Genomic DNA, 72,089 nt, shown 5'->3' with positions numbered 1-72,089 from the left:
ACAGAATGATGGAGGGACTGCTGGATATGCAGCAGTAGAATGAAGGAATTTGGGACATCCAATCTGGAGAAAAAAAGTTTGAGGGGAAGCATGATTTTACTATTGAGGTACACAGGAAGGGTTCCAAAAGGAAAATGGTCAGGAATATTTTCCACTGCCACAGTGGAAGCATTAAGGGGAGGTATTTGAAGACTTAACACTAATCAGATTGAGATGAAATTGTGGTCTATTCCTACGTCATTGCCATTTAATAAGATTTCCAACAGAATATTTATGGTGGGTTTTTAAAGCAAGCTTTGTCAACCTGGTGCATTTCAAGTAGGTTGCTCTTCAACACCATAATTCCACAGCCATTATACTTTATAGTATATGTTAACTGAAGTCCAGTATATTTCTTAAGGAACCTCATTTGCCTCTTTTAAAATAAGCAGGGAGCCAAGTTTTAAGTTCCATGTTCAAGGCATGAAAAAGGAAAACATATACATTTATTTAAAAAGAAACAATCTTTCACAAAGTATTAATTTGCCAGCTCCTTTGCTAAGCCAGATTCTCTGAGACACCTCACAATTATTTCAATAGGATTGTGCAATGGCTTCATAGTGGTCAGTAAACTAGGGCCAGGTAACACTTTGTGATAGAATGACAGCACAACACAACAATGAGATGGTACCACGTATGCCTTTGAAAGATGCATTTCCCAATCATCTATGAAAATTTGTGTTCGTGTTTTGATGACTTGAAAGTCAGAGTGTTTGTTTACCATGCTTCTTATTCTGAAAATCTAACTTATTCCTAAACTAAATGTTTAGTACACAAGAATACAGGCTGTTTTTGTTACAATTAAGCCCTGAAATTTGAAGCATATGTGATGCTGTATGAAAACAACCAGAAAGAACTGATTTAAGGAATGACAACTATAATGAACTATTCCACTGGTGTTTTAATTCTTCCTGGAAAATTGCAAATAAATTAGGGCCATTAATGTAATTTAATTTTTATATTCAGAATGAATAAAATTCATCTAATTATTACTGTGCTAATGCTATATGCTATCTGTTTTCTAAACAGCAAGTAGAGAGCTCTGTATAAGAAAATAATAAAATATTTTCTGAGGAAATAAATGATAGAAATCTTGATTCCCAAATGCCTTAATTCTTTGAAATCATGCCTGACTCGGAAGTACTGCAGGCCTTATGTTCGGTCATAGAGTTATAATAAAGGAGGCAGGAACCTGTTATCAAGATGCAATATTGGTAAAGCTTCTTTCCTATCCACATACGTAAGTCTCTTCTTACTGACTTACTGATGGGACACCATTACAAAAAGTCATTAATCCAAACCTTCTCTATATGAGCCAACATTGGGTTTGGACAAAGAAGACCGTCTAGTTGACCCTTACTTATATATAATCTATAAATCAAACTTTGTTGGGGCAAGTACTATTTATTCCAGCTTTTTGTTTCACACAGTGGCTGTCAATATGTTTAGCTCTTGAGCTTAAACTCAGCAGAAGTTTGCCAGTTCCTTGGCATGGCATAGCTAGAAAAAAATGCAGGCCATGATCAAGTGAATTTTTTTCCTGATATTTTCAGTGTTTAATTATGGTGCTGTTTCTGCTTATTTTTCCTGTGATGTAACTGATATTTAGCCTTGAATTTTTCAGATGTGAAGCTCAACCCCTGATGGCTGTTGACAGAACTCACATTTCTGCCTTGGGAAACTCTGGAAGCTAATGTAACTCCCATCCAGATGGTTCTGGAGTACTCATAAGGGGAGAAGGGGAAATATCCCTCTTCCCATCTTATGCCTCTGCCTTCAAAGACTAGTTACAGAGAAACAACAAATAAAGAGGAGCATAACTCCATCTCTTATTGGGAGGATTCCAGAACCAATTTATAGAACTAGGACAAAAAGAACTAGGATAAGAACTAAATGCAAGTAATATAATTCAGTGGTGAAATCCAATTTTTTTTTACTCCCAGTTCTGTGGGCATGCCTTAGTGGGCATGGCAGGGGAAGGATACTGCAAAATCTCCATTCCCACCCCACTCCAAGGGAAGTATACTGCAAAATCCCCATTCCCTCCCCACTCCTGGGGGAAAGATATTGTAAAATCTCCATTCCCACCCCACACCGGGGCCAGCCAGAGGTGATATTTGCTGGTTCTCCGAACTATTCAAAATTTCTGCTACCGGTTCTCTGAACTGCTCAGAATTTCCACTACTGGTTCTCCAGAACCTGTCAGAACCTGCTGGATTTCACCCCTGATATAATTGTTCACTGTGTAATTTATGACATTGCTTTTATTTCACATTCAAAATGATACCATAATTTGGCAGCAACTTTTATTTTTTTATTTTTAATTATATGCTGCCCTGTCACTTCATGTGAGATTGGTAACCTTATAAATTTGACAAATAAAATAAAAATAAATTAAAGTTTTGAGAGTATTTTGAGCCTTTTCACCCTTAAGGTTGTCAGAGTCTTGGATATCCTAGGTACGGTGCCATTTTATGCAAGTTTAAACAGAAATATATGTTGCCAGAGAGAGTATGAGGAGATTTAAGTGGAGATAGGGCTGCTGCCATAACTATTAGTATTAGTATTTACATGAGATTTTATTGCTGAGTCTTTATATGAATGGAGTAGCTGCCACAGATCAGGGCTAAGGAAAAAGATGACTGAGAGGATATTATGCTTTTGAGATGCAGAAAACACCAATATCTGGCCTTGCCAGGTGTTCTCCTTTGCATGGGGGGATGTTTCTCTCCATCTCCCCACTTTATTTTCCCTGGAAAGAAGGTCTTAGGGAGACAAAACAAGAATCGTCTGTCCTCATGGCTCAAATGATTTGTTTAATTCGTATCCAAAGACAAAAGTGAGAGGGAGTTGGCTGGTTCGAAACGTCTTGGCAACTACAATAACTTTGTCTACGATGAAGCCAAAGCTCTGTAGGAATGAAACATTTGCTTTTGGGCCAAGAAATAAAACAAAACATTGCCTCCCTCCTTCCATCAGCCAATTTCATCTTCATTATTGCACATGGGCAAGAACCAGGATAGAGCTGAAGAAGAAGGAGCCAAAGAAAGAGCTGAACATGCTTGGTCAACAGAGGAGAGAAGCAACTAATGAAGGAAGTCTTGGCTTCAGTTCCCACCTCTCACCCTTAGAAGGAGAAAAGGCCAGTGCCCATCTGTCATTTTACATTGCATGCTTTCAAAAAAAGGGGCTGGCAAGACAATCAGATGCTCTTGGCAGGTGGTATCCGACTCTATGGAGTTTTTAACCAGGCTGGATAAGAACAATGAGCCTAGATTATTTCAAATCCAATGCCAGGATTTTCCTGGAAGTAAGGCTTTTACTGTGTATTGCAAAAATAAAGCAGAAAACTCATAGGTCTAGCAAGCGAAAGACAAAGGGAACTTGACATGCCCACATAAGTGATTAATGTGTTGAGGTAAAGCTGACCTGGGCAACAGGAAAACGAAAGGTATCAACCAAAGGGTTTTCGAAGAAAAAAATAATAGGCACTTTCCCAGATCCTGAGTAATATGGACAACGCTCATAAAGAAACAATGGCCACACCAACAGAAGGAAAGAGCTCTCATGTTCCTCATTGTCCCGTGTTTCTTGTGTAAGACAAATTTTCTGCCACTTCCTGTTCTATTTTGTCTTGATGCTACGCTTTCCCTGCACATTTTGAATTGTGGGTGCATAACATGGTTTTTTTACTTTTATCTTTTACCAAGGATTTTTAAAAAGGGAAAGAACATCGTGGATACAAAGGACTGACTTGTAATGCCACATTATTAAACATTCAAGGAAAATAGAGAGGGACTGTGACAACAGCGCTGCCATTTATTACAACGATGATGATGATGATGAATGGCTGGTCAACATTTAAAAGACATGGGTATATAAGAACCCACTATGGCTTCACTATAAACTGGGATTACCCGTTGAAAGACTGAATGGAATAAATAAATATACCTTTTTATTTATATTTAGGAGATTGAAATGCTCAAAACACTTCTGAAACTGCCCTTTTATACAAACCAGTTGTTTGAAACTAATACAAATACTCCTGATTCAAATCTCACTTTTTTTGCCAACAACTAATTCAGATCAATCTTGCATCAGTCCATAATGGCAGTACTTATTACTGTTTGTATTCTGTCATATTCTCTTTTTGTTTTGTTATAATAATTGTGTTCTGTTTAATTATGTTGACTTTACTGTATGCCTCAGAGTTGATTGGAGTTGGGCGGTGTCTACATTAATTTAATTAAATTAATTAACCAATATTTCTTCCTTAAACTGTCACAGTACTTTGGTGTAAAAATGTCATGGTAAAGTCAGGTCTCCCATCCCTTTTAGGGAAGTTCTGCTCATGTGACATGGATTTCTTCGTCATCATTTGCAAGTTAAGCTGTATAATTAAAAGGGTTGTTGGCAAATACAAACCATTAGTTATTTTTTATTCAATCATGGTTGAAATGAAATGAAATGCGATTATGGCTTGGTTCTGCTAAGAAGGTATTTTCTCTTCCATCTGAAGATCAGGAGGAAAAACCGTAACTTGGTTGATGTTTCTCTCATTAGGTTCTCCTTACCTACCATTTGGGGGGGAAAAGTAATGTGTTGGCTTTCTCGCTACATAAAAACTCTGAAAAAATACTATATTTAGTTCATGACATGTGTATTCATACATGGACATGACAGAATCTCCATTCTTTGGAAGGACCTGAATTATTAAGTCTTTCAAGCAATGCTGGTAGTTTCATGTCCAAACTACCTAGGACAATCTCAAAGAAAGCAAAGCAAATTTTTCCAAGGATGGCTGTTTATTACAGAACACATGCGATAGCTAAGGATGTTCTCCTCTATGTTTTATCTAACAATTCCTTCCTGTAATTTAAATCCCATTACTTCATTTCCTGCCCTCCAGTGGACTGGGTGGAAATATACATTTCAACAATCCCACACTATGGATCACAACACAAAGCAGTTGCCAGAGGAGCAAGTCTGTCACAGCAAAAGCAAGAGAGAGTCTTGTGGACCTAAGAGACTAATATTAAGCTTTTATTCTAATATTCCATCTTGTCGGATGTATGGAAGATTATGATGGTTGGAGGCAGTTTATACGTTCAGTGAGAAATGAAATAACAAGAGATGCCAAGAGCGATGATTACCTGCTGATAGATATCTTTCACAAGAGCTGTCGAGCATGATATAGGCATTCAGACAAATTGACAGTTTGAGTTGCCCTTGAAGAGTTCATGAAGTCTGTAATCTCTCCTTCTCATTGTATGTTTTACTGTATGTTTTTAACAGAGGAAACTACTCTCTAAACTAGGCGCAACACAATGGGTTTAGTAAATGTGCAATGGAGTCTTGTGTCTATTTCTTAGTTGGTCCCAGTTTATCGAAGGGACTCGGTGCGTATTATTTCCCCAGGTTAGAGTTGTGTATCTGTTCACTTGTGCTCAAATAATTACGAGTCCAGACATATTACGATTCTACAAATTGTGCAGGATTAAGGGATAGATAAGAGATGATGCAATCCTTCAAGTAGTATTTGTATCAATGCTTTTAAACAGTGGTGAGCTGGTAAGAAGCCCATGATCTATGATCCCTTATCTAATAGGGATCAGGCAAAAGGAGCACTTTGTTAGTCTATAGTAGTGCCAAATCAGAAGGAATCTGGTAAACGTATTTTCCAACTACCGAATATTATTAAAAGACATACTTTATTAAATAAACGACTTTAAGTGTGCATTCTATGCATTTAATTACATGCATTTAATAAAAGTCTATGTCTTTTAATAAAATGCATTAATCAGGAGCCCAAGGCTGATTAAACTCTGCAAATATAATACAAGGCTGTCAATCTCTCAAGGATTTTAAGAGGGTCTGGTGAATTTCCGTTCCATCTTCAGAGAAATCTTCTGAGGTTTATTTGGCTAAGCAGAGATTATTTATCCCAGGCCCCCTGATACATCCAATACTTTCCTTTATTGTGACTGGATTTGCATAGGCAATTCCAAAGCAGGCAAAATGTATGCATTCCTTGGAGGGAATGCATGCAAAGGGAAACATGCAAATCCTTAGAGGGAATAAGCTCCGTAAATCAATCACTTTCTTTTAGTTTATAGGAAAAGTCCACATTACATACCACATTAGTTCAAGAGGTTTGTTCTGGCACTGCAACTCTTCCAGTATTTCTAAGAATTTGCATTTTTAAATTTTTTTTAGTTGCTCATAATTGCAATCAGATTGCAACTAGTTTTATGAGATGACCTAAATACACTCAGTTCAATGTTAGATTGCATTAAACCTTGGAACCTAAATGAAGTAAATAGCCTTTGTGCAAAACTGTATCCATTCCTGAATCTTAGCTTTTCCATTTCAAACCAACAAAACTTCAAAGTGCTTAACTTTGATAATTGTGCCCAGAAAGAATACATGTATAATTGGGAGGGGGGTGGGGAGGAAAGATGGAAACTAGGAATGTTATTTAAAATAGATGTATTAACCATAAACGACTTCCTCCTTAATGCAAAAACATCATACAGCTTAAACCTTTCATGTTGCTGCTGAATTTCAGTATCAGAATCTTGAAAGGGTCCAGACAGAGGTGAGCAACCAGAGGTGAATGCTCTGTTTCCAACAATCACAGGTGATGAATGTGTATGTAAGGGGGAAGGAGAGGAAATTAAAACAAAAATGTAGGAAAAATCTTTACTAGCTGATTCAGAAAAGCTAGTACATTTACCTTCTCTTTCTTCTAATTCAGGGGTGTCAAACTTGATTTCATTGAGGACTGCATCAGGGTTGTGTTTGACCTTGGGGGAGTGGGGGGGGAGCCTGGCCAGGGGCATGGTCAGCTTGACGTTACTCGTGTCGGCGGTGCCTGTGGCAGCCAGAGAGCTCTGCTAGCGAAAATGGGCTCCCAGACTCCATTTTTGGCTGTGATGGCCTCCTGCAACCCTCTGCCAGCGAAAATGGAGCTCGGGAGGGCCACCCGCAGCCCTCCAGAGCTCCATTTTCGCTGGCAGAAGCACCGCATGTCGGTCCTTTGCTGTTTCCAGAATGGCCCCATTGGCCAGGTCTAAGCACCAGATCCAGCCCGCGGGCCTTGTGTCTGACACCCCTGTTCTAATTTGTCTGAAACTAAGTTAGTTGAGAATGAATAATGCTACCAGGTAACAAGGTATAAGCCCACCTGTTCTTACGTTTTCCTCAAGATCTCTCACACCCAGGATACCTTATGAAGAACAGAGTTGCAACACTTGCAATCCTACCTTAGTTCCATCACTCCTGTGGTGTGACCAGGATGTTGTGAGTGGAGCCTTCCTTGGCACTTGTCTTTCTCCACCCTCCAGAATTACTATACGACTCAGAGAGCACCAAGAACACCAGAGACTCAATTGTTTTGTACATGCATCCATGCCAAACACATGCACAAAGGGGTGGTTTCCTTGATAGTGTAATACAATCATTTTTGGCCCCTGCTCCCACCCACCCCCGGAAATCTTTGGTGGAATTCTTATCAAAAAGTTAGGAAGCATCTACCTTTTGACATGTGACAGTGCCCAAAATCTGGTAAGTGCAGGGCACTATTAAACTTGTATGCCCCCTGAATCTCAATTGCTCTGGGCAGCTTACAACAAAGCGTCAAATATTTTAACAAAAGGCTGAAGCTTCCCAAATGTAACAACCCCCCCCCTGTTCTTTCCTCATATCTCTGTATCCTGGGGTTACAAGAGGGGATTGTGGGGTATCAGACATGGCCAACAGGTTTCAGGTTGCCGAGCTCTGGCATAGGGCTAGCAGCTAGCAAATTCATGGATCATCTGAAACAAAGCTGTTACTTATCTTTTAGTCATTAGTTAAAACTGAGCTCAGCAACCCAATTTCAGTATTCTGTTCAGTTGCTTGAACAATAATTGTTCAGCAGAGAAAGAAGCCTAAGGTTTGGAGTGCAGAATTCAAGGGAGAATGGCAGGAACAATAAACTTAAACATGTAAGAAATCAAGCGATGACACCTATTTACATGATATTGATATAGATTATATGTACTAAGCATACATAGGATGTATAAAGTAGTCTAGATATCAGTACTTCATATACATAGACATACACACAAATATATATAGTTTGATCAAGTTGTAAGCTAATTGCTGTTCTGTTAAATTTGACAAGAAGGTTGTTTCTTGGAAAATACTAGTGGCTAAAAGATGTTTCTTTAAGAGACTGACTAGTGGATATGACTGCATTAGCAGTCATGAGATTTATGTTCTATTTGGTGAGATAAAAACGTAAAGATGAAATGTTGCATTCAAGGAGGAAGGAGGGAGAGAGGGTCTAGGACAATTCACCACAGGCAACTGCCACAGCCAACTCACCATGGGACATTGGAACAACTCACCATGGCTAACTCACCCTGGCACAAGAGTTACACTATTATCAAAAAAAAATGGTGGAACAGAATCATTAAAGAAAGAAGGCAAAGGGAAGGACAAAATGAAATGTGAATGAAACAATATCAATCTATAAAGTCCTTAATCTGACAGTATGTTTTTGGATCAGATACAAACTTCACTCCCTCTCTCCCTCCCTCCCTTGAATTGGATAACTCGTCATAACCAACTTACTACGGCTTACTTGCCGTGGGACAATTCAACAATTCAATTTAATTTTTTTATTATTTTTTTTAAATTTTTGTCATTTTCAAGCACACTACGCTTCTATATTATTGTAATAGTTAAGCAACATGATAAAAGTTGGCAAACCATAGGTACGTAGAACAGGAGAATCTAACCTACAGACTTCAGACTCTAATTTAAATAATCCTGCAATAGATTATTGGACAAAACGGCTCACCAATTAGAACCAGGATGGACATAGAGAAATAGCCAACTGGAGAGAGAAAGCAGGAAGGAAGGAGGGGTAGCCCTAGTTAATTTTGATACCAGGCCTCAATATATTAATTTTCCTTTAATAGAAAAATAAGTTTAACTATGGCTGGCTGGATGATTGCCCCAGTGGTGAAATCCAATTTTTTTTACTACCAGTTCTGTGGTGGGCGTGGCATGGTGGGCGTGGCAGGGGAAGGATACTGCAAAATCCCAATTCCCACCCCACTCCTGGGGGAAGGATATTACAAAATCTCCATTCCCACCCCACTCTGGGGCCAGCCAGAGGTGGTATTTGCTGGTTCTCCGAACTACTCAAAATTTCCACTACTGGTTCCCCAGAACCTGTCAGAACCTGCTGGATTTCACCCCTGGATTGCCCTCATAAACTATCATGAATTTCACTAGCTTTTCCCACCAGATCAGCCTGATAATTAGTCAGTGGGGGAAGAGATACTGTATCTGGTTACCAATTTATAATTGCAATAGGAAACAATGAATTGCTAGGGGGAAGAAGTAAGCCTCATTATCTCCTAGTAACCATTAGCAGGGAAATCAGTTATCTCTGACTGAATTGTTCAAAGGAAAAGGGAATACAGGCTTCCCACCCTCCTAGTGACCCTGTTTAAATCAGTGGGGTTTTTTTTTTTCTTCCTTGTGGGAAGCCATCCAACTGCAAGTGTGTGATTGAGAATGTTGGGGAGGCTAAGAAAGTGATCAGGGAACATTGTATTTTGTGCATATCACAATGCACCTTTCATCCTATATCCCATTGATGGCGAACCTTTTCGGCACCGAGGGCTCAAACTGGAACGTGCACATGCACGCACATGTCTGTGCGCCGGAGTGCCAGAAACCCAAAAGATCAGCTGGTTGGTGCTTGGGTGCACCAGCCAGCTGGTCTTCAGGTTTCCAGCGCTCCACATGCGCGGAAAGACCAAGTGGCCAGTGTACATATGAGTGCCAGAAACCAGAAGACCAGGTAGTGATGGCACGTGTGCCCACAGAAAGGGCTCTGCGTGCCACCTCTGGCATGCGTGCCATAGGTTTGCCATCATGGCTATATCCCTTTAATCCCTACTACAGATGCTCATGAACCCTGCCCTTCACCTCCCAGATTTTGGGCACTATCACATGTCAAAAGGTAGACACTTCCTAAGTTTTTGATAAGAATCCCACCAAAGATTTCCCGGGGGGGCGGGGGGGGGGGGCGGAAGGGCAGGGGCCAAAAATTGCTGCATCAAAGCAATCACATCTTTGTGCATGTGTTAGGCATGGATGCATGTACAAAACAAGTGAGTCTTTGGGCTTCTTGGTACTTTCTGAGCTTGGTGGTTTTCTTGTAGATGCTTCATTACCAAACTACATAACATCATCAATGCTAGCACTGTTGATGTGTGGACTACTTTGATAATGAAACTTCTGCAAGAAAACTACCAAGCTCAGAGAGCATCAAGGACCACACAGTTCAATCCTGAGCTACAGATATTTTCTTCTTCTGCTACAGGTGAGTTTTCTTGCTTTTTTTTTTTCCTCCCTGAAGATGCTGGTGCCAAGCATACTTAATAAAATAATCCTGCTTCATTCCCTGTACAAAGAGAAAGGCAAAGAGACAGGCAGAGAGTGAGGGAGGGAGAGTGAGAGAAAGAGATTTGAATGTTGAATACACTGAATGCAAGATTTTACTGCTGGATAATTCTTGTTTTAACAGGCTACTCTGAGTTCTACAATTAAGGTTCCCCTTGGAGAATATTGCAACATATCCTTGCCATCCTCATTATCCACTGGAAAAAGTTGTATTCTACATTATCATTAAATAAAAACAGAAACCCCTAATCTCCCTTCAAGTTAGTTTGTGTTGCTAAGCAACATAACATCAGAGGAATTTTTAAAAAATAAGTTTGAAAAAAATGCCAAAATACCTCAGGGAAAAGATTTGTTTCCAACACTAGTCATGCTTTTAGGCAAAACAAGGGAACTGCTTCAGATGCTAAAGAGGTGCCCCGAGAAGCCGGAGGCCAAATTTTCCTGCTGCATCCCACGAACTGACTCAGCCATCTTCAGCTGGAGATGTTGCCAAATTGTCAGTATTGAGAAAAAAACCCACCTGCCAGTTTAAATTAATTTTCCACATGTCTAATAAGAGGGCATCATCTTGTCCTTTGCCCCAGGCAACAAAGGTTTTGGATCAACTCTGATTAAATTCATTTTTTTTCCCAAATGGAAAGTGTGATTGCATTCTCTTTCTGATGAAACTGTATACTTCTCATTTGGGACTGCGGAGATTGCTTTTTTTTTTAATTATTTTTTTTAAAGAAAGCTTTCCAAATGGAGAGCAAAGCTACTACGACCTGGGAATAGAGATTGTAGAGAGAATTGCCCTTTTACAAAGTTGTAGGAGCAAATTTAAACTACATGCATCAGAGAAAAAAAAAATACTGGGAGGGATATAAAAGAGTTCTGGGATGGGGGGGGAAGGAAGGCAATTTCTCAAGTGAGGAAGATGGGGGTGGGCAGGAGACTGCATATTCCAGTGTGTAGCACACAGGAGGGAACCGTGACTGAAGCAATGGGCAAATGATGTGATGAAACAACTTCTGTGAACTTTGATTTGGCAGATCTTCCTAGGCTCTTGCACATCCCCTCCTTATGGAATTGGGTTTACACTTTCCTTGGGGATTCACCTTTATATTTCTCAAGCACCAATAAGAAACATTTGCATTTATTGCAAAGCAGGACTCTTAAAGGCTACTATTTTTTTCTGAAGTTTAGAAACCAGTAAATTAAATATAAAATAGGAATAGTATTTTATGTCAGAGCAAGCAGATATTCTTTGCAATCCAATATAAAATAAAAATTTAAGTTTACCCATCACTAATAGGAGATTACTTTCTCCAGAGTCCGGCAGGGAGTGGATTATAACTTCTAGACCAGGGGTGTCCAACCTTGGCCACTTTAAGGCTCATGGACTTCAATTCCCAGAATTCCCCAGCCAACCAGCCAGCCATGACACCTACCCATGCTGGCTGGGGATTCCTGGGAGTTGAAGTCCACCAGTCCCAAAGGGGCCAAGGTCGGACATTCCTGTCCCAGACTGAAGACTGTTACTGATTAGTAGATGCAAAACAAATGAGCATGTCCCTGCTCTAGGAATTGGTGATTATTGTTTGAACATTAGCCCCGGAGACCAAAATAAATAAGAGCGGCACCCTATCCACCTGCAATTCGTGCCTGACGTATTCACCCGCATCGTTATCCCTCCGTGAACGCTGTAACCGTGGGAATACTTTTCGTGGAGCAACCACCTTTAAATCCACGAAGGCAAAAGGCTTGGGACGTTTCGGATACAAAACTGGAAAAAGCGATTCGGAGCAGGCGGGAACGCGCGCTACGGGCGCCTCTTTGAACGCGTTTCCGGGATCGCGCGGCTCCTGTGAGAACTCGGGGCAAAACAAAACAAAACGCAGCTTCTTTAAAGAGGAGCGGACGAAGGCAAAGCGTGCAACCTTCCCGCCCTACGCTCCTCTTCGGCCTTGGATCCCAGCCCTCCCACCCGCATAAACTACGGGGTCAAGGACATAATATGCTTGATCGGCGGCGGGTCCGGTTCGGTTGCCCTGGCCAGCTTTGTGCAACACCGTGGCGGATCGAACCGTTCCATGCCGGGATTCGTTGTGTGGCAAACTCCGTGGCGTTACAGGAGAAAGGCCTTCCTTGTGGAAATCCGCTCCGTGCGCAAGTTTCTGAACCGCGGGGACGGCTAAACCGCTCCTGCTTTAATGCGAAAGGCATCTTTGGAAGAAGGAAACGGGCGGCCGCACAACCGCCCGTCAGTCCAGCCGGCTCGGCTCCAATGCCAGGGGCTACAAGGGCCCCTCCCTCCTCCCTTCACAAAAAAACGCGTAAGATAAGAGCCAATAGGTGGGGAGTCTCATTTGCATATTTCTCTTCAAGCACTTAAGGCGCGGGGGAAGTGGAGCCGAGCGCGGAGTTAGCGTCTCCCTTGCTCTTCCAGCGGAGGCTCTCGCCCTTCCTCAGCTTTCTCGCCCGTTAAAACTTCGGGAAACTTTTTTCTCGCCCCGTTCTTTTCCAACGAACGCTTCCCCTCGCACTGCCCCCGCCCGCTGCCTTCCCTTGTTTCGGTCCGGGGACCATCAGCCGCCCTTTTTTTCGAGCCATGTGTAGAAGACCAGCGCTCCTGCCAGCCCTGTGTATGTGGAGCTGCTGCCTCGTCGCGCTTTGCGGGAAGTCGGCTAGCCAGAACGTCGTGGCCTCGTCAAGTAAGTCCGGTTTCTGCTCGCCGCCCCGAGAGAGAGAGAGAGAGAGAGAGAGAGAGATCGCCTCCGTCTCTCCCACGGGAGGCTCGGGGTCGCCGTGGAAGGAGAAAAGGAACCGAACCGAGCCTAGAGCATAACCGGCTGCCGGGGAACGCGAGGCGCCAACAGAAAGGAAGGAAGGAAGGGAAACTTTCCGAGGGGAAAACCGAGCGAGGCATACGACAAACGGAGAGTTTAATAATGGGCAAACGTGGGTTACGGGGCGGGGAATTGGAAGGGAGCAGAGCGCCTGACAATTTGGGGGTCCCGAACAAGATTTGCAAAGCTTGCGGGCTGCCGAGAGGGCTTGTTTCGGGACATTCGTTCTAGGAAGTAGTAGGCTAACACGAGGCTGTGGAAAAAGGGCAGAGCTCGTCACGGCTCTGAATGAAACCTACTACCAGCCAGGTGTAGTGTCAGCCTCAGTGGAAGGGCAACCTGGCTGCCTCCTGCCTTGAGCTACTGCAGTGAGCGGTCTACCCTGCCGAGTGTGTTAACTCGGTATTGGGGGAGACGGAGGGCAGGTGCGCGAAACAGGTTCAGGTGGGTTGTATCAGGTTATTCTCTCCGAGGGGGCGTGGCCGAGTGGGACCACCAGAAGAGGTGAGGAGGACGGCCCAACATTCAGAGGGCGGGCGAGAGGGGCGTGGTTTCCTCAGCATCCCTCCCCCTACCCAAAAAAACGTGGCGTCTCCCGGAGCTTGCAAAGAAATGTCTTTGACTGCCTTTGACCCGTGGAGCAACTTTGAGCGACGGTTACGCATCTTGCGTTCTCCCCCCCCCCACCGCATTTTTAGATTCGTTCGTTGCTTTGCTTAAAGAAAGGAAAAGAAACGCGTTGCCCGTGAGGAGACTCGCGAAAGCCCAAGCCTGGTGGCCGCTTCGGGAAAGGGACGGCTGCGTAATAGTTGGGAAAGCGGGAAAGCCTCGCCGAGAGGTGTTCGGACCGTTTGGCGGGGCGGTCCGTTTGGCGCGCGTTTAGTTTTCGAGTAGCGACGGGAAGGTGAGGCGCAACCTCTGCGTAGCCCGCGCCGTGTTCTTAGAAGGCAAACGGTGCTTCCTTCCGCCGGTGCTTCTAAGCCTCTTCGCGTGTTTACTCCCGCGGCGTCAGGAGAGGCCAGAAGCGGCTCCGCCAGTGCGCTCGCTGGAATGGAGGAGGGCGGGGAAGGGGCCCGCCGAAAGAAAAGCCCGGCTCATGCTTGGTGACCGCTAGTAACTCCTCCGCTGAGGAGCCAGCCGGCGCAGGAATGCCTGGAACGTGGGCCAAGGTCACCCTGGTTCAGGGGGCTGCTACGAGCCGGGGGAGGGGAGGGAAGGGGGGAACCAGAGCCGGTCGAGAGCGCTCCGGTTCCTCCAGGACCAGGAAAGGCTGGGCTGAGGCGCGTGGCGGCCTGGAGGATAAAAGCGCCTGGCACGGAAGGAAGCTTTTCAGGAAAAATCTGCCTCCTAGGCAAGGCGGCGGGAAGGAAGAGAGCAGCAAGAAGCGGTTTCCCTCCGAATGGGATTTTTCTGGCGGCGAGCAAAAATAAGACATTAGGAAGCGAGACTTCTTTTACTTAGAACGGTTTAACATACCTGTGCCAGCAACGGTCGTGTGAAAACTCCTATAACTTTTGCAAGAGCACAAACGTCTGTGGAGATTCTCAAGTTCATCCAGGGCATAGTTGTCTCAAAGGTGCAGTTTTCCCAAGCAAATATTTTGCAGGGGGTTATAAAAAAAACAAAAAAAATATATATTAATCAGATGGTTTTCCAGTTGTCCCCATTTAGCAGCCAAAGCAATTTTTGTTTAGATGAATGCTGTACTAATACTTTCCAGTGCTTTCTCCTTATTTGCCCTTTCGAAAGAATTTTGTGGTTTTCCGCTCCTTTTTTAAAGTTTACTTTCAAGATTATCTCATTTCTCCCTCTCTTGGTAGTAAAATTGATTAGTGTTAGCAGAATAGAAATATACTGGGGAGGAGGTGCAGATGTTTTAACTTTGAAGTTCAAGGTTAAGGTGAAGTGTATAGACTACACAAGTTCCTAAAATAGGACAGGATGGTTGTCCTTTGGCTAAAACTGTAGTGGAAAAAGTAATACCCATTTAATCAATCATAAAACATAACTGCAAAACAAATTTATATAAAAACAGTATATAACAATGGGATATAGGTGACTTGTTCTCAATGGACAGGAATTGGATGCTGAAGCACTAGTACAATTTTTCACAAATAAAAATCTATAGAAGTTTTACTGGCACTTTTCTGTCTTGTTACCTGATCCCCTATGTTGCAGATTTATTGCAATTTTTAACCTTATTGCAATGCCAGTATAAACTATTATGTGTGAGCTGACGGGACTGATATTGCCTCTTCACTTCACCTGTCTCCCAAGAAATATTCTGCAGTGTCATTGGCAATTTGTGCTCCTTCACAAAAAATGTGCACATTTCAGCAATTTTTTTTAAAAGCAGCTGATATCCTCTGAAATGCAGCAGCCTGAGAAGCCTATCAAAAGAGATATATTCTGTCAGATTATCAGGATTTGGGAGCCATTTGCAATGGTGCCTGGAAAAAGTTGCTTATGAAAGAGTTTTGTGAAATATTGAAGTTTCCGTGCTTTTCAGAAGTTGTGGAGAAGCTGAGGGCTATTATCAGTGGGGTGAGGATATGATATGTACACCCTTGTGTTTAGAGATGGCATCAGGGATGGATCTATCACTGTTGTATGGTGCTAGTACTAATAGAAAGAAATCATTCTTCTGTTGTTACCTGGAATTACCATCATCACCTTGGTTATATCTTTGTAAATAATCATTAGCATTCAATTTAAGAACCATATTTAGGCAAGATTACATACCATCCAGGATCATAGGTCCCTAATACGTTCTTTTAGATTCTCCAACAGTGTAACTATCACCATTATAACTGAATCTATCTACCTTGCTACTGGTCAGCCTCTTCTTTTTCCTTCCACCTTTGCCAGTGTTAGAGCTTTCTTTAGAAGAGGTGCAGTTCTGTGCACACCCTGGTTACACCCATGTAAAACAATAGTTTTATAAACTACACTTGCTTCCAATTGTCTTCTGGTGCAGTCCAAGGTCACTTTTAGGACTGCTTATCTCCAGTGATTTCTGTACCTCCCACCAGATTCAATGGGGTGGGCTTGGGTATGTTGTCGGTCTCCTTTGATATCATCTGGTTGGACCTTGGATATGCTTCCTTTCTTTTGCACTATCTGCTTTTCCACAGGCATTATGTAATTGGCACCAAGCATTTACAATTAATAGTATTACCCCTATGCTTATTATGTAGTAAGGATGCATTTTGCTTACAGATTTTTTTTTTATTTGATTTATATGCTGCCCTTCTCCAGAGACTCAGGGCGGCTTACAATGCATTAAGCAATAGCCTTCATACTTTTTGTATATTTTATACAAAGTCAGTTTATTGCCCCCACAAACTGGGTCCTCAATTTATCTACCTTAGAAAGGATGGAAGGCTGAGTCAACCTTGAGCCTGGTGAGATTCGAACTTACTTTAATTGCAGACAGCTGGTGTTAATCACAATGCTATCAGTCTGCTGAGCCACCAGGCCCTAGAGATACAGAATGGCACTGTATTGTAATGTGTTTAGTTTACTTTGCTCTTCTTGTTTTTATTATCAGTTATCCTAGAGCAGTGATGGCTAACCTTTTTGCCATCACGTGCCAAAAGTGGGGGGGAGTGTGGTGGGATCACACGCACGTGTGCCCATATCCATAATTCTATGTGCCCCGCCCCCCGTGCTCTCCCCGCGTTTGGCACGTGATGGCACTGTGGGCCCGGTAGGCCCATTTTTTGCTCTCCCCAGGCTCCAGAGCCTTTCTAGGAGCCTGGGGAGGGCAAAAACGGTGTTCCCCACCCCCAAGAGGCCCTCCGGAGGCTGGAAACAGTGTGTTTCCTGACTTCTGGTGGGCCCAGAAGGCCCGAAAATCAGCTGTCCAGCGCACGCATGCATGCCGGAGCTGAACTCGCGTGCCCACCAGTATGGCTCCACATGCCACCTGTGGCACCCGTGCCATAGGCTCGCCATCACAGTCCTAGAGTGACATGAATGGGTTTATAAAGTCTTTAAATTCATACAATTCAGTGAGTTCTGTCTATAGGATCAAGTTAGAATCAAGGCATGAGCAGTTTGTATCTGCTTACTCTGTCACTGGAGTTTTACATAACCAATGTACAATATGCATAACTGAAATATGAAAAGATTGTGCCCACTTGATTTTGGAATTTCATATTTCATATGAAGGTTTCATATTTATATGGATTTGAAAGACTATTTTCATATAATTTGAATGCACAACATACATTCTTTCAAATCTGCTGAATGCTGCTTCATATCACTGCGTTGTGTTTTTATAAGTCCTGCCTATTTCACCAGCTGCCTGAAGTGGATAGAAAAGTATCATACATCACTTTTAACATTCCTTACTAAGCTGGGATTGTATACATTAAAACATCAGAAACTGGGAATAAGGAAGATGAGAGTACTTTAGTTAAGCACAGAAAATATGCAAACGTTTTCATAATCCCTTTTGCAAATATACCAACTGCAAATAAGTTAAGCACCATTCCTCAAGGATTAGTTTTAGGATTGGTTCAACATCATACTTCACTTGATGGACTTTTGTTCCTAATTAATGGAGCTAAGTGTTAGCAGCATTATATACTATTAATTGGAGATTTGGATTCGCCAAGATCTTTTATTTTGCAAGTTATATAAATTCTGTTTAAGTCGGGTAAGTCAAATTAATGAGAGTACTCTGCAGAAAGTCAACAATATGTGATGTGTGATATACATATACTTTACTATGAGAAAATGCAACATAATTTCAGTTTATACAAAGAAACTATGTAGGCTCTAAAAATCAACCTTTCGCAAACTTTGTAATGTATATTATCTTGTCTTTAGGACAGGAATCTTAAAACTGTATTGGTGATTTAATACCATAGCACATACAAGACTAAGCAAATGTAGAATGTTAGTGCTTTACTGCCACAGTTACGGAATATATTGTAAATCAGAGATGAGGGTTTTCTTTATAGAGGCATCAATTTGCAAAACATGTTTTAGGTTTTCTTTTTTTCATGGAAGCATTATTTTCAGCAAAATACCTGGGCCTTAGGTAGTCCTCTGACATCTCACTGGACTCTGAAAACAGGTACTGTATCTAGATAGTGGAAGAAACAAAGAAAACAGAAGAAAATGTCCTATACAGCCAATTTCTATTTTCTTGCTAGATCAGTCATACTAGTCTTGCTAGATCAAAACAAACTTGAACATGATGTCATTTCTTAGCATATTCTTGATTTTACTCCAGAGAAGCGTACATAAGAAAGTCTAAGCTCTATCAACATTTTTCTTCCTCCATGACTTGGGATTTGGTAGTTAATTTGGCTTAAAATTTTAATTTTAATGGGTTATTTTAGAGGCAAAGGGTTTTAAATTTTTGGGACGCCAATTTGATTTAATTCTGTTTTAATTCATCTTAATTTTTATATTGTATGTATTTTAATTTTGACTGTTCACCGCCCTGAGTCCTTCGGGAGAAGGGCGGTATACAAATTTAATAAACCACAAACCATATACTGTATGTAAGGGTTGCATCTTGAAAGCTGCAATAACTTTTTCATTTTTATAAAATACACATACATTCAGACTTAGTTTGCAGATAATCTAAGGCAGGTGTGCTTTAATTACAGTTTGTAGAATATCCCATAAGTGGCAGGGTTTGTGTTAATCCAAGACAAGTGACTTAGCATAATACGGAAATTCAGTCTTTATTTCCAGCCTGTCATGTCAGTTTCATTAAACTAACAGGGCGACATAGGAAAGCTAACTTTGATTTCAGTAAAAAAAAAAAAAAAAAAGGACATCTACAGTGACTGGTTTTCTGGGTGTGAAAGGTTTTGAATACCCAGCAATGCAATATTTAAAAGTATAGTTTGTATAAGCTACCACATATGCAGTACATTTTCTGGGTATGCTTATTTAATTTGAAGGGTGAATGCAGAGACTGTTTCATATGGTTATATTCAACCATACCTAAATTCTTTAATTTCGGTGTACTTCTCTTGGTTGTGTCTAACTTCTCACTGATTTCAGTAAATCTGTTCTTGATAAGCACATAGATATCGCCTCCAATCTGGATGTTCTCCCTGAATTCCCTATTCAGTGTAGCTATTGATGAGAACTCCAAAAAATTGAAGTTCTGAATCTGGGGAGCTCCCAGTTAAGACAAGGATATCATAGATCCAATTATTTCTTTGAATCGTGATTTTGGTAGAAGATTCTGTTCTCAGCTGACACTTTTGGCCAGATGTGGGGGATTTTTGCTGGCAGCATGTTGGGAAGAAAACTATTAGCTTTCTTCCTCCCAAAAGCTCTCCAGTGTTGGCCTATGATAAAAACAAAGCCTTCAAATAGAAATAACAGGCTTTATGTCGCGTGTACTTGGATGTTTAGTAGTTCACATTCTCCAAAGGAGCTTGACTATAAGGATAGGAATTAGAGATGTGTTCCAACCACAAGCTTTGCTTTGGGACCCACTTAAATATTTTGGAACAGTATAGTTTAATTAGGATTTAAAATGAAGGCAATTGTGAGTTGTGGGAGTGGAATGATCAGAGTGGTGTTGGGAAGGAATGGATGGAGCAGTCTAAGATCTTTTAATGGGCATGTAAATTGATCAGGTTCTTGCACTGAGAATCTTTAAAATCCCAAGGAGTGTGTAGACTATTGTGTTTAATTTCTTGTTCAATGAAGGAATCCAAATGAAAGCATCCCAGAGCAGATGAGTATTTAACCTCTACTTACATGCAACCAATGAAAGATGACACTTCCATCTTTCTGGTAGTTATTGTTACTGGGGAACTTCTTTTTTTTTTTTAGATTTATACTTGGATTCATAGATCATCTTGGGATTTAAAAATCTTATTACATGTTCTGTAAACTGAGACAACAGAAAGTAAGTCTTGACCTTCTTCTATGTGACATTCTTTCAGATACAGGTAGTCCTCCACTTAGAAATACGATTGAGCCCAAAATTTCTGTGAGGCAGTTCAGTTTTGCTCCATTTTGTGGCCTTTCTTGCCAAAATGGAATTACTGTAGTTGTTAAATCAGTAACATGGTTGTTAATTGAATTTGGCTTCCCCACTGACTTGGCTTATCAGAAGTCGCAAAAGGAGATAACATGACCCCAGGGACACTGCAACCATCATAAATATGAATCAGTTGCCAAGCATCTGAATTTTGATCACATAATCATAGGGATGCTGCAAAGGTCGTAAGTGTGAAAAATGGTCATAAGTCACTTTTTTCAGTGCTGCTGCAACTTTGAATGGTCACAAAACGAACTATCTGTAAGTCAAGGACTACCTGTATTTGAAAGTACAATTTTCAAGTCAGCCTCTGGCAACTTCATGGATGTATCCATCTATTTCTTTTGACAACAGCATGGAAGTGGTTTGTCAGTGTCTTTCCTAGATGTGTTTTTGAATTCAATCTGGTCTACAACTCTGTGTTTGTGTGCAAGGTCCATCCAGTCCTGCTTAGTTTCCAGTTCTACACAAGATCAACCAGGTGTAGCCATCTGATCAGATCCAGTGACCGTACAATTAGGACTTCTGGGGGAATCAGTGCGAAAGCTTAAATGTTGCAATGATTTGTTGTAGCTTTTGGGGATGAATGAACCACTGCATTGCATCAGTAATTTTCAATAACATTTCTAGTATGTTTGCATTTATAAGAGGCAGACAAATGTTTTAATGTACTGCAATCAGAAAACCTTTGACAAGTGTGGCTGTCTTTTAATCCAAGAAAGACAATCTTGGGAAGATAGTGGAAAGGAAGATGAGCTGCGGTGACGTAGTGGTTAGAGTGCAGTACTGCAGGCTATTTCTGCACACTGCTGGCTGCCTGCCTGCAATTTGGCAGTTCAAATCTCACCAGGCTCAAGAATGATTCAGCCTTCGATCCTTCCAAGATGGGTAAAATGAGGACCCAAATTTTTGGGGGTAATATGATGACTCTGTAAACTGCTTAGAGTGGGCTGTAAAGCACTGTAAAGCAGTATATAAATATAAGTGCTATTGCTAGTGCTAAGATAGATTCCAATGTTTGAACACCATTTTCCTGTAAACAGGTAACTTTACTTACCTCCCACTGGATATACAATTTTAGTTTGGTGAAGCAAAACTCAACTTGCAATCCTTTCCAAATGTTACTGTTGAAATGTCAAAAATTTTAATGTTAAAGTTTAGACCTATAGTCCACTGGGTGAGAAATTTCAAAGAGAAAGCTGTAAACTCAGAAAACCAGACTGGCATTGGATTTTCATACTTCTGTAGAACAATCTGTCACTTGAGCAGAAAGGTGAGATTGATTCAGGGATGAAATCCAATTTTTTTTACTACCGGTTCTGTGGGCGTGGCTTGGTGGGTGTAGTGTGGTTTGGTGGGCGTGGCAGGGGAAGGATACTGCAAAATCTCCATTCCCACCCCACTCCAGGGGAAGGATACTGCAAAATCCCCATTCCCTCCCCACTCCTGGGGGAAGGATATTGCAAAACCTCCATTCCCACCCCACTCTGGGGCCAGCCAGAGGTGGTATTTGCTGGTTCTCTGAACTACTCAAAATTTCCGCTACTGGTTCTCCAGAACCTGTCAGAACCTGCTGGATTTCACCCCTGGATTGTTTTATTTCATTCATGAATGTCTAAATAATAGGCGTGACATATTCTTAGAGGTACTGTATCGAGAATTTCTCCCTGCCTTCCACTATGTTCTCAACTGAGAAAAAAGTAAGATAATTAAACAAGTCTAAAATTTTACTTACAAGAAGAAACAAACAAATGTTGCTTAATTTTTGCCCCACAGTCTGTTTTAATTATCAAACTTATATAGTGCCCCATCTCACAAACATGACTCTGTAAGCATGCAGTGAAACAAAGTTAAAAAGTCTAAAGCATCCATTAAAAACAGTTAAGCATATAAATATAAATAAGACCATGGTAGAATGGACCAAATCCTACATAGTCCTCAAGCTGCAACCATTTATCATTTAAAGTTACAAAGGCACTGAAAGAAATGACTTACGATTGGTCTTCATGCTTTATAACCTTAGAAGCATCCTGTGGTCATGGGATCAAAGTTCAGGAGACTGGCAACCAGCATTTATTTATGATGGCTGCAGCATCATAACTTGGGGTTATGTGATTGCCATTTGCAATCTTTCCAACTGGCTTCTGACCAGCAAAGTCAGTGGGAGATGCCAGATTCATTTAATGGCCACACAATGCACTTAATAACTGTAGTGATTTGCTTAACCATGGCAAAAAATATATATGATACAATTGAGTGTGGATTCACTTAGCAATCGACTTGCTTAGCAAGGGAAATTCTGGTTTCAGTTGCAGTCATATATAACAATCCTTTATGCTCCCTATTTCCATAGGATCCCAAAGCCTACTGGAAAAATCATGTTTTAAAGAGATTTCCAGAAGGCCAGTAGATTTGGGACTAACATCATTTCAGGGAATGAGGTTCCAGGGTGCCACGGCAGAAAAGGCTTGTCTCCTGCGTTCCATCAGATGGAAGTCTTCAGCAGACACAATCTGTATTCTGTCCTGCCAGACCTATTGCTGTGATAAAGTTGCTTATGTTCTGATGTCTGGATTGCTTTGCTTGTATATTAAATGAATACACTGCTTCACTGCTTCAACACTGCTACCCGTAATACATGAGATAAGTTGACATGTCAGCCTGCTTTAATACTGACTCAGAGTTAGGAATTCTAGTGAATTTGCAGTAGAAAGATTTTTAAAATTAGAGTATGCATATCTTATCCCCAGAACCTTTTACAAGCAATTCGTCTTTTTGTTATTAAGCAAAATTTCAAACAAATTGAGAGTAGTACTAGGCAAATACAGTATTTCCTTATTTTTAATTTTGTTTTTGCTCTTTTTTGAAGTTCACAAATGCATTTCAGGAGTGTTGTAATATCGCCATGGAAATTATACATCAAATGCAAAATTGAGTAATTAGCGGTGCAGGTTTGTTGACATTTGTGTTACAGAAAGATGAATAAATATTTGAGAGATGGAGATAGACCAAATAGGACATACGTTATCTAGAAAACTAAGGGATGAGTTTGTGGTTTGCCTGTTCAGAAAATTCGGACTGTGGCCATGAAGGTTATGTTAAAATGCTTTCTAACCTTTGTAAAAGAGCAACGTTTTGCAGTCTTTCCCAACTTTTAGTGCTTTCCAGGAGTGTTATGACCTATCATTATCAAATAGCCTAGAAATTGTAATCCAACACTTTTGTAAGGAATTCAGTGTGGACAGCCTGGTGAATGTGACATATCTATTTGAAGGCTGCAAAGATTTACTTTGTTGATGGATTCAAAAATCAACTCTTTAGTATATTAGCAAATAGAACTTAGGGTGTGATATATAAACGAAAAGGCAAAATTGGGCTGATTCATTGTACCAATAAAGGAGAATATTTGTAGCTCAGGGTTGACAGGAGGGATCCTTAGTTATTTTCTTGCAGATGTTTCATTACCCAAACTAGGTAACATCATTACTGCTCCACTAATGGTATTACCTATTTTGGGTAATGAAACATCTGCAAGAAAACAATGAAGCTTAGAGAGTACCAAGGACCCTTGATTCATTATACTTCTCTTACTTTATCTCTGCTGAAAAATGCCTGGACAGCTTTTCATCAATATGGGATAGACTTGAGCAAAAGCTTCAGTTAGCTTCAGTTAAGCTTCAAAAGCTTCAGTTAAGTACAGGATACTTACCTTTTTATTGAACAGAGACCTGATGAGAGGTACAATAAACCTTTGGCTTTCAACTATCTCGAAAATGCATAAATCAACTTCTTCCCTCCTTCTCTACATGCAGTTTAGTAGAAAAGCATTCATTTCACTGGTTTTTATTTTGAGTAAGTCATAACACAAGAGCCACTGTGTTCTAGTCTATGGCTGCCCTATGCAAAATATAACTACTGCAAGCAAAGTTAGTTCTTTGTCATGGTTGCTTGACAAGGTTTACATGCTAACTTCATGTAAAAAAAATGTATCTAGGGAGACCATAAAGCTGGCTTTCATCAAAAGAATAGTTCTTAACTAATAGTAGTTTCCAAAGTATTGGGTTTTCCCCTTATCCTGCTACTTTAACTCATTTTTAAGAGGACATTTTGTAAATTAATTTACCCAAATGTTGCATGTAGTTGGTGCCTAATGATATTATTATTGTCCGAGTGATATACAAGTAGTCCTTGACTTACGACCACAATTGAGCCCAACATTTCTGTTGTTAAGTGAGACATTTGTTAAGTGAGTTTTGCCCCATTTTACAAACTTGCTTGCTACAGTTGTTAAATGAGTCACTGCAGTTGATAAGTTAGCAATCGGGTTGTTAAGTGAACCTGGCTTCCCCATTGACTTTGCTTGTCAGAAGGTCACATAAGGTGATCACATGAACCTGGGACACAGCAATGGACATAAATATGAGCCAGTTGCTGAGCATCTGAATTTTGATCACATGATCATGAGGATTCTACAAAGGTAGTAACTGAAAAATGGTCATAAGTTACATTTTTCAGTGCTGTTGTAACTTTGAACGGTCACTAAACAAACTGTTGTAAGTCAAGGACTACCCTTACAAGCCATGTAAAATGTAAATGCAAATTTTTAAAGCATATCTTAAAAAGGTGCCAGGACAATTTATAGACCATTTTTTGACTGAAATGTGGAATGAGTTTAATAAACTATTACATAATTTTGCAAGCGAATTTGCTTTCCTTCTGATAACATTCATCATCCATACCATAATTTTTTCCAATAAGAAAAATATTTGTTATATAAAATATATTCACAGGAACAATTAATAATAGGGTATTGCAAACCCATAATATTTTATTAAAATCTTTCAAAATTGGCTTAAAACGATTAAATTTGTTAAAAAACAATTTTTTTCCACTTCTTCAATATGGTATGTTAATATTTTCTGCTGAAATTATTACAGCATGTTTTTTGCCTTCATTTAACTCTTTAATAAAAGCTGAGGCAAAAAAATGGTCTGTATAAAATTTATGGTGAAAGGAAATGTATTAGTAAACATCCATCGAACAGAAGGAATATTTTGTGTAAACTGGAAGTGTTTATAAACTGACCATAAGCAAGATAATGAGATACGTGAATTTCTGTAGGTAGACTGAACTTACTGTAATATAATAAGATGATCAATAAATATTGTCATTTTCCCTGCTCTCTATCATCTGAAAATAATACTCTTGCTTAGCTTCATTATGGAAACTTGAATCAATAGAATGAGTTGTTTCTTTGTCGTTTTAGCTGTCACTGCAGAAATCTGTATCAAAGAAGTACTAGGATAAATGGTTCTCCTGGCCCATCTGTGCCCTGTTTGATGCTACTGTGGATGCTAATAAATCTCTATTAGTGCCGAGTCACTTAGTTTCTTACTTATTTTATTGATTTCTATAACGGAGAATCTTAAATAGACTATTAATATTATTTGCAGGCATTCCTTTCTTTCAAACCACTTAAAAATTCCCTCTCTTTTTAACTTCAGGAAACATTATAGAAAACGAGAAAGACTTCAGTGGTATCGAGAGTAAATTTTCTTTAAGGATACCCGAAAAGCCTGATGAAGACATTTGTCACCTAGTTCCTGGACAGGAAACAAGTGTAGCAGATTGCAACTTCAATCATACCAGTAAAACTTTTGTGGTTATACATGGATGGACGGTAAGAGGAGTCAAACATTTGCATAGCTATTCACTGAAGACTCTTAGTCAGTCTGATATGAACAGAGACCCAAACAGTGATTTAAAAAAAACCCAACAAATTAATTGCCATACATTTTTACTTAGTCAGCTCATTTCTGCTTGGGATGGGTAGCCTTTTAAGCTCTATAGGTAATCCTCGACTAATGACTGCAATTGAGCCCACTATTTTGGTCATAAGTCGTGATGGTCATAAAGTGGCTCACCACAGGACCAGGACCAGTTTTACAATTTTTTTTGTAGCAGTCATTAAGCGATCCCTGTGACCCAAAGTTCATGATGAGAAGTTTTTCCAGAAGCTGAAAGTAAGTGCCTTTTCTAGAAAAAAATACCATAAATCGTGATCACATGACCATAAATTAAAAATGGCTGTAAATGTAGGTTTGTTGCTGAGCACCCAAAATGCCTTCATATGTTTGGGGGGCCCCTAACATCAGAAGTTCACATCCTTGTTATAAGTCCCATTTTAGGGGGGGGGAAACCATCATAATTCTGGCCCCGAAGGAATCAGCCATAAATTAAGTACTACCTGTATTGTTTTCTGGATCACCTTTGGAAATTATAATGTCTTTTTTTAAAGCAATTCCAACCTTAGTTTAAACATCACAATTTGATCATAACTCTTACAAAAAACAACTGTTTTGCTGCATCAGGCCATTTGTTCTAGCATTCTTTTTTTCAATAGTGCTGTCATGCTAATATAACTGTAAAGGTGATCCAGGCAATTCTATTCATGAAGAGAACTAGAAGCCATTGCTTGGGGAGCAATGAAACACATTGGAGCTCCAAAGACCTTGTGGCTTAAGCAAGACATGAATCCTCAATAGGGAACTGTTTGTAGCCTTTACTGTCTGGGAAGAACTAAATGGCCAGGGCCACCTAGAATTTGCCTAAGTTCCAAAGGGCAAACTTGACATAGGGAAATGGATCTTTTCTAGGCTTATCTAGAAAAATCAGAGATTAAAACCAGGATTTTCTTCTTGCAAAGCAAAAACTCTGCTGTTTATTATTTATTTATTTATTTATTAGTCGCATTTCTGTGCCGCCCAACTCCCTAGGGACTCTGGGCGGCTTACAGCAAAAAAACAATGCAAACAATATCCCGTAAATTTTTTTTAAAAGAAAACATTAAAAACCCATACATTCCATTCCATGGCCGGGTCTCGCAAGATCGCTGCAGCGAGATCAACGGCCCCAGGCCTGTCGGAAAAGCCAGGTCTTCACCACTTTCCGGAAGGCCAATAGGGTGGGGGCGGTCTGGACCTCAGGAGGTAATTGGTTCCAGAGACCCAATGCTGTTGCACTACAGCCACTCCCTGCAGCTTGGGAACATTTTCTTGAGGCTAGCATTAGTGGAAGTCTTTTGCAGTAAGAATGGTAAAGAAACTTGGAGCTCATTTGACATCCCTGTTGTTCCTTGATCTTATTTTTTTCTACCTGCTAACATAACACACACAGTTGCATTTCTTAAACTTTATGTTGTCCAAAGGTTAGGTACAAGAGACTTAAGCATTACCCCAGCAGGGTTCTTCATTACAGTAATATGACTTGTAACAAGAGAAATAGGAAACGGGGGTATTAGCTATGTTTATCGCTTTTTAATTATATATTTAAAAGGTGAGATAAAAATCTAATTGTAATTATTAAATAAATGTTAGGCGCAAGAAATCAGGAACATAACATCAGGAATGTATTCAAAATGAATACAGGTTTAATCCATGCCAGTTCACCACAAGTATATCTGAACTACTAATGGTCAGGGCAAATTGGCGATAGATAAGAGTCAATGGAATTCAAGGAAAGATGGGCTTAGATCTCCTGTGAGATCAAAGGGACTTAAAACTGATGATACACTTGACCCCTCAGCCTGGTCATCTCCTACAATCAGCAGCCATATAACTTACTTCTTCACCGCCAAGGTCTGCGTGAGATAAAAGAAAACTAATACTTGTGCTTTGCTCAACTTACATACATTCAATGCAAATCCTCTCAGTTCTTTCTAAAGTCGTCTTCATTTCCCCCTCCCCTATATTTCCCTAAAACCGCTAGAAATCCTCACCAAAAAACCACAATATTCTGCTTGTTGTCACACAGTTATTTTTCTAATGCCATTCAGATAGCCACAATAGCATGGGGGTTACTTGAAAAAGCAGGCATAATTCAGTAATTCTCCATTTTGCAATAAATATATAATGATACTGGCCTTTATTCAACTTGTGGCAGTGAATTCCCTATCTATTAAAGGATTAATCTTTTATTATTAAAATATGCCCAGGCAACCTTTCCCAGCTGGATGTTTTCCACATGTTTAAAAATCTCTATAAATTCTTAACATGGAAATGTATGTAAATTTTAGTCTGCTACATCTGTAGAGCACCAGATTGGACAAGGTTACTATCAGTGCACTCCTAAAATAATCCATTAACTTGTTTATGGTTACTTACTTGGAAAAATATTTGATGATTATATTTATTCTCTCTGTAAGTGTACTTAATATCTATCCTTTGAGGTTAATATTATACATTTGACATAGAGTTTATTGTATTCTAGGTGACTGGCATGTATGAGAGCTGGGTTCCTAAACTGGTGAACGCACTGTATAACAGGGAGCCCGATTCTAATGTCATTGTGGTTAACTGGTTAGCTCGAGCCAGTTTGCATTATACAACGTCTGCGTACTTTACAAAGAAGGTGGGAGAAGATGTTGCTGCATTTGTTGATTGGATGGAGGTAAGCATCTATTTGAAAGTTCTGTACAACACAATATCTTGAGAGTTAAAGGTGTTGAATACCTAGAATCCAAGTTAAGGACATTTCCAAATGAGGAATTTTTTCCCCCTAAAAAAATAGGCCTCTGGGTTTTGATTCCATAATGTTAGCTATATTTATTTCTGGCTGAACTGTATTTGAAACTGTAGTTATCCATTTTTTAAAGTTAACATTAAATGGAGTTTATAGGTGGTCCATTTTCTGCTTCATCACACTTATTGCTCTTACACTTTTAAGGGGAAAAGTGGCTTGATGACTTTTCGGCACTCCCATCATGTGGCCAGCAAATGCATACTGCATGCCTTGGAGTGAAAACAGTTTATTTCGTTCTGTGGAGTGGTGGAGAAAGGGGTTTTGTGGCAGGACCTGTAATAACTCAGAGTGGAGCAGTTAATTTTTACTGTCAGTACATCTCCAATTTGTGAAGGTTTTCGAAGCAGAATTTGTGAGTTCTCATGATGGAGCTATTGCTATACTAAAGAGAATTACATATTGGAATGGTTCCTCATTGGGAAAAACATGTCTGTTGGGTATCGATGTATGTAACATATGCTAACATATGTAACATAGATAACTCCATTGTATTGTTATTCTCTGTTAATTCTTATTTTTAATACATGAAAACATCCAAACATTCATATTCCAGCTCTTGCCTGAAAAATTATCTTAGCAATATTTGCACTGACATGATATCTTATGTGAGTGAAAATCTATATGATGATTGGAAAGTACGGGTAGTCCTCGACTTATGACCAGAATTGAGCAAAACATTTCTTGCTAAGTGAAACAGTTAAGTAAGTTTTGTCCCATTTTACAAACTTTCTTCCCACAGTTCTTTAGTGAATCACTGAAGTTGTTAAGTTAGTAACATAGTTGTTAAGTGAATTTGGCTTCCCCATTGACCTTGCTTGTCAGAAGGTTACCAAAAGGTGATCATATGCTAAGCATCTGAATTTTGATCGCATGTTCATGGGGATGCTGCAAGTCGTAAGTGTGAAAAATGGTCATAATTCACTTTTTTCAGTGCCTTGGAAAAACTTTGAACAGTAATTAAAAAAAAAACTGTTGTAAGTTGAGGACTACCTGTATGAAATGCAAGTGATGTCAAGTCTTTTAAGTATTAGTTTTGCAAATAAGGGATGAAGTAAAGGATGTTTGCTTATATACTCCTGGGACTTCTTTGACCTAGAGTGTTTTTCATTCCTGACACGCCAAATGTGCCCTCTGCTGGATAGTGATGAATATATTGCTGTTCTTCACATTCTTGCATTAGGGCTGTTCAAAGCCTCTAAAAGAAGGCATGGAAACACACGGGAATATAGGAAACAGCTTGCTATATGGATTGTTAAAGCTGCTGTGTCTTTTTCAAGCTATTATGGCTTTGCTGGAAACTATCCCAGCTATATATCCTATAAGGCAATGGTCACCAACTGGTGGTCCATGGACCGCAGAAAAATTATTTGCATTTTTTATATTGCACTAAATCAGGGGTCCTCAAACTATGGCCCCTGGGCTGGATATGTGCAATGAATGTTTGTGTTGCTGCAGAGAGGCTCACCTTTCGGGGTCTTTTTGTGCGGATCGGAGGGGGGCAGAAATTCTAACTTGGGTGTCTGCTTCAGCCTCCTGGTGTGGGGCTTTGGGCAAAGGCTGGAGGGAAGTGCCACTGGTGGCAAAGAGCCGGAGGGCCTCGTTCCAGTGGGACTGCATCATGGCTTGGAACTGGCTGACCATCTCAGCCCACTGAGCCTCAAGGCGGCGGTACCTGGCCTTGCACTCCCACAGGTCTTCCCTCTGCTTGGAAAGCCTATGCTCCTAGTCCTTAGTGAGGTGCTTCTGCTAAGTCTCCTTCTTGATCAGATTCAATTTGAACTGAGCTGTTTTGCCAACTCTCTCATGGTGGCTGCTTAGCTCCAATAACTGCTTCCTGTTGGGGCACTAAGGAGCCTGGGCAGGAAGGCGAGGAGGGATAAGTAGAGGCCAGAGAGGCTCCCCTCAACATGAGTAACATTGAGTTGACCACACCCACCCAGTCACATGACCACCTAGCCACATCCACCCAGCCAGTCATTAGGCAGATCATATTAGTGGTCCATGGGATTTAAAATTATGAATTTAGTGGCCCCTGAGGTCTGAAAGGTTGGTGACCCCTGCTATAAGGAATGCAGTGGCTCAGTGGCTAAGACGCTGAGCTTGTTGATCAGAAGGTCAGCAGTCAGTGGTTCAAATCCCTAGCGCCGCATAACGGAGTGAGCTCCTGTTACTTGTCCCAGCTTCTGCCAACCTAGCAATTCAAAGCAAGTTAAAAATGCAGGTAGAAAAATAGGGACCACCTTTGGTGGGAAGGTAACAGCGTTTTGTGCACCTTCGGCGTTTAGTCATGCCGGCCACATGACCATGGAGATATCTTCGGACAGCGCTGGCTCTTCGACTTTGAAACGGAGATGAGCACCGCACTTAGAGCTGGAAATGACTAGTACACATGTGCTAGGGAACCTTTACCTTTACCTTTATCCCAGCTATCCCTGCAATTATTCTTAATACACTGCTGCTTAACTCCATGCATTCCTTTGCACTCTCCTTACTTCCAACATTATAATATAGTCCCTTCAAATTGCCTTCTGAATGCATGAGGCTGTTCTCAGTAAATTTTGGATGTAACAAGCTACACCCAGAATCAGTTCTTGTGAACGGGCAGCCATATAAATTAGATAAACTAATAACTTCAAATGATCTGGAGTGGAGAACTATTTCTCTGTTTAGATCTTCATCTGAAATTCAGTTCTTAGCAGCAATGGGGCGGTGCTGATTGTTGGAAAGCAGTCACTGATTATTTTTTTTTTTTTATGGCTGTTGAGAGTGCTCACAAAGGATTGGAGGCCTTGGGAAGTTCACTTAAAATGTTAAAATGATTGCAAGGTGGCCTTCTTTCCTCCTTTCCTCATCTAGGCAGGTGGGACATAGTCACAAATTGAGTACCTCTTTCAATGGAGAGTAAACATGAGGATAACCTAGTTCTGATATTTTACATTTTGCAGATAACAGGCTGGAAACTGAGCTCTCTTCCCCATATGAGGATAAATGTACACATTTGCTAACATGCAGTATCTCTAGGGAAAAAAATGTTCATTGTATCTCCATATCCATATTCAAATCCATCCTTCTTTCTAAAACATTATTTTTTTTCCATCAGAAATGTTTATCTTCCTTTAATACCTTTGGCATAAACACTCTTCTTATAATAAAGCCCTTGGGCAGGATGTTGAGCACTGGTGGATTATATATATATATATTTCTGGCTGCTGTTCTATTTATTTTTGTTGTGATACTGTGTTTAAATATTGTATTTCTACTTAAACTTTTTTTTAAAAAAATAAAATGTGCTACTTTGGGCATCGTGTTGATGGAGAAGGCTGAGTTATCAATAATTTAGAAAAATGTATTATGGCTTTAGAAGTCTTTCTGAATGCTTTAAGCAAAAATACCTTCTTTTTTTAAAAATCAACTTTTTTTTTGCTGCTCTCAAGTTTTGTCCCTTAGTCATCTTTTATAGATTTTCATGTATTTGCATTTTATATAAAACAGTGCAGATTTCCTGCTGTTACTATAATATTTTTGTCCTTGAAATGAAACTGATAATTTGTTTTTTTTTTGATTAACAAGCAAGTTAACATTTGCATTTGAAGCTTAATCTTTTAAAAACGATTGTTCTCAGGAGCAGTTCGGTTATTCTCTCAACAAAGTCCATTTGCTGGGATACAGCCTTGGTGCCCATGTTGCTGGTGTTGCTGGAAGTCTGACCAGTAAAAAGATTAATAGAATTACAGGTAAGGAAATCATTATTGCTATCAGAATAATAATTAGAAGGGGAATTACAGTGAATCTTTCAAAGCACTAAATATTTTAACATACAATTCTGGCATATGTTGATAGCAACTATTATAAAATGAGGAGCTAATGAAAACTGTGTGTTTTCCGGCATACATATCATTGTTTTTCCCTCAAGATTGTAAAGAACCATTCTGTATTAAAAATCCTCCTCCTCCTCCTCAAAAATCACAAACAAAACAAAAAAAGTAAGTGCCTTAGTGGCAGTCTTTGCCCTGGGAAGTCATTGGCTTCAGTGGGATTTATGAACTGAGGATTTCTGCCTTTATAAAAGCAACACATGACCTGTAAAATAAGCTATTTGGATGGCAATCGTAAGCTTTTTGTTTAAATGGGTACTTATTTGAGGCCTTAATTATAACTATGGAATTAACTGGCTTTGTAGACAATCATGCAATTTATGAAGGCTGAAAATTGAATTTTTTTTAGAAGAGGTACTTGACATTTCAGAAATGTTTAAAGCATTTATATAACATTTGCACAAATCCTTTCATGGTTTTGTTTGTATCAGTGAAAAGTTGTTCGTACTTTTTTTCTTTTAACTTCTTTATATTTGAATTTTTTTGAAATAACATTGAAACGTTAAAACCTTTACCTTACTTTGTGTATAGTACAGCAAATAAATAAATAAACCATTACAGGTGGTCATTGACTTATAACCACAATTGAGCCCAAAATTTCCATTGCTAAGCAAGGCAGTTGTTAAGTGAATTTTGTCCCATTTTACAACCTTTCTTGCCACAATTGTTAAATGAATCACTGCAGTTGTTAAATTAGTAACAATAGTTGTTAAGGTAATCTGGTTTCCCCATTGACTTCGCTTGTCAGAAAGTTGCAAAAGGTGATCATGTGACTCCAGGACACTGCAAGCGCTATAAATATCCACCAGTTGCCAAAAGTCTAAAATCTGATCACGTGACTGTGGGGATGCTGCAACAGTTACAAGCATGAAAAATGGTCATAAGTCACTTTTTTCCAGTGCTGTTGGTAATTTTGAGTGGTCACTAAATAAATGGTTGTAAATCAAGGTTTACCTATATTTTTATGAAAGTTTTTTTTGGACAGAGTATCTTAGGCTTCACATTGACTGATTATTTTAGTGTTGCATGCTGTTTTAGGCACTGTCCAATTATAGCTGAGTTCTTGTTGTTTATTCTAAAACTACAGCCTGCTTCCTTCCTTCCTTGTTTCATCAGGACAGCAGTTTAGTGTAGTGGTTAAAGCACCAGACTAGAAACTAGGTGATCAGGTGTTCTAGTCCCACCTTAAACATGAAAGCCAGCTGGGTGACTTTAGACCAGTCACACATTTTCGGCCCAACTTACCTCTCATGGTTGTTATGAGGAGGAAAATAGGAGAGGAAGAAGTATTAGACATGTTTATCGACTCAAGTTATTCATAAAAAGAATAAAGGCAAAATATAAATAAACTTCTCATTTGCCAGAGAGCATTGTAAAACCCAAAATTTTTTTTTTAAAATTTGATTTATATGCTGCCCTTCTCCAAAGACTCAGGGCAGCTTACAATGTGCTCAGCAATAGCCTTCATCCTTTTGTATATTTATACAAAGTCAGCTTATTGCCCCCACAAACTGCGTCCTCATTTCACCTACCTTAGAAAGGATGGAAGGCTGAGTCAACCTTGAGCCTTGGCGAGATTCGAACCCTGCAGTAATTGCAGGCAGCTGGTCTTAATAAGCTTAATAACAGGGTGCCTTAAACCCCTGTACTACCAAGGGGTATAATATCGATAGGAAATTTGGCACCAATAACGAATAAAAATATGGACCACGTCTGCAAATTTTATCATGATGCTACCAATGGAATCCAAAGGTCAGAGGACCAATATTACGTTTCTCTTTTCTTTTACTCTTATTGTCACATTAAGGTTTAGATCCTGCTGGGCCTCTCTTTGAATATGCTGAGGCATCTAGGCGCCTTTCTCCAGACGATGCTGTCTTTGTGGATGTCTTGCATACTTACATCAGGGGCTCCCCAGATCGCAGCATTGGTATACAGCAGCCGGTGGGCCACATTGATATCTATCCCAATGGAGGAAGCTTCCAGCCAGGCTGCAATATAGCTGAAGCCCTGCGTATGATTGCTGAGAAAGGCTTCCAAGGTAAGTTTTCAAATCTGAATGCCCCTCCCCCTCCATTCCAGCAATATCGGCTTCATGAAGATTCTATGGCCTCTGCTATTCACGATTCTGTTCGGAATTGTTCCCCTTTCTTAGAGTCATTATAGAAACATCTAGTAAGGAAGGAGTTTGTCTTTATTTTTGTTCCTCCTATGGCTCAGAGTTTTGCTCACACTGGGTCCAAATTAAGCAGGGGCTTGGAATTACAGTTGTAAATCATACTGATTATTAGTGGATCAACATATGACTGACCCAATTTTATGACAATTTTTGTTGTCAAGGGAATCCATCGTTAAGTAACCCCTGGTCCACAATAGATGATTTTTTATTTTTTATTTTGCCAGAAACAAGAATTAAACACCAGTTTCCAGCAACAAAAATGTCATAAATTGCATTCATTTGACTATGGGATGCTGCAAACATCCATAAATGTGGGCTGGTTGCTGAGTGCTCAAAATGTGATCATGTGACTAGATGTGGGAGGAAGTTGATAGGATATTTTTTTTTGGAGGGGGGGTCTATTATAACAGTTGCTAAGTGACTGGTCACAAGTTGAGGACTACCTGTATTGATCTACATCTTGACTAACTTCCCTTCTCAAGTTACAGAAGATAAAAAGTAAAAGAGTGCTCTAGAGTTACTCAGGAGGTGTTCTGCTCATTTTTCATTGCATGCATGTGATATTTCGACTGTAGTGATAGCTGGTCCAATGTAGCATGTAAAAGGCAAAACTATATTATTGGTTGTGCTTATCTATGTGTAGTCAGTTATGGATGCCCACTATTAATGCTCAAATATTCAGCCTAGACCAGGGGTGGAGAACTAGGCTCTTTTACGATCTGTGAACGTCAACTCACAGAATGGCTCAGGAATTCTGGGAGCTGAAGTCCATAGATTGTAAAAAAGCCATAGTTCCCCACCCCTGGTCTAGACCAGTGGTGAAATCCAATTTTTTTTTACTACCGGTTCTGTGGGCGTGGCTTAGTGGGTGTGGTGTGGCTTGGTGGGCCTGGCAGAGGAAGGATACTGCAAAATCCCCATTCCCTCCCCACTTCTGGGGGAAGGATATTGCAAAATCTCCATTCCCACCCCACTCTGGGGTGAGCCAGAGGTGGTATTTGCCAGTTCTCCGAACTACTCAAAATTTCCGCTAACAATTCTTCGAACTGCTCAAATTTTCCGGTACCAGTTCTCCAGAACCTGTCTGAACCTGCTGGATTTCACCCCTGGTCTAGACTATCCTTAATATCTTCCTTATCTTCCTTATTGTAGCAAATACAATGAACTGTAGATCATTGTGGTTATTATCACCAATATTGTATAACTCCTAATTGGAGGGACACTATTGATAAGATTTAATGCTTGAAAGGGCAAATAGCAGCTAAGTAGGGTGAAATAGTATGGAAGAAGAAGCAGTGAAGAATTCAGTGTGACTAAAAATGAACATTATCTTCACAATTGAAATATTTTTCAGAGGGTGAGAGAATTCTCACCAAATTTGTTAACACTGGAGAACGTCTGGTGCAGATTTGCTTATCATAATTGCTGAACAATAGAAATGTGTCTCTATACAGTACAGCTTGTGTCATTTTTCCCCCCCCTAAGAATCTGCTCAGCTGGTGAAATGCTCTCATGAACGCTCCATCCACCTCTTCATTGATTCCCTCTTGTATGAAGAAAAACCAATCATGGCGTACCGATGCAATTCAAAAGAAACATTTGAAAGAGGGCTTTGCTTGAGCTGCCGAAAGAATCGTTGCAACAATTTAGGGTATGAAGTCAAAAGAGTGGAAAGCAAGAAGAACCGCAAAATGTATCTAAAGACCCGTGCACACGCACCTTATAAAGGTATTCGTGATCTGCTGCAAACCTTTTATTTTTAGGTCATGAATTTGCCACTGATGGAATATAACATGTGAAAACAAACTAAATTCAGAACAAATTGAACAGAAAGGACTCTTTCACAGACCCCATTGAAATAATAACGTTCTTCTTGATTAAAGTCTGAGTACATTATAAATTTAAGAACAATAGACTTATTAAATTCAAATTAAGCACTTGTTTTAATTAATCCTACTATTGAAATTGAAAATTAAGCAGTTCATATCAAATGTGATAACATTTGTATTTCTCAGGTGCATAGTAAATTCTAATATCAATCCAGTGACCTGATTTTTTGTAAGCAAATACAAATATTCTGAGGCAGGATCCCCCAAATTCCTAATTCCTAATTCTATTCTATGCTCGATGAGACCATCCGTTATTGATATTAGGTTGCTGTTATGTGTAAATAACAGTTAGATTCACAATCTAAGATTGGTAGAAAATTCATTGAAGTCCTAACCAAGGGCCTAAGAATTATTAGAGTAGAGTCTACAAAATTATGTATTCATATGTATTATGGTTATTGAACAATCAGCCAGCTGTTTAGACTATATTTGGCATTTTATCTACCCGAGTCCTTCCCAAGGACCTGTGATAGGAAGATGTTATTTGATGCTGCTGTTATTTGCAGTGCTATTAATTAAAGTAGCAACGTTTAAATTATTTTCATATAATAAATGTTTGGGGGGGTGTCAAACATATACTTCAAAATCTCATAATAAGAGACCCTTCATTTGGATTTATAACTGAATGCTTTTTACATTATAGCAGAATTAGATAATCTATACTTAGAATTAATCACTTGTAGTAATAGGAAGAAACTCCTTTATTTCATACAACCATACTTAGTATTGCAGTACAGAATTCCCAAATAATACTTTGATCTGATCTTCTGACTATGGGAAATTAGATGGGAGAATATCAACATTTTATACCACCCCCTCTTGTTTTCAGATTATCTGAGATTTTTGGGGGGGAGGGCAACTTTTTAAAAAACTTGTCTATAAAATTAATTTCCATACTTAAGCACAAAGTATTATCTTCCAAACCAAAAATAGCAGAATTTATTAATAATATTTTGCATCTTTTGCTCTCAGTCTTTCATTTCCAGGTCAAGATACATTTTTTTGGAAAACTGAACATTACCAAGAGAAACGAACCATTTCTTATTTCTTTTTATGGCACCAAGAAGGAAAGTGAGAACATACCGTTCGTAATGTGAGTATCAGCTGAAACAGCTGCCTACACATTTATCAATATACTGTTGCATTTTAAAACATCTTCCTATTGGCTGCAGAAATTGCTTGCAGAGTCATTTGAGAATGGTTCCTGCATGTGCACATTGAGGGTTTTCACTGAAGGATGTGGTACATTTTGTTCCATTTAATTGTTCCCAGTGTCTTTTAGAAGGAATTCTCAGATAACTTTTTGCATATTATGCAAAAGTACTGCATGAGAGAAGTGAGTGAGTGTCACTTTTGTCCTACCCGCCGCCTTTCAAGGAAGTGTACAAAAGAGATAATATTTAGGCTTTTGACACACCCCGTAAGCACAAAGAAGGAAAAGTTGATTGTGTTCAGTTGCTCTGTTTGAGAAATGTACATTTGTATATAGAAAGCTGTACAAATGGTGGCTTCCATTATGCATTTCTGCTTGGGTAACATAAATAAAATACGCATCTCATGACCCTGGGATTAGACATTTTGCACACAAAGGCAAGGAGCTAAGCGGCAGTAATGGAAATCCTTAAAAAAAACAACACTATTAAGCATGCTAATAGTTTAATGATCATGTGTTACAAACCAATTATTTGGGGGTGTTTTTCATTTCAAGTTTTGTTATTTTATATTGTTTCTACATATCAATGCATGAATAGTGTGATATTTGGGTATCAGACATTTCAATACAATAAACATAATGTTACTACTCCTAGTTATTACATTTCATTTTCATAGTTTCATATACACATATCTTACTATCACCCTTCAATTCTAAACCTTCCTTTTGTTCTTTCATATACCTTCATGTCAACATATCTATATATCTATCCATATCTATATCTATATTTATTGTTATTCCCCTCTAATTTCTATCTAAATTTTATTTTGTTTTTCCCCCTTCCAATATCACTATAATATTCAAAGACGTGTTTTCCCCCCCACTTCCTCTAGCTAAATCTTCACATCAATTTATATCAAAAATTCATCCTTCAATATTTATTATTCATTGCCTCAATGTACACTCCTAGTACCAATCACAATCATTAATACATAATTCTATAATATAGAGTATAATTCTATTAGTACACATATGTATATCAAAATAGATTCTTTCATTATCTAATCACCCATTTTTTAGTTCTAATATTTCACTGCTAATCTGGTTTCTCTTCGGATTGTATAAATGTTTTGCCTTTTACCAATCATTTGTTAAAAGACAATCTGGTGAAATGCTCCCTGGTTGAAAATCTGCTATTTTCTAAGAAAGCCAATACCTCCCCAATAAATGTTTGAAATTAAAAGTATATAAGGGATTGGTTTGTGTGCATACTGGTGCTTACCACTCATGTTGGATATAGTATGGGATCTAGCAGGAGTAATAAAGAATGGGATTACCGGTTGCATGTTTTAATCTGAATTGTCTCAGTTTGCAGTCACCCGTAGTTTTGCTGCCAGTTACTATCTTGGCATCTAATGGGCATGTACTTGTCTGTGAATGAAAGGGATCTGAAAAGAAGAAGGCTGGTACTGGCAAAAAAAAAAAAAACCTTGTAAACTGCCCAAAGTCACATGTTTGTGAAATGGTCAGCTATATAAATTGGTCAAATAAGTAAAATTGATGCTCCTTGAGATATCTCTCTCTGAACTTTATATGATTATACCAACTTTCCCAACCTAGTCCCCTGCAAATATATTGAGAGTTCAGTTCTTCCATTTCCAACGGTCTCTAGAGTTGGAGTGGTGTCATATCTGGAAGAACACTTAAATAAGGAAACGAAAATTTATAAAAAGCCAACTTTGCTTGGGTCACAGGTTGTTCCAGCTTTTAACTGGCATGCCAAGGGATACCACTCTGAAAAGGAGTGAGTCTGCATCGAAAAGATTCAAAAGTCAGATCAAAACAACATTTAAATTAATTAAAATAACTCATGTAATTATGCAAGGAACTTCTTGAGGTGGAAGGAGAACATGAAGTGATGAGGAAAAGAGAAGTCTTGGAGGGCTTTTCAGCTGGTCGGGGAAGAAAGTTGGAAAGATGTAGTAGCTTCTAACCAGGATTAGAAAAACCAGGAGAGACAATAGTGGTGGAATAGAGGACAAGATGTGGGAAACATCTGAAATTTAGCAGTAAGATTCAAGAAACTGAAGTTGTTGGAAATGGCATCTGGGTCATTAACAAGCCATCAGGATTTACAAGGAGGGAATCATTTTTATGATAAAATTTTGCTGCTTCTAATTAAAAGGTTTTGTTATATCCTGTGAATGAAAACCTTTTTTCCACATTCTCTGATAAAGGAACAGGCTCCTGAAGTGGGTTGAAGACAACCACTGACTGAACTTGTATGTGATTTCTTGTTTAAAACAGGCCTGAGATCTCCACTAACAAAACAAGTTCCTTCCTGGTGTGTACTGAAGTTGATATTGGAGAACTGCTTGTAGTAAAAATTCAGTGGGAACAAGAATCTTTTTTCAGTTTGAGATGGTGGGACACCCCTGAATTTAGCATACGAGTAGTCAGAATCAAGGCTGGAGAAACCCAGAAAAAGTAAGTTTACTTTTTGTGTGTGTGTGTGTTCAATCATTTTGTCACCAGCCAAGATCACTGATTATCTGTTCTCCCTTGGGTTCAGTTGTATCCTGACTTTTCTGAAAGATAATCCCATATGAATATAATGATAAAGAACATTTGTTGGTATATTTTTCTTGTGATTTGGAACTGGAGGATTACAGTTGAGTGTTCTTCAGAGGTGGTATTCAGCAGGTTCTGACCAGTTCTGGAGAACCGGTAGCGGAAATTTTGAGTAGTTCGGAGAACCAGTAAATACCACCTCTGACTGGCCCCGCCCCCATCTATTCTCTGCCTCTCGAGTCCCAGATGATTGGGAGGAAATGGGGATTTTGCAATATTCTTCCCCTGGAGTAGGGAGGGAATGGAGATTTTATAGTAACCTTCCCCTGCCACACCCACCAAGCCATGCCCACAGAACCGGTAGTAAAAAAAATTGAATCTCACCACTGGTGTTTTTCCTTAGCCAAGGCACTTACTTCATGCAGGAGAATATGTTTTCCATTGTCTCCTCTCTCCAGTAACTGCTTACTTATGCAAATGGGAGGAGATAACAACAAAGAAGAGGACATGGCTATTCCTTATTCCACAACCAGAATGCTCTAGTTTCAACTCACATAGCATCTTCGAATCACTATAAATAACACTGACCTTTAATTTATTGCTGCTACTAATAATAATAATTCACTCTCTCTTTCAATACTATGACGCAGTATGAGAATTTTCCAGTTCTCAGCTGTTATCTTAGAAGTAATGCTATGTTCTGTAGAGTACTAGGTGCATAGTAAACAAGAAACAAAAGTGATGTTGGAAATAACTTTGCACAGGATACCCTTATTAATGCCATGGTACAGTGATATTATGGTAACACAAACAACCTTGTAATTGCCTTGGTCTACATGGGAGGATGGGAAATTTTCTTGAATAGTAAAATTGACCCAGAATTACAAAAACTAATGGAGAAGCTGTAGAGCCTTGAAATATGCCTAGTTTTTTCAGATATGTGGTACACTCTGCATTTTGTGGCATTTTTTTGTATTTAATATACGGAATTAAATTAAGTTACTGATTTTGCACATATGTATAGATCTTATTTTGCTTGTAGGGTATGATTGATTTGATAGTAATTATTTCCTATTTGTAATGTCTCACCCTCACAGTTCAGTTCTGATAGGCATATCTGCTAAATACTCATCTAACCGCAAATGAATATTTATTTATTTATTTATTTATTTATTTATTTATTTATTTATTTATTTTTATTGGTTCGATTTATATGCCGCCCTTTTCCGGAGATTCAGGGCGGCTTACAATGCGTTAAGCAATAACCTTCATACTTTTGTATATACCTGTTTAGTAGACTTTCAGGGCCTCCCTAAGCGGTGTTCTTTTTTATACAAAGTCAGCTTATTGCCCCCACAATCCGGGTCCTCATTTTACTTACCTCGAAAGGATGGAAGGCTGAGTCAACCTTGAGCCTGGTGAGATTTGAACTTGCAGTAATTGCAGGCAGCTGGTGTTACTTAACAGTACTTTAGTCTGCTGCGCCACCAAGCGCAGTATAAAAACATAGTAGATATTGGTGTTTTTAAAATTTTGGACTAACCAATCAGTTAAACAATGCTTTGTCAGAACTTCTATTTTAGATTTAAGATATAGTTGAGATAATGAAATATGGCTTTTTAGATGATACGTTTATAGCTACTTCAGCAGTTCTCTTTATTCTTTTAGGGTGATGTTCTGCTCACAGAATGGATCCTCTTTTCTCCAAAAAGGGGGTGAAGCTGCAGAATTTATGAGATGTAATAAGAAAAAACATAATGACACAGATTCATGGTAAGAATTCTTTCATTCGCTATGCAGTGGGCCCCTGAAAATTCATTCCATTGTTGCAGTTTTCAAATAGTAAGAGGCAGGCTCTTTGGACAGAAAATTGTGTGACACACTTGCTGTTTCTGATCTCTTTCTGCTGCAGGTTGGGTTGCAGTGATAAAGAGAAATCTATATATAAACCATGTGAACATTAGACACTTATAGTGGAAATTAACAATTTCCTCTAACATGCTAGTTTTCTGTGTTCAGGATATTCTCTTAACTTTAGAGAGAGATCCTATTCAAACTACAGTCTTCCAGCTGCATTTGGGAAGAAAAAACTGAGCGGATGAATGGTTCTGCTAGATGTATAACTTAGTTCTAAAACTAGGTAGTTATAAGTGTCTTGGTAGATCTGAACTTCAGCAGAATGTCACTAAAGCTTCTGTCCTCAGGAAAGTATTACTTGTCCTAGATTTTAGGGAGGTAACAAAGGACTTGGATGTTTTCTGCAAATTCCAGGAGAAATGGGAAAATAGATTTCACTAGATCTCTGTGTCTTGCATTTAATCCACTGTTCATGCCATAAAGAGTCTTCATATGCAGATGAAGCCATTCTGCTTCTGGGAGCAGAATTCTGCACATGAGAGAACTAGCCAAAAGTTTTTTTCTCATAATGCTACTACAGGGATGTGATAGATATATTTATGGTTGAGAATAGGTAGAAAGAGTAGGGCTTTAAGTACATCATTTACCCTGTGATTTTTTAAAAATATATTCTGCACTTTGTGTCTCCACACTGTTCTGATAGCTTTGGGATTTGAAGGAATTGAGATAGAGTTTGCAATTTATTATCAATCAATCAATCAATCAATCAATCAACCAATCAATCAATCATGTTATTAATATTTATCCCCACAAGTTTATTACCTCACTCTTTATTGAGAATGACAAGTCTTTTGCTAGCATAGCTATCAGATTTGGGTAGCAAAAATCCAAACGACCTCTAGATCACAGCGAAGAGTTGGAAGTTTTCTGCATCTTTTTGCTGCCATCTAGTGGCTCAACTGGATATTTGCATCTCACATCTGGTAACCATATTTATTTGAGAATGTATATTTAGGAGTATAAAATTCTGTTCTGCTAATCTACTGTTTTTGTATATTGTGCTTATATAGCTATTAGATTTGTGGAAAGGGGTTATAAATTCTTGTTCATTACACATCAAATCTCAGAGCAGTTAGGAATTGATTTCACTGTTCCCAAATACTTTGCTTTGCTTTACTTGTTGAACTCCTGCAGGGTTTGCAAATGTACAGTAAAATGCATAGAAACCTTTAATCTTACTTTAATGTTGCTCAAGGAAAGGTGGTTCCTTGGAATGTAACATATGGATGATCCATTAAATTGCATCCTAAGCACTTCAGAAACAGACGCTCTGAGTTTTTTTCCAGAAGAAAACTGAGAAATGTAGTTTAGTAAGGAAGTTGAATACTGATAGAATTACACTTCCCGACATCTGGGCAAATAGCTTAAATTAAAGACATTACCTGTTGCTCTACCCCATCAGATTACTGAAATAGATGTCTGAAGTAACCAACACAATTAATTTAAAAAATAGTGTTAACTATTGAGGTTTTAAAATTTATTTTTCTTTTTAGAGACCAGGCCAAGATAATGAATGAGTGAAGACATTCTACTTTGGGAAGGAAATTCCCCAGAGTACTGACCAAACAGGAATGATTGTACTGACATAATTATCTGTCTTCTATAATACTGTCAGCTGACACTGCTCTAGGAATTATTTACCCAGACTGAAATCTTGATTCGGTTTCGCCTGAATATGACTAGCAATATACATTCAAATTCACATCCGACTGGAAACACAGAAGTGCTGATGGACAGTATCTTCATCCAGATCAGCATCTGAATGCACACTTGATTCCTGATTCAGTGAGCAGCATGCATGTAAAACCTACTTCTAATGGTAGATCTCCTTATCTGGATCAGCTCAGCATATACCAAAAACTACATAAACCAACTTTATTTTTATAATTAAGAAGAAATTTCTCACAGGTGGTGATTTTTGTATTATTCAGAACAAATTTCAATGATTCTTATACCAACTCTCTTGTTTTATAATGCACTTGTGTAAAAAAAAACCCTATTTATTGAAGAATTGCTTATTTTTACATGCATTTGGGTTAAGGTGTTTGGTTGTTTTTTTTATTAAGTTCTATAAGTGGGCATTTTGCTGTGCAATGTCCATTTAGCTGATATTTGCAATTTTGGAGCTTTGGCTGGCTATAAATTACTTTTATAAGCAATTAAGAGCAATATTTAGACTTTTTATTCAATAAATGCTTACAAGCCACAATATATATGAATAATGATGTTTTGTAGGTCTGAAAAATTCCAGAGAAAGCTGTTTCACAGTAGTTAAATAATTAAATTTAGGAAACACTTAGCAATCCATATTCTCTTTATATGACAATAAATTCACCACAGGAGAAAATACCTAATGTAGGTGTCTCACACTTTTCCTTTAAAAAGGAATCTAATGCATTTATAGTAAACATTGTCATCTTTATCAAATGACTATCCCTAAAAAAAAGGAGCAGCAGTATCATAAACATTGTAGGAATATTGCTTCTAATAACAATATTGTTACCAGACACAAAATTTCTGTATTGATTGTGGACAGTGATGACAACTAAACCTATGACTTTCACAAATCCATATCCCAAACAAATAATAATCCTCTTTTTTGACCCTGTTTCTAATTTGGAAAATAATATTTTTTTTCTTGAGGTAATGTAAGCATATGAAGATGTAGTATTACACTTTCACTTTTGGAGAATACATTAATATATATTTTGTTGAATCAGGAAGTATGGACACACAAAAAGAGGTATTAGATGCAGATATTTATTGGCATGTTCAAAATAATTCATCAATTTTAATTTTTTAATCAAAATCTCAGACTTTCAAAGTTAGAACCAATTATATTCACAGTGGTTTAGTAAGTTGTACACTAAAAAAAAAGATAATTTTTACTTCTGTGAAGATACAAAAAACATAGATGTGCTTGAGCTTAGATACTGCCACTTCAGCATCTGATTGTCCAATACATTAGCTCTTACTACAGGAAAAAAGTTATCAAATGTGGCAAAAATTAAAAGCAATGTTTTAAAGACTTTTTTAAAAATTGAGATGGTTTCCCTGCACATCGGTCTTTCATTCAGGCAGGAAAAACAAGTGAACACTGAAGGATACCTTTAAAGATGTACATCATTTCTTCTGGATGAAGCCATTTTCTCAGGAATAAGGTTTAAAAGACTATTTCTTAACAAGTTGAAGATTTTTAATGCAAAATCAAAAAACAACGCCAACAGCACTTGATCACCAAAAGGAATTTTATATATGAGAAGATATATCTTGACTTTGTTTCTATTTATTATTTGTAAAATATATTTATGTACATATGTAAAAGTTAGTTTGTATATATTGCTGAAGTAATTAAAGCTATATTCATTTATAGACTGGTGACATAGGTTTCTCAAAATGAATGTTACATGAAAAAATATGCTGCATTGATCATTATTTGTTTCAAGACATCTCTACTTTGTATATACTGACATTTGCAAACATTAAAAGAAAGAAGCCATTGTTAGTAAAATTTTGGAATGATTTGCCATATTTGCCGAACCAGAAGAGAGCATGTTGGTGGAAAAAAAAATAAACCAATGATTATCTATTTGAAATTAGCATCTCCATAAATCCCAACTGTGCAGACACATTGGGCAGTGACAGTGCACCAAATGTAACAACTTTTTTTTGCCATGTTCCTTTTTATCTCATTCCTAGTGAAAAATGAGACAGATTTGAGTCATCCTTAGTTATGATGGATATTAGAGAACTGTTTCCCTGTTAAACTGGCATCATCCAATTACAACTGCAGGGGGTGTCGAATAAACTAGGAATGCTGTATAGCAGTGGTCCCCAACCTTTTTATCGCCGCGGCCCGCTGAGCGCGCGCAGGGGTGGGGGCACGGCCCAGGAGCTTTTGCGCACGGCCCATTGCGCACGGCCCAGGAGCCTTTGCGCTGCAGCGTTCATGTCCCCCGGCCGCTGCGCGGCCCGGTGCCAGGTACTCCACGGCCCGGCACCGGTCCGCGGACCGGGGGTTGGGGACCACTGCTGTATAGAATTGTGGTATATTCTGTAGTGGGACGAATCTGAGAGATGCATACTGACCATTTCAAGCCCAGGTAGACAGACTCCTCTAGTCCCCAGTCAGCCTTATTTGCTATTATGTTGCTGACATTTTGAAGAGCTGATCTCAGCAGTGTTCAGCAATGATCCTCTGGATTTGCAGAAAAGCAATTCAGCAACCTTTTTAAGTACAAAGTGCAACCTTTTTGTGTTCTGATTATTGTGCCTTAGATGCATGTAAATTATTTCCTCCCAACGATATGCTCCTGTATAATAATTAGTACAGCATGATAGTTGGATGTTGCTGTTTTACAGTAGTCCTCTGTTCTGGTCCTATTAGATCTTTCAGTGGCTTTTGATACCATCGATCATGGTATCTTGCTGCGACGCCTCGGGTTGGAAGTGGGAGGCACTGTTTTGCGGTGGTTCTCTTACCTCTCGGGTCGTACGCAAGCGGTGTTGGCAGGTCGACCATGAGGCCCCTCACTTGTGGCATTCCCCAGGGGTCTGTCCTCTCGCCCCTTCTGTTCAACATTTATATGAAGCCGCTGGGAGAGGTTATCCGTGGTTTCGGGGTGAGGTATTATCAGTATGCTGATGATACCCAGCTTTTTATATCCACCCCAAATCAGCCCAGTGATGCCCTCGACGTGATGTCCCGGTACCTGGAAGCGGTGCGGGTCTGGATGGGGAGGAACAGGCTTCGGCTCAACCCTGCCAAGACTGGCTGTGGGTACCGGCATCTTGGTCCAATACAGAGGTTCCATCTTTGGCTATAGGGGGTGAAGTTTTGCCCCCTGTAGACAGGGCACACAACTTGGGTGTCCTCCTGGACTCACGGTTGAGTTTAGAATATCATATTTGGACTATTTGGACCGAGATGCCCTACGCACAGTTACTCATGCGCTAGTCACCTCCCGTATTGACTACTGCAATGCTCTCTACTTGGGGCTGCCCTTGAGGACCATCCGGAGGCTTCAGTTGGTACAGAATGCGGCCACGCGGGTTGTGATGGGGGGGTCCTGGTACTCCCATGTTACACCTCCTTTGCGACTTGCATTGGTTGCCGGTTGCCCTCTGGGTGAGATTCAAGGTGCTGGTGATGACCTATAAAGCCCTACATGGCTTAGGCCCAAGATATTTGTCGGACCATCTGCAACCAGCAACAGCTTCCCATAGCTCGGTGCGTTCTCACAAGGAGGGCCTACTCAGGGTGCCATCGGCCAGACAATGTTGGCCGGTGGCCCCGAGAGGTAGAGCTTTCTCTGGGGGCGTGCCCACCCTTTGGAACCAACTCCCCCTGGGACTCCGGTTGGCCCCTGACCTTCGCACTTTCTGCTGCAAACTAAAGACATGGCTGTTTAAATCGCCTAGCCTGGACTGATGGGGTTTGATTATTTTAATGAGTTTTAACATACGTTTAATTTGTATTTTAATATGTTTTTATCTGGTTTGATTTTAATTGTGAGCTGCCCTGAGTCCTATGGAGATAGGATGGCATACAAATCAAATCAAATAAATAAATAGTCATTCTGAAAGTATGGGCTATGGACTGCAGAGATCTGCCAGGGGATCTGCCATAGCCACCCCATTTTCAGGGGCCAGAGCACATTCTTTATCTCACCCCTACATCTGAATGGTGCCAAGAGACAGTGAAAGTTTTATCATTATCTTAGGCCCTACCTCTCCATAACCCCTGACAAGTAGTTCAAGAGAAAATGTCAATAGCTGAAAACTATCCATTAAATCATGCAAGTGGTAATGTGAGTTGTCAAAAGTGATTATAATGAATAAGTCTCAAGTGCAGCTTTTGACTGAATCTGCATTATTGCAGATTAATAAAACTGCATTATTGCATTAAGTGAAACTGTCTTGCAAAAAGAAAAACGAATCTACAAATGAGATTTCATTAAGCTGGAGATCTTCCTTTCAGATCTTCCTTAGTAATTGAGAGTAATTGGGTTGTTTGCTAAATAGGGTGATTTTTGCATTTTCTAAATCTAATGACAAACATAATGGCCCACAACTGTAGAAAAATTTGAGAAGTGTTGCAGTAGACTGCTTGGTTGGTAGGATTATAAATGTTTTAACTCTGGGTGCTACCAATTGCTACCAAGACTGCCATAATAGAATGGTGGGATCAAGTCTTCTCCCTCTATTTCAAATTATCTCCTGAATAGAACATTGAATCTGGAAGCTTGCCTTTCTGACCTGTATAAATAAAGAACATAGATCAGGGGTGTCAAACTCTATTTCATTGAGGGCTGCATCAGGGTTGTGTTTGACCTTGGGGGGCTGGGATGGATGTGGCCAGCTCGACGTCACTCCTAAGACTAATGAACTATCAGTACACCATGAAAAACCTCAAGGAGTAACTAGAAAAGATCATCACAGCAAAGCACATAATCATGGTCAACATGTCCAGTCACTCATTACTGCAGAACACAATATTCTACAGAAAAACCTTAAACTACAACACAGTTTATGAACTTCCCACAGAGATCCAAGAAAGCATAAGACAAACTTATCATACCACAGACCAGAAGAAGATGAGAACAAAACTAACTCAAAGCAGAGGGCAGAGCAGAGCTCAAAAACAAGAATTCTCAGGGACCTTAGCAAGAAAGATCAAATCACTAAAGAGGAACAATCAAAAGCTAAAAAAGAAAAAAAATCAAACAAAATACCTTCTCATCAGCAATGAACACTCACATGAGTGGAGATTAACACCAACAATCTAGATCAACTAGTCATTTCCCTTTTAGTGTTGAACCCACAATGGGCCACACAGTTTAGGGCAGGGGTCAGCAACCTGTGGCTCTGGAGCCGCATGCGGCTTTTTGGGCCCTCTGCTGTGGCTCCCTGTCAGGTGATCCCACCCCTAGCCTGGCCTGAGAAGGTAAGGGCGACAGCGGGGGATGGGAGGCAGAGACAGAGAAATACAGAGAGAGGGAGAGAGAGAGAGACAGAGATACAGAGAGAGAGGGGGGGGGGGAGAGAGGTAGGGAGGGGAGAGAGAGATATGTCAAAAGGATTTTGTGATTCCCAGTGTTTTTTAACAACTGGTTCTCTGCCCTAATGACCGGCTGGGTAGGTGTGGCTAGGGGGTCATGTGACTTGTGAAAGCAAGTGACATTGAGTTGGCCATGTCCACCCAGGTTTTGTGGCTCCCAGTGTTTTCTTTTCTGTGGGAAACGGGTCCAAATGGCTCTTTGAGTATTTAAGGTTGCAGACCCCTGGTTTAGGGATTGCAGCTAGCGTATAGTCAGACCATATATAATTGACAATGTATTTTATTATAGATTTTAGTTGTTATTTATTATTTTATACTAGAATTCTTAAGTGTATATATACTGAGTGCTTTTACTTGTTCTGGTCTAAGACTGTAATAATAAATTGTTCTTGTTGATATAATTTGTTATCTAGTTTTCCAAAAAGCTGACTACCAGGTATATAACTCCTTCAAATGTATGAAACCTAGACGTCATCAGCTAAGCTGAAAACAACTAAGAGAACAACTTTCCTACAGATGATTATCGTAATTACCATTATCAGTTACTCTCCTAGTTTCTAATATACATGGATGATCATTTTGGTGTTGACCCAAAAGAAGGATGTTTTCCTATGGCAGACCACCTTTGTAGATGCAGTCTGAAATTAATTTATTTATTACTATTTATTACCAATTTTGAAAGGGATATGGTGGCTCAGTGGCTAAGATGCTGAGCTTGTTGATCAAAAAGTCGGCAGTTCAGCGGTTCGAATCCCTAGTGCTGCGTAACGAGGTGAGCTTCCATTACTTGTCCCAGTTTCTGCCAACCTAGCAGTTCAAAAGCGTGTAAAAAATGCAAGTAGAAAAATAAGGACCACCTTCGGTGGGAAGGTAACAGCGTTCCATGTGCCTTTGGCATTTAGTCGTGCCGGCCACATGACCACGGAGACGTCTTCAGACAGCGCTGGCTCTTTGGCTTTGAAACAGAGATGAGCACCACTCCCTAGAGTCGGGAACGACTAGCACACGTGATAGGGGAACCTTTACCTTTACCTTATATTACCAATTTGCCATCTCTGCAAAGCAAAAATTAGAGGAAAATTACACTCCATGTCAGAATTCATAGTCTAATTCTAAAATCAGGCAGAGATGTCTGCAGAAAAATAGCTCTTCTGGTCAGAAAGAGATTGTGTTATGACACAATGTGTGCCTCTTTGGCTCACAGATGCAACATCACAATGTTTGTATGAAAGGGCCAGAATTTACAATGTGATGTTACAACACTGCATTTGTCCATCTATTCCTCCTTGCATATGCCTCTGAAAACAGATACTGTTTTGTGAATAAGATGCAAATGTTCATGGTTCTCCTTGGTGACTAAACTCCAACAAGTAGATTATGTCTGCAACATAAAATAACAGTATTCAAAACATTTCCATTTCCCAGCGTAAATCCCCTCTACATTTTCAAAAAGAAAAAGAAAAGGAAATTGTGCTGAGAGTTGCATGTTGAAAAGTTTAAGATATAGTGACATGAAGTAAGGAAGAAGGGACGAATTTAAAAATCATTAGACTGCTCAGGTAAGCTTCTGCAGATACTGTAGGGAAGATAGACCAAATAAAAATTAAAAACTCAACTTTTTCCAGCCTAAGGTTGGAAAATGTCATAGGTTCATGCCAACTAGCAGAGAGCAGATGGCTCTGGCAACTGAGGACAAAATGGCAGCCCAAGGAAGTAACTATCCATTGGGGAAAGCTGCATGCCAACCACTGCAGTCAGTTGGCGCTGGAGCTGCTATTGGAACAGAATATAAAGGTCTTGAGACCATCTTGAATAGTTCAAGATAGGCAGAATAAAGGTCATAAGACCATTTCGAACAGCTTGAGACAGATCAGATCAGAAAGCAGGCTTGAATCAAGGCTTGGAAAACCTGGGTGTATTTGTGATGGGTGGGAGTTACCTGTTCCTGCGTTCAGATGGGCAGCCTATACTTGTGATGGGCTAAGCAGAATATGCAGATGTATCCTTTAATCGTTTGGGGAATCAATCAGATATTTTGATTATATACAAACTTGCAACATTTGTCCAGAGGTGGGTTTCACATAATTTAGCAACCAGTTCGCCCCAGCACCAAAAATGTGAGCATACGCACGTCCTTCTGCGCATGTGCTTTGCTCACGCACGCGCTTCCATGCATGCACACAGCTTAAAAAATGTAGCTAAATAGGACAGCATAGCACCAGGGCAGGTCACAACTACCGGTTCGCACAAACCAGTACGAACCAGCTGAATTCCACCCCTGCATTTGCCTGATAAAATGACATATCCCTTTGTCCAAGGTAATGCATTCATTCATTTTGTTTCTGTTGACATTTTCATTGTGAGTTGGAGGAAGGCAGTTTGCTGCAGTACAAATCACCTTGTAGTTTATTTTCAAGCTTTCCCTCATAACCTGATGATGGTTTTATGAAACACTCATTCTCCACCCTTCACATTGGTTTGGTTCATATTGCAAATCCATCCATTTGGAGAGACTGCTTTCCCCCAGAATATTCTTCGTGCCCAACCAGATGGTGTCTCCTAAGGGCTCCACGTATTGGGAATTCAATGACGATTTTCTGTGGGAGCTCCCCACTTCAGAGACAGTCTTTCCCCTTCTGGAATGGCCTTCTGGAATCTGGTAAACTATTTTTTTTCAATAAGACATCTGTGATAAATTATTGGTTTTTTTGTTGTTGTTGATAATATTTTTTGTCCCTGTGCCTGGAATAGGTCCATAAGCCACTATGTCTGTGGTCATCTTCAGCAATAAAATCCTCCTTTAATGGATTCCCTCCCACTTCTAGGAATGGTCCCCAAGTCCTTGTAAAGCAACATATTGTATTTTTCACAGTATAAGATGCACCGGACCACAAAACGCACATTAGCTTTAGAGAAGGAAAACAAGAAAAAAAAATCTGTCTCTGCCTCCCAGCATCCATCCAGTATTCATCTGGCTAGAGTCCTTGCAGCAAACAGTAAACAGCCTGGTGAGCTTCAGCACATTATCGCAGCCTCATCATGTGGCTTTTCAGGGCTCCACTCCATTGCGCCCACCACCGGTCAACTGAGCTGACAGGTGGAAAACGCTAGAGCTTTTGCTGCTGAGCAGCTGATTGGCGGTTGGATCAGCCTCCCGGAATAGTACCAATCAGCTGTCCTAGGCAGCGGGGACTGATTTTATGTTGCAGACATGATCTACTCATTGGAGTGTTGCAGCGTTCCCTGGCGGCGGTGAACAGCAGCAGTGGTGACAGGCGGCGGTGGCAAATGCCGCCGTGTCACCAAGCCTCCTCCCCCACCACAATATTCGCTTTATAAGATGCACAGACATTTCCACCCACTTTTTTTGGGGGGGGGGGAGTGTGTCTTAGTGTGAAAAATACGGTAGTCTCCTAAGGGCCTCTAGACTTGTCTCCTCTATTACAGACATTCCAAGTTATTTGTTCCTGTTGTATGATATCATTAATGACCTGAGATTATTGGAATGACATCATGAGATCTCAGTTTAATTTTGTTTAGAAACAACCCACTCTCTGCAGGGTCTTTCCAGATCTATAATCTAAGCTGTCTGCCCTTTCATCTATAATATTCAACCTGTAAAGACAAAATTGGCAAAAGGAAAGCTGAAAAGTGGAAAGTGGGGATCCCAAGGAGAACATAAGTATCTCTGCTCACAGTAAACTCTGGACCTGTAATGGAATGTTTGGGATGACCTTAGCATGTTATGGTTAGTTTATGATTCAGTGTATCACTGAGATGTATGGCCAAAGCTTTCAAACAACTATCCAAACTAACCTCAAGGCCAGCAACCTGAAAGACTGGCTTTGAGAGAACTGTTAACTCTCTAACCAGGTAAAGTGTGCACAGGAGATGATTCTGTAACTACACCACCACCGCACACACACACACACACACACACACACATAATTTTACACAGCTGTGTCCTTCCGAGGATCCTTCTGGGATTGGGCCTGGTAGTCTGAATGATGTGAAATGTATCTCCCATCTACCTGTCTGTTTTGTTACTTGCTTTGGGACATAAGTAAGAGTGAATAAGTTTTCTTTAAACTAGGCATATTTTCATTCTTTAAAACTATAGCATAAATAACTATATTATTTGACAATTTGCTGCAAAATTCCTATTGGTGTTGAAAAGAAATGCAGATGAGGTGAGACACTTCAAATACAGGAAGCACCTTCTGTTCATTATTACCATTTGCAGTTGTCCTGGTGATAAATTGAGATAAATGTCTGTTTTGGAGTTTACCATTTACTCTGGTTGGATGCCATTATGTCTAGGGCAAGTGCGAAGAAGAAGCTCACTGAGGATTAGAATTTGTTAAATAACAAAGTTAAAAAGAACAGACTATGGCCCTGGGCACAATGCAATATCTGATTATATGACTCCTGGGAATGAACTAGCATTAAAAAAAATGCTGATTCCCAATATTTATGCACTCTGTACACAAATTTGGAAGAAAAATGCAGAAGAGAATGCAAGATACAGTGCAGTGGGCTGGATTGTCAGACTCAAAAGCCAAATATATCAACTGAACTCAAGACTCATTCCTTAAATCAAAATAAATCCCAATTCTTTTCAATGGTGTCAATTATTGTGGAGATTCTTCATTGGATCAGTGCAAAGCACTCCGTGCAACAATGCCTTTGAACCAAAATTGCACATGATCTGGAAAGTTGCAGTTTGGTTGATGTTGTACTTGCCAATCAGAGCAGCTAATATATCTAATATCTATTATCAGTGAATTGCACTAATGACTAGTTTGTTGTCACTGGGTTCATAATCATAATCATAAGTTTACTTATCAAGCATATATAAGATAACAGGTAAAAGTATAAACATAATTTGAATACATGAAAAGAGTCAATAAAAAGGAATTTTAGGACAGGGACGGTAGGCACGCTGGTACACTTATGCACGCCCCTTACAGACCTCTTATGAATGGGGTGAGGTCAACAAAAGGAAATCAAAAGGAAAGCCTCTGCGCATGCTCCAAGAGGGCGACCCGGGTCTAGGCTCGCCGTGATAGAGATGGGGTCTTGGCTTGCGAGGGTCTCCGGGGGGGTCGTTTGACCATCTGGGACCCCCTGCCCGGCAGGCGTTGCTTGTAGCCGGTTGACTGAGCGCTTTTTGGGCTCTCTAAGGTGCCGAGAACAGCGTGGCACCGACGCTCCGACGAACAGCTGTTCCGAGGCCGCCACGAGAAGGGCGGCGTTTGTGATCTATGGGCGGCGGCGGCGGTGGCGGCGGAGGAAATAGAAACGGCCGGCTTTCGGCTATGTCTGGATGGTTGGTGCGGCGGCTGTGGTGGGGACGCTGGCGTCGTCGCGGACTGCACCCCCCGCCCCCCCCCCCCCCGCGTCGGAGCAGTGGAGGTAGACGTCGGGGGGAAGGAAGCGGGCGTCAAAGGAGGCGAGGGCGAATGGAAGATGTGGCTGTTGGTGGTGCCCGCGATGATGCCAGCGCCTCCGCCGACGCCGTTGCAGCAGCTGTTGGGATGGCTGGAGTCGTGTAGCCGAGGAAGAACATGAGGGGGGAGCCTCCATCTCTGAATTTTTAAATCTTGGCAACTTCGGGCCACCATGGGGCTCTGGGGTAATTCCCAAATTTTAGCTCCCATGGTGAGGCCTCCTTTATAGCCATCTTGGGGGGCTAGGACTGGGCACATAGGATGGTTGGAAGACCTGGAAGACTCGGGGGGGGGTTAACGAGGGTGGAGGGGCTGTTGGAGTTATTGCACAGCCCTGGTTAACCCTCTTCCCCCCCCCAATCCTAGCAATCCTAGCTGGGCCATTATCAGGCCCTATGACTAACATGCTTGCCCTGCCAGTTATCTGCTTGATGGAGGTGGCTCCCACCTATTTCCCATCTATCCGCTTGCTTGTACTATCCATCTATACGCTACCTGTATGAATATTGTGGACAGCTTACTTTCTTCTGGAGACTTTGGACCTGGCTCTGTTTGTTATCTAGCACGCTGGCTGTATGAAAAATGGCAGCTTACAGGAGGACGAACGGAGCCGGTTTCTATCATTGTTTCACTATCGATGGGATGTACCATCTTCCCCATGGCGAGTTGTCCAACCATCGTGAGAGGCTGGTTGGACGATTACCCTCGAATTGGTTGGAACATTGGACTCCTCCACTGCCGTGAGAGGACAGTGGAGACTCTTCCGCTTATGGTCAACCTGCCTTTTTCAGGACGATTTGGACTATCATGGAGCCCTGGGCCATACCTTATCACTACATCAGAGCTTAGATGTACCGAAGGGCACAGCTTCTTGCATTGCGAGACTCCCCCCTCTCGCAAGCCTGGCCCTCTACGTTATCGAGGGCCTACCTCAATGACGGGTCTTGGAACCCAGAGAGGTGGCATGCGGCGAAGAGGGGGTTGAGGGGTTTTTTATGTAAATTTTTGGAAAAAATTTTAAGGGGTCCCAGGGGGGGGGGAGGTAAAACTGGAACTAGGGTAGTGGGTTTGGGGGATAACCCACCAAGGGGAAGGTCAGGCCTGGCCACTATATGCGGCGGGGGGGGGTGGGAGTTCCGGAGGAAATGGGGGGGGTCGAGCTTGTCCAGATTGTGTTTTTACCATCGGTACTGTGAGGGGGAGGGGTAGATATGGCGGGAGCAGGGGGCCATATCATGTTAAGGGAGCGCGCACCCGCTGTCTCCATGCGGTAGCGTGCTCCGGCCCCCAAGGCTCCACTCGTTCTCCAGGTTGCACAGACCCTCAGGGCCCGGGCCTTCGGCTGATGTTGTGCAATGCCAGGTCCGCAGTAAATAAAGCCCCCCTCATTTGTGATCTTGTTCTGGAGGGGGGAGTGGACCTGGCAGGGCTTACGGAGACCTGGTTGGGCCTGGAGGGAGGGGTCCCTCTGGTAGAAATGTGCCCACCAGGCTTCCACGCATTCCATCAACCGAGGTCTCAGGGGAGGGGCGGGGGGAGTAGCGGTTATTATTAGAGAAGGTTTTAGGCCGAGGGAGGCCACTGTTCCTCAGACGGCCGGTTGTGAGACCCTCCTTGTGAAGTGGGGTCATGGGGTTCAGATGGGTTTGCTGATCACGTACCTGGCTCCCTGCCACGTGGCAGCAGCCCTGCCCGAGCTACTCAACGTTATCGCCGCGGTGGCGGTTGATACCCCCAGACTTATGGTCATGGGGGATTTTAACCTGCCGTCCGTGGGTGAGACGTCTGAGGTGGCTCGGGAGTTCATGGCTTCCATGACGGCTATGGATCTGACCCAGCTAATTCATGGCCCTACGCACATGGGGGGAAACACACTGGACTTGATTTTTGTCTCTGGACAGTGGCTGAGTGATCTCGAGATAGGGGACATAGCCATCGAGCCCTTGTCATGGTCGGATCACTCTCTCCTTCGCCTTGATCTTCGAACCGCTGCTCCCCGCCGCAGGGAGGCGGAACCGATAAGATGGTACCGCCCCAGGCGCCTGATGGAACCTGATAGGTTCCAGACGGAGCTTGGGCCAATGCCTGAGGTCCTGGCTCACGCCTCGACTGGAGACTTAGTGGCCGCCTGGGATAGGGCGGCCGCTGGAGCTCTGGATCGAGTCGTGCCTTTGCGGCCTCTGACCCGGCGCCGATCTCACCTGGCTCCTTGGTTTACCGAGGAGCTGAGGGAGATGAAGCGCCGGAAAAGACGCCTAGAGAGTAGTTGGAGGGCCAGTCGCACTGAATCTGACCGGACACTGGTAAGATCTCATATTAAGAATTACCTAGTGGCGATAAAAGCAGCGAAACGTACTCATCTTGCTGCTCTTATTGCGTCATCAGATAACCGCCCGGCCGCCCTGTTTAGGGTGACCCGCTCCCTGCTCCACCAGGAAGCGAGGGAGGACCCCTTGGAGGGAAGAGCCGAGGACTTTGTTCAGTATCTGTATGACAAAATCACTCAGATTCGGGAAGATCTGGACTCCGACTGGGTAGATCCAGTGGGGGTAACGGAGGCAGGTCCTGAGAATGTTATCTGGGATGAGTTTGACTCTGTGACCCCTGAGGACGTGGACAGGATTCTGGGTAGACTGAATGCGACCACATGTTTGTTGGACCCGTGCCCCTCCTGGTTAGTGCTGGCTTCCCGGGAGGTGACGCGAGGCTGGCTCCAGGGGATTATAAATGCTTCATTGAGTGAGGGTGTCTTTCCTGCCGCCTTGAAAGAGGCGGTGGTGAGACCTCTCCTCAAGAAGCCTTCCCTGGATCCGGCAATATTGGCTAATTATCGTCCAGTCTCCAACCTTCGCTTTGTTGCGAAGGTTGTCGAGAGTGTGATGGCACGACAGTTTCCCCGGTACCTGGATGAAACGACGTATCTAGATCCGTTCCAGTCGGGCTTCAGGCCTGGGTACAGCACGGAAACGGCATTGGTCGCGTTGGTAGATGATCTCTGGAGGGCTCGGGACAGAGGTTGTTCCTCTGTCCTGGTCCTATTAGATCTCTCAGCGGCTTTTGATACCATCGACCATGGTATCATGCTGCACCGGTTGGAAGGGTTGGGGGTGGGAGGCACCGTACTACGGTGGTTCTCCTCCTTTCTCTCTGACCGGTCGCAGTCTGTGTTGACAGGGGGGCAGAGGTCGACCCCGAGGCCCCTTATATGTGGGGTGCCACAAGGATCGGTCCTCTCGCCCCTTTTGTTCAACATTTATGTGAAGCCGCTGGGCGAGATCATCCGTGGTTTCGGGGTGGAGTACCATCAGTATGCTGACGACACCCAGCTGTACATCTCCACCCCAGACCACCCCAACGATGCCCTCGAAGTGATGTCCCGGTGCCTGGAGGCCGTACGGATCTGGATGGGGAGAAACAGGCTCAGACTCAACCCATCCAAGACCGAGTGGCTGTGGTTTCCGACGTCCCGATATAGTCAGCTGGTGCCATCGCTGACTATTGGGGGCGAAGCATTGGCCCCCACGGAGAGGGCTCGCAACTTGGGTGTCCTCCTGGATTCACGGCTGTCTTTAGAAGAGCACTTGACGGCCGTGACCGGGAGGATTTTTCATCAGGTTCGCCTGATCCGCCAGTTGCGTCCCTTTCTGGATCGGGACTCGTTACGCACGGTCACTCATGCCCTCGTCACCTCCCGTCTGGACTACTGTAACGCTCTCTACATGGGGCTCCCCTTGAGGAGCACTCGGAGGCTCCAACTGGCGCAGAGTGCAGCTGCGCGGGTGGTGATGGGAGCGACGTGGCGCTCCCATGTAACGCCCCTCCTGCGCGAGCTGCACTGGCTCCCGGTGGTCTTCCGAGTGCGCTTCAAGGTTTTGGTTATCACCTTTAGAGCGCTCCATGGCTTAGGACCTGGTTATCTACGGGACCGCCTGCTACCACCAATAGCCTCCCACCGACCAGTACGCTCCCATAGAGAGGGGCTCCTCCGGGTGCCGTCGGCCAAACAATGTCGACTGGCGGCCCCCAGGGGGAGAGCCTTCTCTGTGGGGGCACCTACTATCTGGAACGAGCTCCCCCCCGAGATACGGAGGATTCCGGATCTGCGTACCTTCCGTCGCACGCTTAAGACGTTCCTATTCCAGCAAGCCGGCCTGACCTAAACTTCTCCGCTTTTAAATGGGAATTTTAAATTTGGTTTTAAATTATTGGGGTTTTAAATATGGTTCAGCCAAATTTATTTAATTTGTTTTATCTCTATTTTAAATTTTGTATTTCCATGTTTTATTTTTATGGCTGTTCACCGCCCTGAGTCCTTCGGGAGTAGGGCGGTATACAAATTCAATAAATACAAATACAAATACAAACAGAAGGCAGTTTAAGGTTAAAGTTTTGGGGGTTTGGGGAAGAAACTAAAGAGTCAGGTAGTGCATTCCAGGCATTGACCACTCTGTTACTGAAGTCATATTTTCAGCAATCGAGTTTGGAGCAATTTACCTTGAGTTTGAATCTATTATTTGCTCATGTATTGTTGTGGTTGAAGCTGAAGTAGTCGTTGACAGGAAGGACATTGTGGCAGATAATTTTATGCATTATGCTTAGGTCAGACTGAAGTTGGCGTAGTTCTAAATTGTCTAAGTCCAAAATTTGGAGTCTGGTGGCATAAGGTATTTTATTGCGGTTAGAGGAATGGAGAACTCTTCTCGTAAAATATCAAATTCAAATTATGTTTTTTCTTACAAGTTGATAAACAAGAAATTTGTCCTGTTTTGTTTTTCTATTTTAATAGGCAAATCAGCAATTCCCTGCATATTATTTTGTGGACTGGGCCTTGAGAGGAAGGAATGAAGGACAATTTTCAGTTAAGGCACATATCTCTTTTCCCCTCCTTTTTCCCCTGCTGTCCATATTTGAATTCCCTGAGCTTTTCCAGTGAGTTGTAACAATGCATACCTGAATCTGTAGAAAGGTCAGATTCATATGGCTGTTCTTGCATAGAGTATTTGAAATTTGGAAAGGCTTTTGGAAAACCAGTGAGCAGATGGCTTCAGTTTTAGTTAGCTCTGCTTCTGACCTTTAATTGGTTTGCATTATTAACAGTGAAATTTCTAGTGCCATTTTTAAATGCTGGATGGGTGGGTTTCCATATTGCACTTAAGCCATAATAAAGTTGGTTGACTTGTGCTTAGCATATCAGAAGCACCCAGCCATTTTGATTAATTCGCCTAGTCATAACTGAAACTAACCCTGCTTAAAGGTGGCACTTTGCCCCTAAATATTAATAATGGAAGCAGATGAGAGTAATGAGGCTTTGCTTTGTCCTGCTTTGCAAGTAACAAAGCATTTCAATTGTTAGAAAAGAATGAATGTAGAAAGACTTTTTTTCTCTCACCATCTTTCAAGTCTGTAGAAAAGACAGACAGGTGCACCTGTCCATGCTTTATCCACATTCCCTTGCCACACACAAAAAAAACCTTCCATAGGTTGCTACTGTAGTAGAATTGCTGCGGCCTCTTTAGGCTTAGTTTGGAAGATTCAGTATAAACATATTCAGTTTGCTGAAATGTCTTCATAGGCCCTAGGAAGATTGAGGGGGAGGAAAAAATTGAAGTTTCATCTATTTTTCAAGCCCCCTAATCAAGCTCAAATAATCCATACATCCAGTGATGGGTTTCAAAAATTTTACTACTAGTTCTGTGGGCATGGCTTGGTGGGTGTGGCTTGGTGGGCGTGGCAGGGGAAGGATACTGTAAAATCTCCATTCCCTCACCAATCCAGGGGAAGGTTACTGCAAAATCCCCATTTCCTGCCAATCAGTTGGGACTTGGGAGGCAGAGAATAGATGGGGCGGGGCCAGTCAGAATTTTTACTACTGGTTCTCTGAACTATTCAAAATTTCCGCTACCAATTCTCCAGAACTTGTCAGAACCTGCTGAAACCCACCTCTGCATACATCCAGTGGAGGGATTCTTCCAGTTCGGCCCAGTTCGGGTGAACCTGTAGCGGCGGTAGTGGTGGGAGGCTCCGCCCACCTACTTGGATGTCATCATGGACGCTCTGCGCATGTGCGGAGGTGGTATGCAGGAGCAAAGCGAGCGTACGCGCTCACATTTGCGAACTGGTAGCGAAGGTAAGTGAATACCATTACTGCATACATCCCTTCAGAACTATTTTCCACCAGCTGGGGGAAAAAGATACCTGAAAGCTGATCAAGATTCTTATATGTATTTCTCTTTGAAGTAAAACTTTATTGTAGTGTTACTAGAGAGAGAGAGAGAGAGATTCTTCTGCCAAGCAGGAACTGTTTACATTGAGAAATAGGGACACTGCATTGTATTTTTTAAATAAACCTCCATATATTGTTTGGTTGCGGATCTTTTTTATTAGGATATGCATTTTGTACAGTTTTTCTCGGTTTTGCTCTTGCGTTTTCCTTCATAAAGAAAAGTTATAAACATAAAAAAATACTTTTATTTTTATGACCCTCTTCTAGATTTGCCCCTTTTCCAGGTTGTTCCTGTACTTTTTCAAGAAAATATGGTCACTCTAGCCATACAGCAATGCAAGTAGTCGTCAAGTTATGTCTGTAATGGAGCCTGCCCATTATGGTCAAAATTTGTGACAGTCCTAAAGAAGGTCAGTCAGTTATTTTATTATTTTTCTTTTTTATTATTTTTCTTTTTATTTCTTTTATATTGTGTTTTTATGTCCTTATAAGCTGCCTTGAGTCGCCATGTGCGAGCAGGCATCAATATAAATTTTCTAAATTAAACAAACAAACAAACAAATATGGTTGTGTAGTGGTTAAGTACTGCAGGCTACTTCTGCTGACTGCCGGCTGCCAACAGTTCAATTCTCATTGGCTCAAGGCTGACTCAGCCTTCCATCCTTCCGAAGTGGGTAAAATGAGGACCCAGATTGTTGGGGGCAATATGCTGATTCTGTAAACTGCTTAGAGAGGGTTGTAGAGCACTGTGAAGCAGTATATAAGTCTAAGTGCTATTGCTAAATGTGACCGACCTGATTTTATGATCTTTTTGTGATGGTCATTAAATAAATTGCCATGATCACTATAGTTCACTGTGATTGCGGTTTTGCCAAAAACTGTAAGTAAATGCCCAATGATTGGCAAAATCGTTGTAAAATGTGGTCATGTGACTGTCACATACAGCATACTAGGGGTGAAATGCTCCCGGTTCGGACCGGATCACCCAATCCAGTAGCGATGACGGCGGGTGGTTCGGAGAACCGGTAGCAAAAATCCCTGTGCCCCCCGCCCCCATATCTTTTTTTTTACTTTTAAAAGCATTTTTTCTACAACCTCTTCCGATGAAAAAATGCTTTTAAATTTTTTTTTAAAAAAGCCTCTGATGATCGCGCGGCTCAGCTGGGAACGTCAGAGGCTTTTCAAAGCATTTTTTTCTGCAACCTCTTGGCCGAAGAGGTGGTTAAAAAAAATGCTTTGAAAAGTCTCTGACATCCCAGCTGAGTTGCCTGATCGGCAGAGGCATTAGAAAAAATGCTTTGAAAAGTTTTTTAAAAAAAAAGTTGGCCACGCCCACCCAGTCACATTACCCACCACTACCAAGCCAAGCGACAGAACCGGTAGTAATAAATTTTACATTTCATCCCTGCAGCATACAATGGTAAATATGGCCTGTCTGCTGTGGGCCTGAAGTACAGTCACATGACCATGGTGGGTCATGTGACTGTTGGTACTTCAAATCAAGTTGTAAGTACTTTCCAGGAAGATCCATTGGAACTTTCAATGTTTGCTAAGCAACTGGTTGTAAGTCCAGTCTGTATCTATCTGTAAAGTGAGAGAGTCCTATTCCTTTTAACTCATCAATTGTTGCTGAATTTTACATCTAAAGCAAAACTTTTCCTTCATCATCCCAAATCACTGAACAAAAAATCCCTTTTACCCAAAGTAAATAAACCACTTTAAGCCAATTTAAATGTCCCTGTTAAGAAAAAAATACATTTACCCAATTTGGGGGTAATTTACCCAGGTTTGGGAAGCACTTGCAATGTTTAGGGAAATGGATGTATTTCTGTTAGGGAATAAATAATTCAAGGAAAAACAAATCTGAGCAGCCTGAGAATTTTCTTATTAAAGAGGAGAATGTTGCCATGCATTTGGCACAAAGCCTAATAATTTGGTGTTTAACAAGGCTCCTACAGGCTCTTAAATGCAAGGGGAAAAATGGATTGAGCACAGAATCCACTCCCTTTTATCTTGCTCTTGCAGACGTCATAAAATAATTGCCAGCAGCTGTTTTAGTATCAGTTTTAAACACCAGCCAGCTTCATTAGATAGGGTTATTGAACTAGTAGAGAAATTTTGAAGAGATACTGGCCTGAAATACTTTACTTTATCATCATCAAAATGTTTAAGTCCCCTCAGCGCCAGAGGCCGAGAGTCAAAAGATTTGCACCTGGTGTTTTCTCTCCTCTGCTGTGAAACTAAATAAAAATTAAGCGTTCAGTTAAAAGGTGAGCAACCCCTTAAATCCTTTATTAAACAAAAACCAGAGGTATCCATCCAAATGACACACAATTCACTTCAGAAACAATGTTCTGCATCACGCTTCAGTGGTAAAGATAAAGATAGCCAAAGATAAAACTGGCTTTGGCTAAAATCAGTTTGAAACATCAAATTGAGAATGAGTTAACCTGTTTTCATAAAATACATAGAATAACCTTGGAGGTCTTCTAGCTCAACCCCTGCTTGAACAAAATACCATTTCTAAATTGCCTTGGAGGGGATTTTTCTGGAAAACATTGTTGAGATTAGAGGCTACACAGCCATACTTTAGCTCAGTGTTTCTCAACCTTGGTAGCTTGAAGATGGGTGGACTTCAACTCCCAGAACTCCCACTGCTGGCTGGGGGATTCTGGGAGTTGAAGTCCACCCATCTTCAAGCTACCAAGGTTGAGAAACACTGCTTTAGCTAGTATGGGCAGAAAATATAAGCCAGCAACTGGCTTCTGCATTTGATCTGTATAATTAATCTGGGACACTGCCCAACGTTTATATGTGAAGTGGGAAGCTCAGGGGGTAGGTGGGTACAAGTTAATATCGATATTTAAAAGCACCTCAGAAACGGAGACTGAATGCTGGCAATAGAAGCCAATGTGAGCAAGGCCTTTGTCTCCTTCAGGAATTGTTAGTAGCTGCTCCTTCAAGGTTGTTCATCAAGTAGAGAGACCCAAAACACTCTGATTGTGAAACCAAATGTTCGTGTTCTGAATTTTGACTAGCTAGCCAGCCTTCTTATTAAGGCTGAGACAAAACATAGATTGCATTGTTCCAAGTGTTTCAATTGTTGTGACTGGTTTGTTGTTTTCTAGATTGTACTGCTGTTTTGAAATTCCTCCACAGCTTGATGTATAAACTAATAAAATAGCAAGCGCCATTTCCATCTGTGTGGCTATTGGTCAGGATAGATGTGGTGAATCAGAAACCATAAGGCAAAGAGAAAAAGGAGAGAATTAAAAAAAAAAAGAAAACCCTCACCTATTCAGATTGCAATGAAAATGTAATGTTCCCATCTTATTCCATATCTGTGTTGTGCAAAATAGGCCCTGCAGGTAGACAGGCACAAATGTGTTCACTGTGTGCACTACAAGTGTTGTTAATGGTGCTACTTCAGGTTTTTGATTGGTCATTTCTGTACTTGCTTTTCTGCGTTGGGTCTTGGCAAACTGACATTTTGAAAGGCAAAAACGTGTCGTTCCTGCTATTCAGTTTTTCTTTGGACAGAAGCGGTACATTGCCAGACTGGGGTTTCATTGTTTGCTGAGTACTGTTGCAGACAGGCCAGGTTCATAATGCAAAAAGTGTTGGATGTATGCATTAGGAAGAAGTCTCTGTAGCCAGAAAAATGTGTATCTCTCTCGTGTGATTGTGTGTGCATCAAAACACACACACACCTCACTACATTACACTACAGTGAAATTATTTCGATTAATCATTGCTGTTCTTGCTGGATTCAGGCCAAGTACTGTAGGAAGAAATTTCCTTCTGGGTTCAGCCCCAAGTGGGGAAAAAGACACTGGAAACATAGAGACTGCTTGGAAAGATGGTTTAATGGTGGATAGGATCATATGGTTTGAGTTCCTGAACAGAAAAGGGGGCGAGACGCAGCGAGTCCCCAGGTTTTATGCCCCCTCTGTCTTTGAACTTCCTGGGGCCCAGATTGGTTGTCAGACTCCCAGGGGGTGGGGGTCTTAGCTAGCCTTGCTGGCTGATGTAATCTTCCCAGGTGCCATGTGGTGAGTTTCTGTTGCTAGTTGGGTCCTATTGTGTTAGTTTCTGTTGCTAGATGGGTCCTATTGTGTTGCAGATAATGGTCCATTGACAAAGATTGAGTTTCTGCCTCTGGCCCATTGACAAAGGGTGGGGGCAGGAAGATGGGAGCTCCTTTGTTTTTAAAACATGCTTCTCCATTTCTCATCCAGGGAAACATAATATTCTGGCTTTTTAATATTTCCCATAATATTTCATACCTCTAGGAAAGGGGTGGGTGCTAACTTCCTACAGTACATAAGTGTCTTGTACTTATATACATTAAAAAGAATCTTTTGCAAATCCAATGTCAGTGTATTTTATGCTGTTGCTGTTCTCAGGCATCTTTGAAGTGAATCCAATTGCTGTTGGCTATCTCGTTATAGAGGCACTGGGTTTTTCTGCTGTAAACCCCCAAATCTTTAAATTCATATACGTTGCTTTTTGTTCGAATTATTAAAGTTTTCATAATATGCATAAAAGTCATAACACTGAACAATCTTTTTCTAAATGTTTTGGTAAGCTGCACTCAATATATTTCTTACCCAACAAACAGAGGAACAGAGGCTTATTTTGAGTCCTCATTGTCATCTATGATGGAGTATTCAAAATGGTACATGAAAATTGAGGCAATCTGAGCTTTGCTCTTTCATAATGCATGGCACTTAGAATGGGTTCTGATGTCACTGAATGGCTTGTGTTAAGCAAAGACCAAAGTATATTTTCTGTTTTACATATATTCCTAGTAGTAAATGATTGGAGCCTTCAGGAGCTATAGATCAACGACATTATATTTAAGCCACTGATTCTCCTTCATTCTCATCAGCTGAATGGGGAATAAGAAAGGTTGCACTCTTATTTTACCTAGAATTCAGGGGTGTCAAACTGGCAGGCCACGAGCCGGATGCATCACACGCAAGCCCTGTCCAACCCAGCTCTGGGAAGAGAAAAATGTTGTGATATGTCATGTGATGGCAATGTGACATGGCGAGTTTGACACCCGTGACCTAGATGAATAGAGAGGGTGTGCCCTAAATGTGGTTTTGGGTTGGTGCTTTCCCACTTCTGATATACAAAAGAGAAAACACTGGGAGTGGGTTAATCATTTTTAGAAGTAAACAAATGATTGTGATATTAGAACCATTGCCTGATTAAGATCGAATGTCTTCTGTTTCTTTTCCATTGTTATTTCCCCCCCAGCTGGCTTCCTTCTGTGAAAAGTTGCAAGATATGAAGAAAGGTTAGGACAATTTAAATTGATAGCCATCAACAGAAATATTGCTTATGGCTTTGTCCTCATCCTGCCCCCTTTCAGTTAAGAGAGAGTTCATCCTTCTTTCTTTACTGATTTCAGTCACTCTCCATACGTGGTTATAAGCTCCTTGGTTAAGGTAAAAAATTTTAACAGCCAAACAGATTGATACCATTTTATTAAGCATAGGAATAGAAATGTGTTTTGTATGTTGGTATGTAATAATATTGCCATGTATTATAGAATGCTACTCTTTATTTTGTGTCTGCTTCTCTCAAGTTATCTTCTCCCTTGGTTTTGAGATAGTGTATGATAAATAATTATAGTACTTTATTCCAACATTTTAGTTCCTGTATGTCTGACTATTCTGAACTTTGCTTTTGTAATGATAGATACCACAACCAGGCATTCTAGCGAGGAAGGTTGTAAAACTGCCTAGACAGAATTTTGAATGCTGTTTAAAACCAAACATCTAAATCAAATTTTTAGACCTTCAACTTTTTCCCCCTCCTCACTCAGAGACACAACAGCAGCTTCAGATGCTTTTATGGTTTGGGTTTCCCCCAAGAATCTGTCTTTCTCTGGCTTGTTTATCTAAGAGCCAGCATTTCTTGTTGTGTTTCACAGAGAGACAAACCGTCAGAGTTCCAAACCACTCCGTTACTCCTTCAATAATCCTTCAATGTCAGAACTCCTATTTGGATCAATACCAGCAGTGTACAGCTTTCGCTGGCAGAAAAACAAGAGCCACGTAGCTGTCAAAATGTCTATCTTGCCTAGAACAGATGAGAAGTATTTGGCGTTTGTTAACATCAGACATAGGAAGGTGAAGAAAAGATGAGCAATGTGGGAAGAGTATCTGGTTTCATTCATGGCCTCTGTTAGTACATTATAATGAGCTTATGATTTTCTTGCAAAATTATCAATGGAGTTCTCAGCATGAAAACTATAGTTCCTCTTTAATTGATTTTACTATGTATAAGGGAACCTAAAATCATTGGTCTGAGGGAGAGGGATTTCAGGAAGAGCTCAGGCTTTTATTTGTTCCTTTATCCTGGTAACCTTGGAAGAGTAATAGCTAATGGAATGCAAAATGCAACTCAATGTCTAATAGGCTTAATTTGAATGTCTAGATTGTTGAGACTGCAACGCACTGAAGTCTTAGCCAGCATGACATCTATAATGTGGCAGAATTGAGAAGGCTCTGAAGGGTTTCAGTATCATCAACCTATTGTTTTTCTTGTCCTTTCTGTCAGCTATAAAAAAAAGGAAACTCAATATCTCATCCCTGAGCTGCCAAAGCTCTTGGACTAACAATGCTCCCCTGCGTTCCGCCACACAAAGGAAAATAAATTGACAGCACTGTATCAATCCACATTTTAATTCAGGATGTATGTACAGTAGCTGTCTAGTTATTGGTGGAAGGAAAGAAGGAAGGAAGGAAGGAAGGAAGGAAGGAAGGAAGGAAGGAAGGAAGGAAGGAAGGAAGGAAGGAAGGAAGGAAGGAAGGATCCACCCTGCTTTGAAGGAGCCTTTGCTTTTATTTCCTAAAAAATAAAATTCTTCTGGCTGGGATGTGAGGAAAAAATAGCACACATGAGTGTGCATCATGGTGCTTCATAACAGGCTTGATTATGGTTGTAATTTGAAGTCTAAAACATGAGATGTATGTGTTTCCAATACTGTAGAGAATAGGGAGGAAAGGAATAAATTTAGCTGGCCAGTTTTTGACACAGATTATGAAATTGACCAGAACCTGTCTAGAAATATTGAGATTGGATTCAAGTGCCTGTATGCTTTTCCTAGCATAATTAGGTTGCAAAAGAAATTGAGCAAGAGCTTGCTTGCACACTGCAACGGGAAAATGAGATAACTCAAAGGCAAAGACAACCAGCCATAAGCCTCAGTATTGCAAAATAATAATAGCAATGGGGCATTGACAAAATCACCATCAATCAATTGCAAAAGGCAGCTTTTACTTGGAACGATTTGTGACAATACCTTTAACATCATCAAACAACATCTGCTTATCCCAGGCCCTTGGGAGAGACTGGATAGGTTGATTAAAATGTCAGATCCAGAATAAATATCTGGCTGTGACGGTTTGACCAACTACACAGTAACTGTTATTATTGTTTTAAAATCAGCTTTGCTTTGGTTTCACATAAACAGGCACTGAGCTAGTAAAACTCTATGGGGCTGAGGCTGGGAATAGGGCTGGAAAGGTCTGGAGCCACACCCGAGTCCTGCAAAAGTTGGGTATGGAAAGGCTGTACACCACAGTGCTTTCCAAGGGAAAAAAAAAATCCCAGGAAATTGGAACTGTAGTTAGCAAATGGGGAGTTAAACCAGTTGGATCATTTGTCTTTTAATAGAAAGCTCTTCATGACAAGCAGCGTGCTTCTTCCCTGTACATCCCCCAGTTTTTCCTTTATGACATTTATCTTGCCCATAGTTTGGCTGCAGCTTCCCTCCAAAGGGAGCCTTTATTCCATATGTCTCCATTCCCAAGAGAGATGGAGGGTGAGGTCGTGCTTCAGCAATCTGCCACTAATTAGGAACAGTGGGTAGCAAGGGCATAGAAGGACAAGCAACCTAGAATCAAGATTTATTTCTTTTAAAAAAACCAAAACATAGCAATTTCCTTGCCAAACGAAAAGCCGCCTAGGAAGATGACTGGTGTGTTCAGACAGGAAATGTGCCACACATGTGCACAATTCCCACTGATGTGAATGTCAGCCCGCTTGTGCTTGAAGATTTGATCAATGCCCAAAGGTCAAGGCTCCGATTCAGGGAGAGTGACAGGGCTGAAATGATATTGAAAGGCCATGAAATGTGAATGCTGTATGGACTGACATTTCCGGATAAAGCTTAAGGATATACAAGATGCGATCAGCTTACTGTCCGTGGCTTGTGTACCTTTGCGAGCGATTAAAGTGTCATTTCATGGCTTTTGATCAGCGCTCTCTGGATCGGCGGAAGGGAATGTCAATCTATGAATCTCTGTGACTTAGTGAATTTTCATCCTTATGGCGCTACTACACCATTTCCCTTGGAGGACATGTTTGCTTATGATTACTGTATCTTAAGAGGTATCACTTGGTTTGTATAAGTGTGTCAAATTAGGCTAAAAAAAGAAAAGTAAATATTGCTGAATTGAAACTGGGCAGGTGGTTGGAGGTGATAGTGTTGGAGCTTTTAGCTCAATTGATGACTGAATCAAAGGACAAATGTGAAAAAGCTAACCTCATTTCCCTTTTGATAAAAAGTGACTTATGACCGTTTTTCACACTTATGACCATTTCTAGTATCTCTATGGTCATGTGATCAAAATTCAGATGCTTGGCAATTGACTTATAATTATGACGGTTGCAGTGTCCTGGGGTCATGTGATCACCTTTTCTAACCTTCTGAGAAGTAAAGTCAATGGGGAAGCCTGATTCACTTAACAACCTTGTTACTAATTGAACAGCTGCGGTGATTCACTTAACAACTGTGGCAAGAAAGGTTGTAAAATGGGGCATGTAAAATGGTTTTCTCACTTTCATGTGGTTTTTTTTAATGGAAGGGGGAAAAATGGTGGAGAGATCCATCAATTTCATATTTTTACCTTGACCCTAAGAGGAGCGGGTAAAGATAGCATAAATCGCCAGCCTCAGAGTCTCAAAATCAAAGACAGTGTAAATTACCCTCTGCCAGTGGCAGAAGAAACCCCAACAATCATAGCAACAAGTTTTTATACCACCATGCTTTTCTACTTGTTTGGGGACTTTACCTTAAAATCATCTCTGTGCGCCCCCCAAAAAGGAATGTTACATATTTCCATGTGTTGGCAAGACTACATTTATTTTGTACCACTCACATTTTTGTTCTAGAAATCCAGACAAATGTGACTTTTGGGAAGGATGCTGGGAATGAGACTCCATGACTTCTCTTAGATGATCATCCCTAGCTCTGCCTTGTCAAATGGTTTTGTGATTTTAGTGTATTCATGAAAGTGAAAATGAACTTGTAAATGATCGTTTGTGTAAAGAATGAATAGATGTTATCTGAGAGTGGATGCAATCTGTGCATCGTTTTTTTTTTTTAAAAAAGAGAAACCCCAGTCAAATGCTTGCTCCTAAGTAAGGTAAGTGGGACGCGGTGGCTCAGTGGCTAAGATGTTGAGCTTGTCGATCGAAAGATCAGCAGTTCAGCGGTTTGAATCTCTAGTGCTGTGTAATGGGGTGAGCTCCCATTACTTGTCCCAGCTTCTGCCAAACCTAGCAGTTCGAAAGCACGTAAAAAATGCAAGTAGAAAAATAGGGACCACCTTTGGTGGGAAGATAACAGTGTTCCATGCGCCTTTGGCATTTAGTCATGCTGGCTACATGGCCACAGAGATGTCTTCAGACAACACTGGCTCTTCGGCTTTGAAACGGAGATGAGCACCGACCCCTAGAGCTGGGAACAACTAGCACATATGTGCGAGGGGAACCTTTACCTTTACCTTTAAGTAAGGTAAACAAAACTGTTGTTGACAAACAAAGATTGTCTGAACAAGGAATTCATCCCTGAATGGATATGAATATCGAATTATATTCCACAGCCAATGAGTTTAACAGAGAGGAATGAATAGAGGAATTCCTGATCTTAAACTAATATTCTTATCTAATCAGCTTGTTAGAATGAGCGTATTTGGTAAGAACTGATTCGCCTCTCTCTTAACTTACTTTCACCGACAGTGTGACCACCAAGCAGTTAGTATAAATAATAGTCTTTCTTGTGAAACAGTCTTTCTATTCAGATGAAATGTTCCCCTTTGTATCAGTCTTATAAAAGACAGGGTAATCAGGGTAGTTGCTGTGAAAGGACAGCTAATTATTTCTCTCTCTCTCTCTCTCTAAGTGATTCAGACATAGACATACTTTTAGCAGATGTGCTTAAAATGCAGCACAGACTACACAAGTCTGCTGTCCTCCAAATGTAGGAGGACATTCTGGGGAAAATATGGGTGCAGTAGTCCACCTTGTCTGCAAAGGAGCATGATGGAAACACTCCGTCTAAAAGAGTGTCAGGGGACAGTGATAAATTGAGAGAAGCGCTAGCTAGCACAACTAATGCCCAACCACGTTGCATGTAAATTCCATGCAGCTGCTCACCAGAGGCTTGTTAGAAGAGACTCATTGCAGCACATGATGGATGACGTCTTAGATGGACCAATAAGTCCATCTAAGAGCACTTTCCTACTCACTTCAATAGGCAGTGCATTTTTCAATTGCCCCACCTCTAAACAGGATCCAGCAGAAAAAGAGGAAACCAGAAAAAACCGAAGTATCCATTTTGAAAGATAGAATGCAGTGTTTGTTTGCAAGAAGAAGCCTCGCAAAAGCCTGATTCTGAGAAAACAAGCAGTTTGTACCCCTTATTGCAGAAATCATTCTGTGGATTTTTATTTATTTATTGGCTACTGGTGAAACCTCAAGAACACAAAACCGCACTTTAGCTCCTGCTCATGCAATACATTTTGCATCT

At 40.8% G+C, this 72,089-nt stretch overlaps 1 protein-coding gene across 2 annotated transcripts; it reads left to right on the top strand.

Moving 5' to 3' along the window:
- The first annotated feature begins 12,922 nt into the window (after positions 1-12,922).
- LPL (lipoprotein lipase) lies at positions 12,923-45,895 on the top strand. 2 transcript variants are annotated; one of them, XM_070938536.1, is made up of 10 exons: positions 12,923-13,199; positions 25,866-26,041; positions 28,630-28,809; positions 32,564-32,675; positions 34,624-34,857; positions 36,481-36,723; positions 37,857-37,977; positions 40,345-40,524; positions 42,277-42,381; positions 44,026-45,895. In XM_070938536.1, exons 1-10 carry the CDS (start codon positions 13,097-13,099, stop codon positions 44,033-44,035), a joined length of 1,464 nt encoding a protein of 487 aa, XP_070794637.1. In that variant the 5' UTR covers positions 12,923-13,096; the 3' UTR covers positions 44,036-45,895. The 2 variants fall into 2 exon arrangements, with proteins under 2 accessions (XP_070794637.1, XP_070794638.1); XM_070938537.1 differs by having other exon boundaries at positions 44,019-45,895.
- Positions 45,896-72,089: the final 26,194 nt, after the last annotated feature.

Source organism: Pituophis catenifer, unplaced genomic scaffold, assembly GCF_029215685.1.
Source record: "Pituophis catenifer annectens isolate HBS135680 unplaced genomic scaffold, rPitCat1.0.hap2 SCAF_2, whole genome shotgun sequence".
In the NCBI taxonomy this organism is placed as follows: Eukaryota; Metazoa; Chordata; class Lepidosauria; order Squamata; family Colubridae; genus Pituophis; species Pituophis catenifer.
The sequence above is the reverse complement of the archived record's forward strand: the minus strand, read 5'-3'. Positions and strand labels throughout refer to the sequence as shown.

What these genes read in the sequence shown, in the direction of transcription:
- LPL (XM_070938536.1), top strand. Translation starts at nt 13,097, where the DNA reads ATGTGTAGAAGACCAGCGCTCCTGCCAGCCCTGTGTATGTGGAGCTGC. An exon ending in TGGTTATACATGGATGGACG is followed by an intron (nt 26,042 to 28,629) that starts GTAAGAGGAGTC and finishes ATTGTATTCTAG; the next exon opens with GTGACTGGCATGTATGAGAG. An exon ending in CATTTGTTGATTGGATGGAG is followed by an intron (nt 28,810 to 32,563) that starts GTAAGCATCTAT and finishes GATTGTTCTCAG; the next exon opens with GAGCAGTTCGGTTATTCTCT.